This window comes from Artemia sp. Qi Xiang Cuo, chromosome 14, assembly GCF_049724085.1.
Source record: "Artemia sp. Qi Xiang Cuo chromosome 14, ASM4972408v1, whole genome shotgun sequence".
Taxonomy (NCBI): domain Eukaryota; kingdom Metazoa; phylum Arthropoda; class Branchiopoda; order Anostraca; family Artemiidae; genus Artemia; species Artemia sp. Qi Xiang Cuo.
This window is the reverse complement of record NC_142807.1, coordinates 22,970,144-23,042,232: the sequence shown is the minus strand read 5'-3', so window position 1 is coordinate 23,042,232 and position 72,089 is coordinate 22,970,144. Positions and strand designations below refer to the sequence as shown.

The following is a 72,089-nucleotide window of genomic DNA, read 5'->3' as shown; positions in this document are numbered from 1 at the left end:
GGTTTTTTCGTGGTTGCACTTCTCACTTTTTTTTTACAAACTTCATAAACCTCTGTGAGTTATCTTTAAATGATTCAGAATACTTATCTAAAAAATCAGTTTGATTTTTTGGAAAGCACTTTGCAAATTTGCGCTTATTTTCCAGTCTGATAGCAGTATCAATACCAACATGGGGACTTCCATATTCGTGCTAAATCCAGCACCAGAGTTTTACACGATCGCAGGTCGCGACCAGGTCTTGATTCTGTGACCAGTTTGGAGCCTCACTACCAACTCGCACTCGAAGGGAGGGGATAGCAGCATTTTCAGTGCATCGCAGGGCGTGATTTACTTCTGCACAGTAGATATTAGGTAGAATTTGTTTTCACTCTCATGGGTGGTGGATTGCTGCTGTATTAGAAGGAAAGGGAATTTGATTTTGTTTAAGACACTATCAGAGACCGACTGATAAAGCTGCACATCAACTTTGCCCCAATCGGTTTTCACCTTCCATTGTTTGGCTGGCTCGGGAGCACGTTCGGGAAGTTTGGTGATATCTAGGGTGTTTGAAATTGGAAGATGGTTAGAAAAATTGATACAGGTAATGACTTGACAGGGATTTCTTGCGGTTACACCAGTATAACATAACATAAAGTCCAGACATGAGACAGAGCCAGAGTTGTGAACGAACGTGTAGTCCAGATTACTCTTTAGAGCATGCAAGCAACAGTGAAACAACAAGAACAGTGCAAGAAGCAAGAAGACATAAGAAAACTAAAAAGAATATATTTTTGAAAAGAAAACCAAAACAATTTACCCCCCTCCCCCTGCCACACAAAAAAGCAAACCAAATTTATTTAAGCTACTGCAAGCCATTCCAGGTAATAAGAGTCCAGCTTAATGCAGCTTGGATTTTAATTACTTTTAGTTCTATTGCCGAGCGATTCTGATTCACCCATGCTCTTCTTCACTTAAATTAGTTGCAATTCCTTTTTTCTTAATGTGAGACGCTTCTATTCTTTTTTTTTTTTTTTTTTTTTTTTTTTTTTTTTTTTTATCGGCATTGAGCATGCCTCGTTTGACGTATCTAAACATATTAGCGGTATTTTTTTAATCTTTCCTTGTCCTTTTTTGGTGGCCGGTTCCCTCCCCCCCCAGAAAATGCACCCCGCGGAAAATAACCCACCACGGAAAATACCTCCATCCCGGAAAATACCCCCCCCCCCCACACACCGAAAAATATCACCCCCACGTAGCTGGTTGGTCTCTAATCCCTTTGGAATTCAAAAGGACTAGAACTCTCAATTTCTGATCTAATGAGCACACTGTGAAGTTTCTGCGACCTTGAGGTGGAGGTGTGGATACGGAAGGGACAATCCTCCTCCTGTACGGAATAAGTTCTGCTAATTTTGGAATTTAATGTTATTATTTACTTTCATAATAACAGCGTAGACCAGAAATATACCCAGAAATCATAAGGGAGTAGATATCAATTTCACATTTTTGATGCTTTTTTAAAAGTTTCTTTTGTACCCCTCCCTCCAAAAAAAACTTTGCTGGAAAGTACCCTTTTGCTGGCATTTTGTTGAAGACTTTTCACGGAGGGGATTAACGTCATGATTTTTAAAACAATCAGAAATTGAAGCCTTTTTCAAATCAAAGTGCGCAAAAAACATTTTTCACCCGAGGTCGTCCGTAAGAAAGTTTCTGTGTGGAATTTTCAGCTAGAATGGAATTGTCTTAGGGAATTTCCTGGAGGGGGGAGGGATTTTTACGTGAAAAGAGCTTTCCACAGTGGATTTTTTCCGTGGGGGAAGGAATTTTTCATCGAGACGAGCCAGATTTCCCGGTATTATTTAAGAAATACTTTTAATAAATCGTAAGTTTTAACTTTTTGTCCCAATTCTTTTAGAGCGACTGCTGAAACAGAATGGCCGTTTAACAAGAATAATAAGTTTTTTTTTTAATTTACAATCATTAGTTATGAAAGAGTGTCGGTGGGTGCAGAGTTGGAACAGCGGATGGTACCTGAAACCACCTTGAGGGAGCCAGAATTTCCGGCATGACCTGATTAACAATCAGAAATTAAAATTTTAAAAAAATGAGTTTTTTCAACTGAAAGTACTGAAAAACATTGAAAAGGACAAAAAATTAGTCCTTATATGAGTGGGGCTGAACATTTCTAAATCTCTTGCTCTCTAAACTGAAGTCCCTATTCCTTTGACAAAGCTTTTATTCTAATTAAGCGGTCCTAATTTTTTAAAGTCTTTCTTAAAGAATTGAGAAAAAAAATCAAAATTTATCGTAAAGAAAGAGGCGTTTAAGAGGGGGAAGCCCTTCATATATGGAAAGAAATATAAAGAGCCTCACGAAACCAAAAATGAGCAGAAATAAAGTCAAATAGTCTTCAAAGTCAAAAACCAGGGAGTCTAATAATAAAAAAAAGACATTATTTTTTCTATAAAAGACTTAATAAAAAAACAAACAGAAATTAATTTAAAAAACTTTTTCCACACAACAAGTTTGTCAATAAACAGTAATGAGCTCCGTTAAACCAAAAATGAGAAGAAATGAACTCAAAAAAATTTTTAAGCGTAAAACTATTACAAATCACCATCAATAGCTAAATTAAGCCCCAAACGAACAGAATTTACAATAGTTAATCGAGTCAAACTCAAAACTACCAAAAATTTACATGAATAGAGCCGACGACCCCCACGCGTTCTCAAGAGTAGAACATAATTTGCACTTCATTGAAAATAAAATATATTTTAAAAGTTTTCACATTTTGACTTTAATAAATAAAGAAGTATTAAAACTTTAATGAATAAATATCAGAACATGTATATTAAACTGACAACCCAAGTTTTTTTTTTGTATAGTAAAGATTTTTTCTTTTGTAAGTCAGCTCTACTCCTTTTAACTTGTGCTCGTTTTGTGTTAGACTAGGTTATCTATTGTAATTTCTGTTCGTTTTGGGTTTCACTTATTTATTAAGGGTGATTTACGGTAGTATTACACTTGGAAGATAAGAAACTAACTTGTAGAATTTGGCAACGCTTTCATCATTAAAAACTTTAACTAAAAGGTTAGGTTGTTGGTTCCCAAAGCCGACTATTCTTTCAAAGGAAAGCTAAACCTTCTTAAGCTTTTTGTTGCTGTATGTTTTTAGCTTAATTTTGATGATTTTTCTCCTACACCTTTTTTATAATCCCCCCCCCCGAGGTAAATACCCCCCCCCCCCCCCCCGCCGAAAATACCACCCATGGAAAATACTCCCCCCCGTGGAGAATATGGCTTTCCGAATTTGAAAATTTTATTTGAGTTATGTTTTTTTTCCGTAGGGGGAAGGAATTTTTGTACTTATATATTATGCGCCACTCACTCCAGTTTACGCTGTGTAAAACTCGAGAACAAATCGGTGTCTTCGCTAGTCTCTTTCAGCTTAGCGCGAGACAAGACAAGGACAAGCAACAGAATAGATGGGAAATATATAATTTAAGCTATATATTTGCAAATAAGGGGGGAGGGGTAAAGTATTTGTATAGTTTGAAGTCAGAAAACAATTCGTACTTCATATTATGCAGAATAATTGTACCAACACATTTTGCACACAGACACGCTATACTTTACCCCCCTCCCTTTTCTAATGTGCAAATACGTATGTAGCCCAAATTTTTTTCTAAATTAACGAAGAAACTAACGAAGAAACCGGTGGTTTGTTCGCGAGTTTTGCACATCGTAAACTTGAGTGAGTGGTGTATGATACATAAGTACCGGATTTTTTCATGGAGAGAGAGCTGGATTTACCGGTACTATTTAAAAACAATCAGAAATTAAATAAAAAAAAACAAGTTTTTTCTTTAAGAAACTTGTTCCGTATGTTTCCCACTAACAAATACTATCTGTAAGTAATTAAATAAACAAAAAAGGGCGTTTCATCTGAAAGTAAGGAGCAACATCAAACCTCAAATCGAACAGAAATTATTACGTATGTGAAAGGGGTTTTCAAAGAGGATTATTGTTTGGATATTTATTTCATTGCGCAACAAGTGAAATTGTGTACAATACTGTATAGAGCAGTGAACAACTTGCTTTGGATAATATTATAACTGTTGCTGTGGATGCCAGAGTACTATGGAACAAACATCTGTAAATCTCCATGGTACATTGAGCCACTAGCCACGCAGGTGATCCCCAATGCCATCCGTGTGCCGACTCAGTAAAAGATAAGTGATTTTGGATTTTTTCTCGTTTGTGTCTTCATGATGCCCTTTAAAAAGATTGATTTAGCCCTTAGTCGTTTCGAAGAACTCCCTTTATGGCCAGTCAGAGTCCTACGGATCGTTACAGATAGCAAAGGTCAAGAAAATTTCATCGTTTTCTGCTACGGAGATCACAAGGAAATGAGGCTCACTGGAAAAAGCTTAGTATCGTATGAAGTTAATATGAACAAAGCGTCACAAAAAACGGGAAAAGGAGCAAAGCTTGCGTTTGAAGAAACTAAAAATTCTCCCGAAATCTACAAACAAAGCAAATCGTACGCTGCGCTTGAAATTAGCGAGCCAGCCGGCTCGTCATCTCAGCTGTTGAAGAAAGCGAGCTGTTGAAGAAAATTGTTGCTGGCGAGGATGAAATTGCAAGAACGCAAAAAACAATGATGGAATTAATTACTGAGAAGGTTTTAGAAAAGTGCGGAAATAAAAACAGAAAAGTGGGGATTCCCTAAAGCAATCATACCATACGATAATTATTGAAATTTATGCTTCAGTGTCCCTTGATCTTATACCAAAGTCCCAGAGCATATTAAAGTGTCACACAGAATCTCGAAAGCTGAAATTCAAGGTCTGAAAAATCGCATGGAACAGATGGAAAGTAGAATAGATGATTTTGAACAAGAAACTCTTCTAGATAGCATAGTTTTCAATGGTGTGAAGCAGTTACCGGGTGAATATTTGAAAGAAACAACTATGAATATCATAACACAGAAAATGGGAGTCACAAGTTTTCAGCAAAATGCCATTCAGAGTATATACTGCTACCATTTAAATAATTCTACATCACAAGGCCAAAGATCTGTTATGCAGATGCTTGTAAAATTGAGAAGCCGCGAATGGCAAGAAAAGTTTTCAAGACCAAAACTAAAATTGCCAAGTCTGGCCTTTCCTTGCCAGGGATTCTATAGGAACGCTGTCATGACACTTTGAATACAGTAAGGAACAGTTTTGGAGTTCCAAATGGTTGGTCTGATCGTGGGCAAATTCTCGAAAAACTCCCAACAGACACCATTGCTCGCAGGATTCTGTCACTGGCGGAGTGCTTTTAGTTGCTTGTGGTGTTTTTGTAGTTTTGGTTTATTGTTTGTCAATGTTTTGTTCTCTTTTCATCTATTATTATCTATATGTTCCGAGAGCTCAGCTGCACCTTTTTTGTATTTTATATATATATTTTTCTTTTTTTCTCACAATGAAAGTTATGAAAGTGTTTATTAGATATAAATATGTGTGATGTACCAATCGGTACCACATCTAGGCAGAGCCAGTTGGAAAGCTGCCGTTTGATATTGATAGTTATTTACTTTCGGATTTGGCGAATAGACCTTTGCAATAGATGTCTACAGTGAGTTATAGACCTTTGCAGTTTAGTAAATATTGTGATTCTTCTTATCTTGGAATTATGCAAAATGCTGGTTTTAATGCGTGTTCGTGGTACTGCCACCTTACTTTTTCATATGATGAGACATTTGATTTTCTTATGAAATTTAAGAATCTCCATGTTAAGGCCTTTTGTGAAGTATTTTTGAGTCAGGATGGTCCTCTCTCGTCTTTTACTTTTCGGGACTACCAGCTTACCACGAGGAGTAGAGCTTCAATGAACCGCGGCGGACTTTGTTTGATAGTGAGTGATTCACTTAAATGGAAGCCCATGGAGGATCTTGATGTCTGGAGAGAAGGTAAGGTAGAAACACTTTCTATTGAAACTGAGATTGGTATGAGTCTTGGTGTGAGAAAAATTATTCTATCAGTAATGTACAAACCTCCTAGATCGCCGTATAAGAAATCCATAGAATGCTGTAGAAGTCTTCTAACGGCGGCTTAGAAGTCGCATCAAGAATTAGTATTTGTGGTGGATTTAAATTGTGATGTTTTATCTACACATATCTTTAACTTAGATTTTTATAATCTCATGGTTTCTGATGATCTTTTTACCACTGTAAGAATTCCTACTAGGATCACGGACCGCTCTGCTACCCTGATTGACCATGTGTTCGTCTCTTCAAAGTATATCCGAAAGGTTACAAATACAAATTACATAACTTTGCCTTTTATACCAATTTTATCACAAAAATTAAGAAGAGAATTAAAAAAACATAATATAAATACAGCATTTAAATCAGGACATAATATAAGCTCGTTGTTAAATAAAGGGAAAGACAAGGTACCGAGAAATTTGCAAAAGTGAGTATACAAAATTCCATGTTCTTGTGGTAAATTTTATGTGGGAAGAACGCAACAAACTTTAGAAAATAGGCTACAACAACACAAGAATGCAATAGATTGCGCTCTAAAACAAAACAAAACACCAGAAACGTCTGAGTCAGCTGTTGCAGAACATCTTTATAATTTTCCTCATCACAGTATTTTATTTGATCAAACAAAAATAGTAGATACGTCTGTAGGACTTTTACAAAGCTTCAGGGAAATTATAGAAATAAAAAAGATAATATATGGGGGTACTAGTATAAATAAAGATGAAGGAGAATTTGGGATCAATTCAATTTATAATAGTTTAATTAAAATGCAGGCAAGATATTCAACCAGTACTGATTTTAATAATATTTCTGAAACGAAAGATGACCTTGCGAACAAAGGTCAGAATGGGTTAAATGATGAGAAAAGTAAACGAACTGCAGCTAAGCTTGCAACCAAACGAATCCATTCAATTTATAATTCATAAAATGGTTGATGAACTTGTGAAATTTAATTAAGGGTTATGGGCCGGGGGGTTAGTTGACCTTTTATTGTTTTGGTCTAAGTATAAAATATATTCTTCATTTTTGATAGATTTCCATTTATATACTGGGAGGAGGCGAGTAGAATCATTATAGACATTCAGTGCATGGAAGTGTTTATTTAATATATTTCAATTTATATAGTGGGAGGAGGCCAGTTGAAGCATTATAGACATTCAGTGCATGGAAGTGTTTAATTAATATGTGAGTTTTGTTTCTTATTTATTTATATTTTTTCTTTTGTGTTTTTTTTTTCTTTCTCTTTATGTGTTTAGTATGTTTTATTGTGATGTAAGTTAATTTTTTTTGTTTTTTTTTTATTTATTTATTTTATTTTATTTTTTTTTCCGTTGAGAAAGGCTCCCGGATGTGGGGCCGAAATATTCGGAGCTTTTGTGCATAATTAATTGTTTTGTATTTCACTGCTTTATAGAAAATTAAAACCCGTTTTTCTTGTTTAAAAATTTTTTTGTTTTATATCCGAAAGGTGTTTTCTAATATTGTAGTGAATTCGGCATCTGATCATTTTCCAGTGGTATTTAGTTTAGATTTACAAGTGTCACGCCAAAAAAATCAAAAAAAAATTGTTCGAGCCTGAAAATATTCGGAAGTTTAAAGAAGAAATAAGTGCAACATGTTTTGAATCTGTATTGAACCAGAATGACCCCTGTGATGCTTTTGAGCAATTTAGTAGCATCATAACTACTGTATTTGACGAAACTTGTTCTCTGAAGTTACTTAGACAGAGACCAAATATGCCAAAAAAACCATGGGCCGAGGAGGAGCTAGTTGACTTATTTGAACAGCGTGACAGTGCATTTTAGGATATCTGAGATTTCCAAAGAAGGAGGATAATGCTCATTTTAAACAGCTTTATAGTATGGCGAACTCCCTGAAAAGGAAAAAAAAACAATATTAATCGGCGATTTTTGAGGAAAATAAAGCAGATCTGAAAAGAACTTGGAAAGTTATTAATGAACTGGTTAGCGGGCGTCGGAGAACTCAAGACCCTCGAATTGAAATCGAAGTTATGGTTGTAGAGATAAACAATAGTTGTTTGATAAGTTTTATGATTATTTTACTAATATTGGAAGGAACATACAAGTGGAAACTAGAAATTCCCAAGCTCTTGTTGGTAGCAGCTCGTGTGCTGATGGGAGGGGCGAGGGAACGGAAACGGAAATGGAATTTCGTCCCTGTGACTCATATGAATTAACAAAGATCGTCAGCTCGATTGGATCAAACAGTGCCGGGTTAGATGTTGTTAACCTGAAGACTATATGATTAGTTCTGGTGCATATTCTTCCTGTATTCGTGCATCTAATAAATTTAACAATGAAGAGGGGAATATTTCCAAAATTATTGAAAAGAGCAAAAGTTTTTCCTTTATAGGGGTACTCCGACGGGAATCTATAGTGGGAAGCCAGTTTCTGTTGTGCCAGTGCTTTTGAAAGTGCAGGAAAAAGTCATCTATACAAGACTTTATGATCACCTCACAAGCCTGCATGCATTGTATGACGGGCAGTTTGGATTCCGGAAGGGCCATTCGACATCGCATGCTGTACAGCATCTTTTAGAATATGTTAATTTAGCTTTAGAAAAGGGTGAGTATTGTATTAGTATTTTTATAAGTTTAAAAAAAGCATTTGATACCGTTGATTTTAGTGTTTTATTGGATATATTAAGGGATTTGGGTCCAAAAGGGAGATGTTTGGATTGGTTTAGTTCGTATTTAAATGATAGGTCAGTTAGGGTGAATCTAGGGGAGAAGTTTTCTAAGTTTTTCCCTGTTTCTTGTGGAGTTCCCCAGGGTTCTGTCTTAGGACCCCTGTTGTATTTAGTGTATGTTGACAGTATGCGGTTTTATATTCCTGGTGCGTCTATGACATGTTTCGCCGACGATACAGCATTTGTTGTGGCAGCGAAGGCTCTTGAAGAATTGGTCCAGAAAGCAAACAGAGCTCTGCAAGGGTTGAGTGACTTTGTAGGCATTAGCTTACTTAGTATTAACAAGTTTATTATTAATTTAAGAAAAAATGTATTGGAGTAAAAGGTTTTTAATTGAGATAACTTGGGAAGCACTCATTGCACAAATACATATTTAAGTTTGGAAAGGAGTTATTGACCACAGAAAAATTTTTTATGTGATCGATTTCAATTGAGCTTTAATTCGGCATTTTGTCTAGTACTTTAACCCGGGATAATGAACTCACTGGGTAATGGCCCCGATTTATAAGTAACAGACGGTACTGAGCCTCTTTTCAATATAATTACTATTACTTTATGTTCTCGTCTTTAATTTACTAATCGTTTTGAATCTGTTCTTGTGCGCTGTTGCAATGTGTCGGTTAAGTTATGTGAAGTGTTTAAATTTATTGTGTTTTTTTTTTATTACTCCTTCTATTTTAGTGGTGGCGTTCGCCGGGAATGGGAAGGCGTACCAAGAAAATTGTTCAAGACGGGATCAAGTGATCCCCGTCGTGCCTGCATTAAAGGTTCTGGACCCCCTAGTTTTCGGATCAAGAGGACATAGGAAAAATAATAGAAAGAATTATTTAGATTTAAATGCATTTTTAACCGATTTATGTCAGATATTTGAGACTAATGGAATGGCTAGTTTAATAAAATCTTTAAATAAGTTATCAGGAAAGAATTTAATAAAAGCATTCTGAATTAAAAAAAATAATATAACTTGTATCTCGAACACTAAATTAATTTATGAGGCAGTTTGCATTTTAGCTAAATCAAAATTTATATCAAAGTATAAAAAATCTGATAAGATTGTAAATAAGGAAAATAGATTATATTTGTCTGTTAATTTTAGTACTAAACAAATAGAAGATATTAATTTACCCGGAATCTTAAACCAGCAGAGAGTGAAGAATGGCCTTCCATGTAATTTGGTGTATAAAGATAGTCTATTTTTAACATATAAATTTTCAAAAACGATTGGTCAAATGATTTTTAACTATAATTTAATATTTAAAAAACTTGACAGGGAGAGTAATTGGAAACCGGTTTGTAGTTGCGAGCAATTTTTAACGTATGTGGATCAAATTTACGAACATGTTGTAACGGGGGATTTGTCCATTATAAAGCATCTTGATCTTCAAAATAGGATGAAAATGGGGGTTAAATTCCGTCTTTCCTACCACATAAAGCCAGCAGGTATTCTTAGGGGATTAAAGAATGATTTAAATTTATTTATTGATAAATGGCGCAAGAAGGAGAAAATTACTAAAGAAAGATTTCAGAATTGGAGGAAATTGATTTTGACTAGCGCATGAAATAGCATAGGCTATATAGAATTAATCCAAATAATTCTGAGATAAATTCAATATTTTATAATGCAAATATGAAACAAGCAATTGCTAATATACAGAATGAATCTGTAATTGTACCAGTTGATAAAGCTAGCAATAATTTTGCCATAATTTGTCAGAAACTGTACTGTGATATTTTATTAAAAGAGTTACAAACAACTAATAAATACGAAAAGGCTCATATAGAGGAGAATAGTTTAATTGAAAATATAGAAGAAATAATTTTTGAAAAAATTCAATATTAAAATTAATGATAATGATAAAAAGTTTCCTTTCTTATATTGGACGGTAAATTTTCATAAAAATCCACTAAAACCACGTTTTATTGCTGGGGCAGCGAGGTGTCCAGCCAGAATTGCGGCCACTGACCTATCTTTAATTTTAGGAGAAATTAAAAAATAAATTTAAAGCATATTGCTCTGGAATTAAAACTTTTTCTAACTTTAATCCATATTGGAGCGTTAATAATTCATTACAAGTGATAGATTCAGCTTATTATTACCAATTATTTAGGTATGCAAGAATTTGCAGTAATTACACAGATTTTAAAAATAGATGTAAAAAGCTTAGCCAAAAACTGATCTTAAGAGGTTTTTCTGCCAATAAAATTAGTTGGCAAATTAAAAAATTTAGTTTTCTGTATCATGAACTTTTAGGTAAAATATACAAAAAATTATAAAGAAATACTGAATGATATTTTAATATAATTTCTCTTTCACTTTTCTTTTTTGGAATTTTGAATTTGTACATTGTTTTCAAACCAGCTTGAAGGACTTTAAATCTACAATTGGTTCCAGATACCAATAAAACACTTTATTTTATAACGTACGTCCAGACCAGTCTTTATTTGTTCCAGAATTGTCTTTGCTTTCATTAACCTGTGGGATTTCACTAGGGAAAGAACCAATCTATTTTGTTTGTAATTTTTGAACAGTCTTACAAGTATGCAGGTATTTCACTTGTTTTACCTAACATAGAGATACCATAAAGATCTTATGGTAGAGGCTCCACTGTGCCGGGTAAAGAATGTAAAGCCTTGAAACCCGTTAAGGCAGGTAGTATTTCTTCTGGTGAGCCCTAATGCAAGGTACTGCTTGGAAATATTTCGCTAGATTTAAGGTGCTTTTGAAGTAATTAATTTTCCATTCCTTGAAAGTAATATACATTCAAACATTACTTATTCAGCTTATTATTCCCAATTATTTAGGTATGCAAGAATTTGCAGTAATTACATAGATTTTAAAAATAGATGTAAAAAGCTTAGCCAAAAACTGATCTTAAGAAGTTTTTCTGCCAATAAAATTAGTTGGCAAATTAAAAAATTTAGTTTTCTGTATCATGAACTTTTAGGTAAATATACAAAAAATTATAAAGAAACGCTGAATGATATTTTAATACAATTTCTTCTAGCATCAGAGCTTATTTTGTTTGCAGGTGGTTGAGTTTGTTTGGGACTAGGTACATAATCAGAAGCATAGGTATTATGTGCATAATAAATCCGTACCTGGTCGATGTCCAATGTTGACAGGATTGCATGAGCGGTATGTTTTTTCCTTGGCTGTCACATAATAAAACAGGGTGTTCTTTCTCCTAGTTCCCTTTTTTTGTTTCTCTTCTTTGGCAGGCATTTAATAGTCCTAAGATAAAACATTTTTTTTTGTCTCTTTTGACACAAAGCCCAGAACGCTTCAAAAATGTCTTGTCGCTCTTCTTGGCTAATTTTCTGATACGGGTAGGGACATGTTGAACTGTTACTTTTATCTGATGGTTTTTTCATACTTTTTACTTTTAGAAGGGTCAACATATACTGCTTCGAAATTAACTGCCACTTTGATTTTATTCTTGATCCATTAAATTTTTCTCTTGACTCTTTTTCCTTTCCTTTTCATCTGTACTGTCGGACTGTCCGACAGTGGCCCTACAAGCGGCTCAACTGTTACTGGGTCATCTAAACTTGTAAGGGTGACACATCCTCTGGCAATTCTACTGAGCTGGAGGGACTCAAACTTCTTTTGTCTAAGGACATGTATGCCACAATTTCATTAGTTTCATCATGTGAATGGTCAGGCTGGACAAACATTTCGAATACCGCTGGCTGAAAAGTGGTATAAACAGGAACAGTTGAGATACGACTATCGTCGGTCTTGCTTGAAAGCTTGCAGGATCTTCATCACTTCCAGACAAAGAAGACAAATCGTCAGAGCTAAAAGAAGTGTAAATATTAAATTATAAATAAATATGATGGGTAGGTATAGCTAGAAGGCAGGAAAAAAGCATTGGCACTTTAAGTTGACCTTAACTTGACTTACTTACTTGACTTAAGGCGCTTGCTGAGGGATTGGTATAGAGAAGGATGAGACTAGGCTCCTCCAGGTTGACCTATTGCTTGCCAGGCTCGCAGCTTCTTCCACCGGGATGTGGGTTTGGGTGAGGACTTCATCGGTTTTGTCTTTCCACCTAGTGTGTGGGCGTCCTCTGGGTCGTTTCCATCCGGGTAGGGTGGGGCCGAAGTCAAATGCAACCCATGCCGGGGCGTCGCGTGGCATGCAAAGGAGGTGGCCTTACCACCGATCAGTACACTGGGCGAGCTGCGTCGAGAAAGGAGTTTGAGCCGCACGTGACAAGAGAGTATGGTTGCTAACGAAGTCAGTCCAGTGAAGTCTTTCGATTCTTCAGAGATGTTTCGTCTGAGCGACATCGATGGCACTGAGGATAGATTTGGCAGCTGGCCATGTCTCCGCTCCATACAGCAGGACAATGCTGACTGACGCATTGTAGAAGCGCATTTTGGTAAAGCGGCTTTTGTTTGCCTTCCGCCAGATGCTGCTAAGCCTCCCAACAAGTGCTGAAGCTTTTGCAATTCGAGATGAAAGCTCTTTTGTGATCAAGCCCTCCATCGACAGAATAGATCCCAGGTAAGTGAATTCGTCAGCCACATCTACTCGACTGCTTCCGCTGTTGACTTCCTTTACAGTAGAATGGGACGTGGGGGGCTCAAGGAGCAAAGTTTTGGTTTTCTGCCAGTTGATCTTCAGTACAACTTTCGAGGCTTCTTCTGAAAGCAACTGGAGAGCTTTGGTCATCTTATCGACGGTGCTCGCAACTAGCGCTACGTCGTCGGTGAAGTCAGCATCAGAGAGTACCCGGTCTCCGAACAGAAGACCGAATTGAAGGCGATTTATCGTGCTGGCCATAACATGATCTATGACGCAGTTGAAAAGCTCGAGATCGACGGCGCAGCCTTGACGGATGCCAGTCTTTACTAAGAATATGGAAGTACATCTTCCATTGACTAGTACGCCGCTTTCCATACCCTCATGCAGATTTTCAAAGAGTGAGCAATATTTCTTGGGTAAAATCGCAGTTCTTAGTATCAGCCAAAGTGAACGGCGATCGACAGATTCGAAGGCAGCCTTAAAGTTCACGAACGCGATGTACGCTTTTTGGTGGAACTCTCGCGTCTTCTCAATCAACTGGCGCATAGTAAACATTTGCTCCGTCGTTGACCTGCCGGGAATGAATCCGGCTTGTTGGACTCTTCTCTTTCTACGCAAAAAGGTGGAACTCCTGTCCAGGAGTGACATGGTGAAGAGTTTACCAGGAATGGAGAGAAGCGTGATCCCATGATAGTTGGAGCAGATTTTAAGGCTGCCCTTACGTTTCCAGAGGGGTAATATGATGCCAGCACGCCAGTCATTCGGTATACTTTCTGTCGTCCATACAACTGAGAAGATTATCTGGAGCCACAGAATAATTGCTGCACCCCCGTACTTGAGAAGTTCTGCAGAAATACCACAGACGCCGGGGGCTCGATTATTATTTAACCGTTTTAGAGCATTTCAGATCTCAAGGGTAATAAACGGTTGCAATACGAGGTAGGAAGTAGCCTCGGATATGGTCATTGCTGCTTGAATCAGATCAGGGTCGGGATGAGCAACTGACTCGGCATTCAGAAGCGTTGAGAAGTGACTGCTCCAGGCAGAGAGTTGCCCTGCATCGTCATCCAGCATACTTCCGTCAGCAGAAAAAACACGGCTCACGGTGGAAGTCCTCCCTTCCGTCAGCTCGAGGAGGTGTTTGTAGAGGGAGCAGGTGTCTCCTTTTCTCGAGGCATCTTCAAGATCGCTGGCTTTCTTGTAGACGAAGGTCTTCCTGTCACTGTGCAGCAGGCTATTGCGCAGGCCATTGAGTCGTCTGTACTCTGGCATATTCTTTGCTAAACGGGCCTTCCGGCGCAGCTCGATTACAGCCAGAGTCTCCTGGGATATCCAGGGTTTATTCTTGTGTCTGCTGCGGCCAATGGTACTGCCAGCAGAATCAAGTATGTTATCTTTGAAAGACTTCCAGGCTACTTCACGGTCGTCCAGAACTTGGAGGCAGCTAAACGGGTTTGAGATATCGAGAGCTTACTTCTGTTGCATCTGAGATGTAGCCAGACTACTCAGATTAAGCTTGGGAGGCCGTCTTTCTTGTCCTTGTGCTCTCAGGCTTAGCCTGAGTGTGGCAACTACCATCCTATGGTCTGTGTTTCCAAGCTCGGCCGACCTATAAGTCCGGCAATTTGTTATCGACGAGCGCCAGTGACCCAAGATCATAACATAATCGATCATGTTTTTTGTCTGGCCGTCGTTACTATACCAAGTGTATTTGTGTATATCTCGTCTCTGAAAGAGCGTGTACGCAATAACCAGATTATGCATATTGCAGAGCTGGAGGAGTCTGTCCGTTGTCATTCAGTGAATCTGGAGTCACAGGGCCGAGAACACTTCTCCACAAGCCTTCGCTGTCATTTACCGTCACGTTATGGTCTCCCAAAAGAGTGACGATATCGTGGGATGGGACTCTTGACTGGTTTGCTGAGAGCTCCACATAGAACTGATCCTTCACTTCCGCAGAACTAGGATTGGTGGGAGCATGGCATACAATAATTGTCCACTTTCCATGCTTGTGCTTGAGCTGAGCCATCAGTATTCTATCTGAAATTTGTTTATAGGAGAGAAGGCATCTCTTGGCTCTAGCGTTCAGCGCGAGGCCTACACCATTTGTCTTTTGTTTTTTGGGTCACTAGACCAGATCAGGTGATATCCTTCACCAATATCCTCGGACTCTCTTCCGACAAGACGGGTTTCCGTAAGGCCGGCCACAGCTATATTGAAGCGTTTTAGCTCATAGGCAAGCATTGATTTAGCTCCAGGAAAGTTGAGTGTGAGTACGTTCCAGGTGGCGAGTCGTATTCCACCCTCGTCAATAAGGTTCATTCGATGGTCTAAAATCGGTCCAGGGACGTCCTGGGGTCGTGGAAGGTAAGGGGGGGGTAGGTCATCCGAGGCAGTATCATCGTTTAAGTTGACCTCTTGGTATCAAAACATAGAAACATAATGTTGATTAAGAAAACGGCCCAAAACAACGCCAGTACATGCCATAAGGTGCTATGGACCGGGAAAGTATATACTTTCAATGCACTCTGCTACCTCTAACTTTTTTTTTCCAGTTTTGTTTCGTCACAGTTTATTCGATTTACAGGTACATGGGTTGAAACAACTGAGAGTCTGAGACACATTGGGAGAATAGATATAAAATATATAATATGCGCTATATACTTGCACATCAGGAGGGATTCGGGGTTAAAAAAAGCGGGGCTGCATGCAAATGTGTTAACTATGATTGTTCTGTATATTATGAAGTAAGAATTGTTTTCTAAAGATAGTAAATATATAATTTGGGCCATATATTTGCATATTAGGGGGAGGGGGGGGGGGTAAAAAGTAGCGAGACTGTATGCAAAATGTGTTAGCTATGATTATTCTGCATATTATAAAGTAAGAATTGTTTTCTTAACCTATTTCCTTCTCTCCAGTTAGTTCTCTAGGCAAACACCCAGAAGAGCATTTCCTTAGCACTATCATGTTTTATTATTATATAAGGTTAACTTATTTAGTGTACAGCGTCTTCATCTTCCAGATGAAGGCATCGTTAAACATCTTCCAGATGTTTCTCCACATTTGTAGCATTAGCAAACAATTTTATATTGGTTATTTATTTTAATTTCTGTTCGTTTTGGGTTTTATTTATTTATCAATGCTGATTTGTGGTAGTTTCACGCTTGGTAGATTATTTGATTCTATTCTTGCTCATTTTTTGTTTAATGGAGTTCTTTACTTTTCTTTGAAAACTTATTTTGTAGAAAATGTTTTTTTAAATTAATTAAAAGTACTCTAAAAAGTACAGGCGAATGCGCAGATACGTCAAAAAATCCTTTGGTAAAGGCGCATAACTGATACGTCAATTACGCTTCCAACAGAATGAAACAAATGTTACGTCAAAACGATTTTGACTCGTAACATTGCATGGTAGTGCGATACGCTAAAACAGAGCCCAGATTCAGAAACAGCACAAAATTTCACACTAGAGGGCACTGATAACCCAGTTTCGCTTAGAAATGCCCTAATACGCCAATTCCGCTTCCAGGGGCACATGATATTATCATGATTACGGTTAATCTAGCAAGTGCTACTGTGTATTTAGTCGCGGAAAAAAGTATATATAAGCAGCAAGTTTGCTTTGTAATAGGGTTTGTTTTTACGTATTTAGGATCTTAACATTTAGAACTTTTCCGTGTCAGATTCCTTCATCATTTGGATTTGTTTCACTCTCCTTAGCCTTGCCACACCCCTCTTGATGAAACAACCTGTATTGCCCCAAAATGTGAACCGTGTAATATACATACATACATATATATATATATATATATATATATATATATATATATATATATATATATATATATATATATATATATATATATATATATATATATATATATATATATATATATATATATATATATATATATATATATATATATATATATATATATATATATATATATATATATATATATATATATATATATATATATATATATATATATATATATATATATATATAAATTATTCATTACATTCATGGGAAGGGAAGCAATCGATAAACAGGGTTAGGGCAAGACAAACTCCGAGAAGGTCAATCCCAAGCCAGCCTTATTTTGAAAAAAAAACTCCTTCAAAGATAACGTTGACGATTCTGTTAGCAATGCTTTTTTCCGATCTGGAAAGTACAAGTAGTACCTCACAGAAAGAGGGGAAATTTTAAAGTACCGAATACCGTTATCAATCTTTGGCCCACTTTTATAAGAACTAAGGTCCAGGTAGAGCTTTGTCTCCGGAGGACCCAAATCTCCCCTGCCGGCATATATATACAACGTCCTTCAGCTGTTGAAAACAAATATAGCTTTAAACTCTGTTCTTATTAGATTCCAAGCAAACCTATAAAACATGTCAAGAAAAGGGAGAAAAGTGAAAGGAAAGGCCAAGCCCCATTCAAACAGACTCATGACTCTAGTTTCCAGTCAGAAGCATCCACAGTCTTCTCATAAAGGGTAACTGTGCAGATTCAGTTGGCGGAGGGTCACGTTTTTACCTTGCAGCAGTGACGGCATATTTGGCCGCTGGGGTCCTTGAGCTAGTTGAAAACGCTGGACGAGACAACAGAAAACACGTATCATCCTTTTTCTTTAAACCTTCAGTTTGCTATGACAAACGACACAGAGCTGAACAAGCTTCTATAGGGGGTTATTGTTGGCAAGGAAGTATTTTACCCAATATTCAAGCAGTCCTTTTACCAAAGAAGACTGAAAAACTGGTAAAGGTTTAAATGGATTTAACCTTGACCCTACCAAAAAACCGAGGTCTGCGATGATCAGTTGGCTTTCCCCCTCTGCCCCATAGAAAATTATGCCCCTGCTTTTAATCCTTATGGAGCCTCATATTTTAAAAAGAGCAAAGTAGCGTTTTTGAATATGTGTTGCATTAAAACAAATCGTTTTACGCTATTTTTATTCTAGCCAAAAGCTTAACAAAACCAATGCTTATTATAAATAAGGGTAGAATTAAATTTTCCTTAGTTCCTATATGTTTTATTCAAACACGAAGGAAAAGCTTAATACTGTAAAAAAGCCAAAGTTAGGTTTTTTAATAATTAGTGACAACATCGTGGAAAACATTCACAAAAAAAATTTAAAGAACACGTCAGGTTTACTCATAAATTAGGCCAGACATACATTTTAGGCCGCCGCGGCGAGTCTGTCTTTTGATAGCTGGCTTTGTGATCCTGTGGATATTGTCGACTTTGCGATGAAGTTTCGCGCCTCCATTTCCAAACCCCTTTCCTCCTTTCCCTCTTCTTGTCATATTATATGGAATTGTGAATAGTTGGAAAGTTTTGGTCAGACTAACGCACAGCATAAATATTATAATATTTATTTATGCTGTGGACTTTATAATGTTTATGCTGTGACTAACAAAATTTCTTAAAAATCTGTTTAACTTATAGCAAGAGAATCCTTCCCCACAAATTGTTTCTCTTCCGCGTGTTTCTTGCTCTGTATAAATATAATCTCTAGGCGTCAAGTTTACTTGTTCCACTGTTTGTGATTTATCACCAAATTTTGTAATTTTTTTCTGTTTGGTGATTTTGCCTAAAAAACTGGTGATTGAACAGGGTCAACATGATGATCAGGCAGAGGTGTAAATTCGGGGGGCAAAGTTGAAGCCAATTTTCCCAAATCAAGTGAAAATGACAGTAGAAACTAAAAATATAAGCCGTTTTGTAACATAAAGGCATTATTTAGTACTTTAAAAGTACTATAAAGGTACTTTATAGTACTATATAAAGGTAACTTATAGTACTTTAAAGGTAACTTATACTACTATAAAGGTAGATATGTACTAAAAACTGATCTCTTTCTGTTGATGCTTGAATTATGCAGGTTTATCTTAGTTTTGACAAGATTTTGGAAGAAACTGAATTTCAGATGGAAGACAAATGGGTTCGGGAGGTCTGGAAGGAACATTTCCCCCCTGTTCCATAGAAAATTACGCCACTGTGATCAGGGAGGTTCAAAACGTCATCGCAAAGTCGATAATATCCTAAGTTGCAAAAGTTGACAACAGTTTTCTCGTCTTTCACAGTAGCCTACTGAGCACCAACAATTCAACTAAGGAAAGTAAAGCGAAACTTGTAATACATTAATAATGTGGAGCTGCATTAAAAAGATGACCAATACAATCCCCCCTTATTCCCCCAATACAATGACCCCTTTAAAAATAAGGAGAAGTCCAAATTTCCCCAAAAAACAAACAACAACAAAACATAAAAAAAAAAAAATGCAAAAACTATCACCAATAAAAAATCGTAACAAGTGTTTTCGATATCAAAAGCAGTTTTCAATCATTCCTGAAAGCGAGGAAATAAAACTTTTAATGTATTTAGAAAAACCGAAAAGCCTTTGATATTCTTACAGACCAAGGTAAACATCCTACTGGATTACTGATTAAACAAATTGATTAATCACACTTATTATGAGGGGGGGGGGGGGGGAAATATTAGTTAACACAAAAAGGTCACGCAACAACTTTAGAAGGTTTTGTAAAATGCCAATAAGAAAACATTGTTGCGTAGAAAGGGGCTAAAGTAGAAAGGGGCTAAGGTAGACGGGGGGAGGAGTGCGGTTAGCTTTGTCAGCCCTGTTTGTATCACAGGGACGGTGTAGGCCTAATTATCACGCCATTTATGGAAGGATTGAAGCTGTGTCATATTTCTTTTTAGGATAAGCTATAATCATTATTTAGGATAAACGTGAAAATATTCAAATATTGAAACTAAATATCCTAGATCCTTCCGACTTCCTTTAGTTTCTTTGAACTTGCTTTAGCCCCTTTCAAACAGAATTTGTTGCACGCAATAGAAAGCTATAAAAGATGCTATTTTTAGGAAATGGCACAATCGAGCTTTCTGAATTTGTGGTTGCGATGGATAAGAGTGTCAACGATACTGATGCTTAAAAAGAAATCAAAGAGGCCCTCAACCGCGAATCAAAATCAACTTTCTTTTCTAGGGTTCAAAGCGTCGGATGTTTTGAGAAGTTTATGCTCAAATTCTACTATTATGAAACTGGAATTATACTTGAAGGCCATCTATTCTTCAATACAGTCTACAATCTAAATGAATTTTTGTCACCTTTTTAAAAGTCGGACACAAATTTTAGGATACGGCCTGGCCCCCTAATTTCCATGTACTTCTCACTCAGACTATCTAAATCAGACTATCTGCGTCTGACTTTGCCTCTCACTCAGACTATCGGTCACAGTCCAACAAGTTGATTTCAATTTAACGAAAAACTCGTTTCGTGTTATTTTTAACCCTTCCCCTGGATGAGGCTTTACATATATATATATATATATATATATATATATATATATATATATATATATATATATATATATATATATATATATATATATATATATATATATATATATATATATATATATATATATATATATATATATATATATATATATATATATATATATATATATATATATATATATATATATATATATATATATATATATATATATATATATATATATATATATATATATATATATATATATATATATATATATATATATATATATATATATATATATATATATATATATATTCTGTAAATTATATTTACAGTATTTAAATTATATTTAATTAATAGTATTAATTAATATAATAAAAAATAAATATAATAAATTATATTTAATTACAGTATTTAAATTATAGTAAATTATATTTAAATTATATTCTGTAAATTATATTAAATTATATTTATATTTATATTTGTAAATATATTCTGTAAATATATATATTCTGTAAATTCTTCTAAAGCAGTCTGAAATTTCAATTTTATTGCGTCTTCAGTTTCAATCAGTATAACTGCTGAACTTTTTAATCTATTCCTGATTCACTGTTGATATCAGACAGTTTTTTCTATTGGTTTTAGCCTGGAAAAATGATCTATCTCCAGGACAAATCATTACAGGAATTATTATGAATATTTAACAATTTCGAAAAAATAGTGTTTATTTTGATGGCAGCGCGGTGCCCAATTGAACTCAATCGCTCCAATCTCTATTTATACGGCCCTGATATCCCCCCACCCATAGGTAATCTAGTTTTAAAGCTGAAAATTTTGTCTAAGTCTTGAGTCGAAAATTTTCCTTTGAGGAGATAGAGGCATAAAGATGCCAGATATTGAGACAGTACAAAATATACTCATTAAATTTTTTTCACGCCCTATTCTAGGTACAACTATGACAATGAATAAAACCCACTTTGGTTGTTAACAAGAAAATAGTTGCCTTAATTAATTAAATAACCGCTGGGCCCCAGAAACTAAAGTTTAGACTATTCGGACATGGTGTTTACGTAGTGAGAAGCCCCTGTTTTCTTTCCTCAGAAAACTAAATGTGCATTCAATCTATTTAAACTTTTGCATTATAAATTTAAAGGTGATATCGCTATTTTCCAAAATAACTTGTAAATTGTATTCTTTGATTTGGGAAAGTAAAGTATGCTCGCGTGTTTCATCAATTCTTACCCAACAGAATCTAAATAAACTTTCTCTCTTACCCAACAGAATCTAAATAAACTTTCTCTCTTACCCAACAGAATCTAAATAAACTTTCTCTCTTACCCAACAGAATCTAAATAAACTTTCTCTATTACACAACAGAATCTTAATAAACTTTCTCTCTTAACCAACAGAATCTAAATAAACTTTCTCTCTTACCCAACAGAATCTAAATAAAATTTATCACTTACCCAACAGAATCTAAATAAAGTTTCTCTCTTACCCAACAGAATCTTAATAAACTTTCTCTCTTACCCAACAGAATCTAAATAAACTTTCTCTCTTACCCAACAGAATCTTAATAAACTTTCTCTCTTACCCAAAAGAATCTAAATAAACTTCCTCTCTTACCCAACAGAATCTAAATAAACTTTCTCTCTTACCCAACAGAATCTAAATAAACTTTCTCACTTACCCAACAGAATCTAAATAAACTTTCTCTCTTACCCAACAGAATCTAAATAAACTTTCTCTATTACCAAACAGAATCTAAATAAACTTTCTCTCTTACCCAACAGACTCTAAATAAACTTTATCTCTTACACAACAGAATCTAAATAAACTATCTCTCTTACCCAACAGAATAAACTAAATAAACTTTCTCTCTTACCCAACAGAATCTAAATAAACTTTCTCTCTTACCCAACAGAATCTAAATAAACTTTCTCTCTTACCCAACAGAATCTTAATAAACTTTCTCTCTTACCCAACAGAATCTAAATAAACTTTCTCTCTTACCCAACAGAATCTAAATAAACTTTCTCTCAGATCAAACAGAATCTAAATAAACTTTCTCTCTTACCCAACAGAATCTAAATAAACTTTCTCTCTTACCCAACAGAATCTAAATAAACTTTCTCTCTTACCCAACAGAATCTTAATAAACTTTCACTCTTACCCAACAGAATCTAAATAAACTTTCTCTCTTACCCAACAGAATCTAAATAAACTTTCTCTCTTACCCAACAGAATCTAAATAAACTTTCTCTCTTACCCAACATAATCTAAATAAACTTTCTCTCTTACCCAACAGAATCTAAATAAACTTTCTCTCTTACCCAACAGAATCTTAATAAACTTTCTCTCTTACCCAACAGAATCTAAATAAAATTTCTCTCTTACACAACAGAATCTAGATAAACTTTCTCTCTTACCCAACAGAATCTAAATAAACTTTCTCTCTTACCCAACAGAATCTAAATAAACTTTCTCTCTTACCCAACAGAATCTAAATAAACTTTCTCTTACCCAACAGAATCTTAATAAACTTTCTCTCTTACCCAAAAGAATCTAAATAAACTTCCTCTCTTACACAACAGAATCTTAATAAACTTTCTCTCTTACCCAACAGAATCTAAATAAACTTTCTCACTTACCCAACAGAATCTAAATAAACTTTCTCTCTTACCCAACAGAATCTAAATAAACTTTCTCTCTTACCCAACAGAATCTAAATAAACTTTCTCTCTTACCAAAAAGAATCTATATAAACTTCCTCTCTTACCCAACAGAATATTAATAAACTTTCTCTCTTACCCAACAGAATCTAAATAAACTTTCTCACTTACCCAACAGAATCTAAATAAACTTTCTCTCTTACCCAACAGAATCTAAATAAACTTTCTCTCTTACCCAACAGAATCTAAATAAACTTTCTCTCTTACCCAACAGAATCTAAATAAACTTTCTCTCTTACCCAACAGAATCTAAATAAACTTTCTCTCTTACCCAAAAGAATCTAAATAAACTTCCTCTCTTACCCAACAGAATCTTAATAAACTTTCTCACTTACACAACAGAATCTTAATAAACTTTATAACATAACAAACAGAATAAACTAAATAATCTTTATCTCATACCCAACAGAATATAAATAAACTTTCTCTCTTCCCCAAAAGAATCTAAATAAACTTCCTCTCTTACACAACAGAATCTTAATAAACTTTCTCTCTTACCCAACAGAATCTCAATAAACTTTCTCTCTTACCCAACAGAATCTAAATAAACTTTCTCTCATACCCAACAGAATCTAAATAAACTTTCTCTCTTACCCAACAGAATCTTAATAAACTTTCTCTCTTACCCAACAGAATCTAAATAAACTTTCTCTCTTACCCAACAGAATCTAAATAAACTTTCTCTCTTACCCAACAGAATCTAAATAAACTTTCTCTCTTACCAAACAGAATCTAAATAAACTTTCTCTCTTACCCAACAGAATCTAAATAAAGTTTCTCTCTTACCCAAAAGAATCTAAATAAACTTACTCTCTTACCCAACAGAATAAACTAAATAAACTTTCTCTCTTACCCAACAGAATCTAAATAAACTTTCTCACTTACCCAACAGAATCTAAATAAACTTTCTCTCTTACCCAACAGAATCTAAATAAACTTTCTCTCTTAACCAACAGAATCTAAATAAACTTTATCTCTTAACCAACAGAATCTTAATAACCTTAATCTCTTACCCAACATAATCTAAATAAACTTTCTCTCTTACCCAACAGAATAAACTAAATAAACTTTCTCTCTTACCCAACAGAATCTAAATAAACTTTATCTCTTACACAACAGAATCTAAATAAACTTTCTCTATTACCCAACAGAATCTTAATAAACTTTCTCTCTTACCCAACAGAATCTAAATAAACTTTCTCTCTTACCCAACAGAATCTAAATAAACTTTCTCTCATACCCAACAGAATCTAAATAAACTTTCTCTCTTACCCAACAGAATCTAAATAAACTTTCTCTCTTACCCAACAGAATCTAAATAAACTTTCTCTCTTACCCAACAGAATCTTAATAAACTTTCTCTCTTACCCAACAGAATCTAAATAAACTTTCTCTCTTACCCAACAGAATCTAAATAAACTTTCTCTCATACACAACAGAATCTAAATAAACTTTATCTCTTACCCAACAGAATCTAAATAAACTTTCTCTATTACCCAAAAGAATCTTAATAAACTTTCTCTCTTACCCAACAGAATCTAAATAAACTTTCTCTCTTACCCAACAGAATCTAAATAAACTTTCTCTCTTACCCAACAGAATCTAAATAAACTTTCTCTCTTACCCAACAGAATCTAAATAAACTTTCTCTCTTACCCAACAGAATCTAAATAAACTTTCTCTTAACCAACAGAATCTTAATAAACTTTCTCTCTTACCCAAAAGAATCTAAATAAACTTCCTCTCTTACCCAACAGAATCTTAATAAACTTTCTCTCTTACCCAACAGAATCTAAATAAACTTTCTCACTTACCCAACAGAATCTAAATAAACTTTCTCTCTTACCCAACAGAATCTAAATAAACTTTCTCTCTTACCCAACAGAATCTTAATAAACTTTCTCTCTTACCCAAAAGAATCTAAATACACTTTCTCTTTTACCCAACAGAATCTTAATAAACTTTCTCTCTTACCCAACAGAATCTAAATAAACTTTCTCTCTTACCCAACAGAATCTAAATAAACATTCTCTCTTAACCAACAGAATCTAAATAAACTTTCTCTCTTACACAACAGAATCTTAATAAACTTTCTCTCTTACCCAACAGAATCTAAATAAACTTTCTCTCTTACCCAACAGAATCTAAATAAACTTTCTCTCTTACCCAAAAGAATCTAAATAAACTTCCTCTCTTACCCAACAGAATCTTAATAAACTTTCTCTCTTACCCAAAAGAATCTAAATAAACTTTCTCACTTACCCAACAGAATCTAAATAAACTTTCTCTCTTACCCAACAGAATCTAAATAAACTTTCTCTCTTACCCAACATAATCTTAATAAAAATTCTCACTTAACAACCATAATCTCAATACAGTTTAACACATACCAAACAGAATAAACTTTATAAAGTTTATCACATACCCAACAGAATAAACTAAATAAACTTTATCTCATACCCAAAAGAATCTTAATAAAATTTATCACGTACACAAAAGAATAAACTAAATCAACTTACTCTCTTACCCAACAGAATCTAACTAAACTTTCTCTCTTACCCAACAGAATCTAAATAAACCTTCGAGGCTTGTCCTTTTGTAACAAGAAATAAAGTTTGCTTGCCCATTCATCTCCTTACAAAGCTTAGGCATTTATTGTAGGAGAGGGAGCTCATTTTCTTAATCTAAACTAGGAAGCTATAGGTGTAGAAAGTCTCGATGTTTATTTATTTGAAATAGAAACCCAGGTCACCTAGAACAGAAAGGTAAGAATATTACATCCTTCCTCCTTTCCAAACTAGCGAGCTGTTACAAATCATAATAAACAAATTCCACTTTTAAATACTAAACACACTGCCATAATAAATTGCTATATCTCTTTATGGGGAGGCGCTAGGCTCGCTCCCTTTTTTTTCACAATATTCACTTCACTTTTGAAACAGGGGGGTGGTGGTATTCCTTTAATTCACGGATTACCATTTCACAGGTTAAGCCTCTGGACTGGATTCATAGTGTGACCAGTACAGGTTATGTAGGAGGTATCATGGAGTTCTGTATGGGTCATGTGACTGGTGCTTGGTGCAGGAATGGGCCTGTTGAATGTTGGGCTATGAACGCGAGTAAAGGGTTTCAGATGGTTTTCATCTGGTGTTCTAGGGATGGGGGTAGGTATTGTTTCTGATAGACTCAGTGGTGTGGTTGGAGTATCTGTATGGGGAATCTTTTCAGTTGTGGTGGCGTCTGGTGACTGAGGTTGCTGACAGACTATCTTTATGTGGCGCCTGTTCCTTCTGTAGGTTGCTTCGTTATTTGTCTTAACTATGTAGGATCTGGGATTCACATCTGCTCTTTTGACAATGCCCGCCTGCCAGAGTTTGCTGTCGATTTGGGCCTGTACAGGTTGTCCAATTTGTAGGGGTTTCAGTTGCTTTGACTGTCGATCATAGTACTTGCTCTGGCGTGACTGTTGCTTCATTCGATTCTGCCGAAATTGCTTGTGGTGAATGGTCTTTGGTGCAAGCAATTCTTTGGTGCATGGGACTATTGATCTGAGATTTCTGCTCATTAGCAATTGTGATGGGGAGGCCAGACCATCAACTGGGGTGTTCCTGTACTCTAGCAACGCCAGCTCAAAATCATTTCCAGCAATATCGGTTTTACTCAGGATATCTTTGGCCGTCTGTACGGACCTTTCTGGCAATCCGTTTGATTGGGGGAAATGTGGTGAGGATGTGGTGTGAGATATTTCCCAATCCGATATGAATTTTTGGAAGACGGAGGATGTGAATTGTGGGCCGTTGTCAGTAATGACCATTCGAGGAATTCCATAACGAGCAGTGCTTTTTCAGGTACAGAATTATTTGGTGAGCATATGTACTGCTTCCCAATCTATGGACTTCGAAAAATCGACTGTGATAGTCGACCGTAATGAGGAAGTATTCTCCGTTTTTGTAAAAGAGGTCGCAACCGATTTTTTCCCATGGTAAGTCAGGGATGTCATTTGGCCTCAAGGACTCGTTCTGGTTGGAGTTCTGGAGTCTGGTGCATGCATAGCAGGGTTTGATATGTTCTTCAATATCTTTTGTCATCCTTGGCCAAAAAATGACTTAGCAAGCATGCTGTTTAGTTTGTTCAATACCCAGATGTGATGCGTGTATGCAGTTGAGGATATCTTTGCGGGAGTTTTTGGGTATGACCAGGCAATCTCTTTTTAGTATAATTTGGTCTATGACCGTTAGGTCATGCCGGACATTCCAGAATGGGGTGAGAGTTGCTGGGAGGTTTCTTCTGGATGCTGACCAACCACTTTTGATTGTCTTAGCCAGCTCAACCAATTGAGTGTCAGCTGTTGTCTCTTAATTGAGCTTTTTAAGTCTGTCATTGCTGATTGGTTGGATTGACATAACAGAATGCACATATGATTCGATCTCTTTTCGCATCTATCCATCCTCTTCAGGGAGATGCATGCGTGAAAGGGCATCGGCAACTGGAATCTCTTTGCCTGCGTAGAATGTTATAGTGAAGTCGTATGGTTGGATTCTCAGTAGCATCCGCTGGAGTCTCAGTGACGACTTTGATATTGGGCGTTTGAGGATCACTTGGAGAGGCTTGTGATCCGATATGATTATGAACTTCTGGCCATAGAGGTACTGGTGGTAGTGTATGCAGCCAAAGAGAATAGCGTATAGTTCCTTTTCTATCTGCGAGTAGTTTTGCTTGGTGGTGTTCAAAGAGCGTGATGCAAAGGAGATTGACTTCCCATTTTGAATAAGGGTGGCTCCTAGGCCAAATTTCGAAGCGTCAACTTGTAGTTCGATGTTCCCTGCTTCTGGATCGAAAAATGTCAATGAGCTGCAAATGGATTCTTTGATGTTGTTCAATGCTATATCGTGTTGTGGCTCCCACTTGAGCTTTCGCTGTTTTGCCAGGTTACGTAAGGGCTGATCTAGTGATGATAGATTGGGAATGTACCTTGCTAGGTAGGTCATCATTCCCAGTATGGTCTGCAGTTCATCCTTGGTAGATGGGGGTCTCATGTCTTTCAGTGCACGGACCTTTCGTGGGTCTGGGTGGATACCACCTTTTGATATTTTGTGTCCAAAGTATGGTATGCTGTCGCACCCGAACACACATTTTTTTAGGTTGAATTTCACAGTCCTTTCGCGTGCTCTGATTAGTGCACTGCGAACATTTGTGTCGTGCTCCTCTATGGTTTCCCCAGATATAATGATGTCATCAACTATCACGGGAAAACCTTTAATGCCTTCAAATGCCTCTTCCATGCGGCGTTGAAATTCATCCTGCGCTGAAATCAACCCAAACAGCATGCGTTTGAACATGTACCGGTCGTATGGAGTGTTAAATGTTGTTAGATGAGATGATTCGTTGTCAAGGATGAGAGACCAATATCCATGACGGGTGTCCAGCTTGGTGAAAAATTGAGCACCAGAGTGTTTTAGTAGTACTTTGTCAAATGTGGGCATTGGGTGGTGGGTTCTTTTGATGGCCTTTTTCCGGTCCTGTGGGTCAATGTAGACCTAGAGGCTTTTGTCAGGCTTTTCAACCACAACTGCAGCATTTACCCAATCTGTGGGGTAAGTAACCTTTTTGATGACCCCAAGTGCCTCCATCCTGTCTAGTTCCTTCTTGAACCTGTTTTGGAGAGATATTGGGATGCGTCTGGCTGGTACAGCCTTAGGTTCGGTTCCTTCTTTGAGTGTTATGTGACACTCACCTTCGAGCTGTCCTATACCTTGAAATACGTCTTTGAATTCCTCGATGAATGGGTTTGGTTTTGTCACAGTAAGTATCAGCTTAATTAACTTTAGTTTCTTGCTGGTTTCGAAGCCTAGGATTGGGACGGGGGCGTCTTTCACTATGAAGAAGGGCCTTGTCTCAGTGCATCCGTTGGTATATGAGCAGTTAAGGCTGCAAACGCCAAGCGTTGGGATCTTCTGTCCTCCAAAATTAGTAAAAACTTGTAGTGTCTTATTGATTTTGGGCCTTGGTTTAAGGGTATTAAAAAATGTTTCAGGTATGATGTTGGCCTGTGCACCTGTGTCAATTTTGAAAGTGATACTGATGTGTTCGTTGATTATGAGTTTCACATATGGTTGATCATCCCCTTTGTTCATGTTTAGGGTGTCAATGAAGAGCTCATCATTGCTGTCTGGTTGATGCTCGTTTGTTTGATGTCGTTGATTTATTACGTTCACCATTCACCACCTTTTTGCTGCTTTTCCATACCTTTGCAAAATGGTTTGGTTTGTCACAGTTACTGTATATTTCTCCTTTTGTGGGAAGTTGAGTAATCCCCTCCACAGAAATAGCATTGTCTTACAGATGGGGTATGGTTTGATTTCTTTGCCCTCCTAAAAAAATCCCCTTCATGCTTTATGCATGTTTCTTGATAAGCTTGGCTGCCACAAGTATCAGGCTGAGACATTGTCCTGAGCTGCACCTGGGTTTGTATATGTGTTCGCACTATTGTAATTGCTTGTGACAGAGTTAGATTGGAACCTGCTTGGAGGATTTTCTCTTTGACTTTTGCTGAAGAGATGCCACATACAAGTCTATCTCTTACCATTTCATCTCTCATGGCTGTTGTGGAATATGCACATTCACGAGCCAAAAGATTCAGATCAGTTATGTATTGATCCACTGGTTCACCATCTCGTTGATCACGTTTATGAAAGAGGTACCTTTGAAACACTGTATTGCACTGAGGGAGGAAATTTTCACTGAACTTGTCCATGTACAGTAGAATTTTGTCCTGTTCATCAGCTGTAATTGTAAAGGCACTAAAAATGTCTCGCCCTTTATCTCCAAGCAAGATCAGCAGGAAGGCGCATTGCACTTTTTCTGTCTTTCCGCTAAGGGGTCCTTGGAACATCAGCTTTGCATGATTCTTAAATCTTGTCCATGCCTCTTTAAGGTTATCACTTGTCCAATCAATTGCAGGGTAGGGGACGTTGGCTTCCCTGTTTTTTTAGAGAATCTGACACCATGTAGAAAGTCTCGATGTTTATTTATTTGAAATAGAAACCCAGGTCACCTAAAACAGAAAGGTAAGAATATTACATAGGGTAGCCTAGTCATCGAAGGTAGAACATCTGTTCTCATACCCAACAGAGCCCCTCATCTGCTCTCTTACCCAACATACTCTAAATAAACCTTCGAGGTTTGTCTTTTTTTAAAAATAAATAAATTTTGATTTCCAATATATTTTTTTACACAGCTTATTATTTAATTTTTGTAGATCGATATACTTTTTATAATCTAAACTATGAGGAACTAGGTTAAACTAGTCATCAAAGGTAGAAACATTTTATATACAAGAGGGAGCTCTCGGTTAGCCCAGTCATCAAAGGTAGAAACACTTTGGGGGCTTTTTCTCTCTTACAAAATAGTCCCCATGATTTGAACGTGCTGCTCAAACCATTACCCAACAGATTCTAAATAAACTTTCGAGGCTTGTCCTTTTGTAACAAGAAATAAAGTTTACTTGCCCATTCATCTACTTACAGAATCTCTTACCCGACAGAATCTAAATAAACTTTCTCTCTTACCCAACAAAATCTAAATAAACTTCCGAGGCTTGTCCTTTTGTAACAAGAAATAAAGTTTGCTTGCCCATTCATCTACTTACAGAATCTCTTACCAAACAGAATCTAAATAAACTTTCTCTCTTATCGAACATAATCTAAATAAACCTTCGAGGTTTGTCCTTTTTTAACAAGAAATAAAGTTTTCTTGAAGAATCATATACTACAAAATATTAGTCATGTAGTGTTTGAGATTGATCCCAAATTAATAATCTAAAATAGTAGGAAATATTTTAACCTATTCATAAAAGGTGGAAACATTTTCTGTACGGGAGGGAGCTCTCGGGTAGCCTAGCCATCAAAGGTAGAAACACTTTGGGGGCTTTTTCTCTCTTACAAAATAGTCCCCATGATTTGAAGGTGCTGCTCAACCCATTACCCAACAGAATCTAAATAAACTTTCGAGGCTTGTCCTTTTGTAACAAGAAATAAAGTTTGCTTGCCCATTCATCTACTTACAGAATCTCTTACCCAACAGAATCTAAATAAACTTTCTCTCTTACCCAACAGAATCTAAATAAACTTCCGAGGCTTTTCCTTTTGTAACAAGAAATAAAGTTTGCTTGCCTATTCATCTACTTACAAATCTTAGGCATTTATTGTAGGTGATGGAGCTCATTTTCCTAATCTAAACTAGGTAGCTATAGGGTAGCCTAGTCATCAAAGGTAGAAACATTTTATGTACAAGAGGGAGCTCTCGGTTAGGAAGCTATAGGGTAGCCTAGTCATCAAAGGTAGAAACACTTTGGGGGCTTTTTCTCTCTTACAAAATAGCCCCGAAGATTTGAAGGTGCTGCTCAACCCATTACCCAACAGAATCTAAATAAACTTTCGAGGCTTGTCCTTTTGTAACAAGAAATAAAGTTTGCTTGCCCATTCATCTACTTACAGAATCTCTTACCCAACAGAATCTAAATAAAATGTCTCTCGGGCCCACCATACTTGGACGACCCCTTCGATTCGTTTCCAGGTTCACCCAGACGGAAAGTGTGAATTACGAGTAATTTTCTTCAACGACTGAGGTAGGTATTTGACGTGATGGAGACCCTTGTTATAAGCCCCACTATTTGGCAATCGGGGAAACTAGTCATCAACGGTAGAAACATTTTTTATACAAGAGGAGCTCTTGGTTAGGAAGCCATAGGGTAGCCTAGTCATCACAGGTAGAAACACTTTTGGGGCCTTTTCTCTCTTAGAAAATAGCCCCCACGATTTGAAGGTGCTGCTCAACCCATTACCCAACAGAATCTAAATAAACTTTCGAGGCTTGTCCTTTTGTAACAAGAAATAAAGTTTGCTTGCCCATTCATCTACTTACAGAATCTCTTACCCAACAGAATCTAAATAAACTTTTTCTCTTACCCAACAGAATCTAAATAAACCTTCGAGGCTTGTCCTTTTGTAACAAGAAATAAAGTTTGCTTGCCGATTCATCTACTTACAAAGCTTAGGCATTTATTGTAGGAGAGGGAGCTCATTTTCCTAATCTAAACTAGGAGGCTATAGGGTAGCCTAATCATCAAAGGTAGAAACATTTTATGTACAAGAAGGAGCTCTCGGGTAGCCTAGTCATCAAAGGCAGAAACACTTTGGGGGCTTTTTCTCTATTACAAAATAGTCTTCTCTCTGAATAAATATGCTTCTCTCTTACCCAACAGAATCTAAATAAACTTTCGAGAATTGTCCATTTGTGACAAGATGGAAAGTGTGCTGGAAGAGACCGAGTAGGCAACATCGTAGTCCTGTAGGGGTGATGATGGGTCTACATGACATACTATACACGATTTGGAAAGAGTGGAAAATAATAATAAAATTTATACACAGTTGCGATACAAGAGGAGCTCTCGTTTCTTACTATCTAGGTTCTAATATAACTAAATTGACTACACACAATTGGTGACTTTTTTCTCGTAGAGAATAGCCCCCACGATTTGAATGTGCTGCTCAACCCAACTCTCTGAATAAATATACTTCTCTTTGACCCAACATAATCTACATAAACCGTCGAGTAGAGTATTGCTTTAAAATTAAGTAACGTGTTATTGAAGAGACTACGACGGAACCAGCTGAGTCCTGTAGGGGTTGCGTTGGGTAACCTTGACCTAATATCCACGATTTGGAAAGAGTGGAAAAGAATCATAAAATTTATACACTGTGGAGATACAAGAGGAGCTCTTTTTTCGTACTATCGCTTTTCTACTATAAATAAATTGTAGACACACTTTGGGGGCTATTTTTATAGGAGAGAATATAACAGAAGAGTTGAATTTGATGCTAAACCCAACTCTCTGAATAAATATGCTTCACTCTTGCCCAACAGAATCTAAATAAACTTTCGAGGCTTGTCCTTTTGTAACAAGAAATAAAGTTTGCTTGCCCATTCATCTACTTACAAAGCATAGGCATTTATTGTAGGAGAGGGAGCTCATTTTCCTAATCTAAACTAGGAAGCTATAGGGTAGCCTAGTCATCAAAGTTAGACATAATTTCGTTGCAAGAGGAGCGGTTGTGTATTAATCGATATTTGCTATTTTAAATATACTTTAGACACAAGTTGTGTTACTGGTCTATAGTAGATAATAGAACAGTAGAGGTTAATGCTATGCTAAACACATTCTTATCTTACCCGGGCTTTGTACTCCAAAGACAGTTACACCTTTAAAAATAAGCTTGAACCCTTACGAGCCAGACGTCACAATTAGTCCTGAAGACGGTGTTTTTTAGACGATAATAACGCTATAGTTCAAAAGTAAACCGTCTATAAAGTTATTGCTGCAAGCGCCTTTGATGACGGCGCGTAGACAAGGCAACTTATAAAGTAGAATTTAAAATTAATATCATTGTAACTGAAAGACCAAACCGTTTCTAGAGGCGAGAAGTCTATTGGATTTAACTAAAAAGGGCTGTTTGGTAGTATAGGATAAGCTATTATGGAAATTATTTTTTGATGCTCTCTTTTCTACTGGCTTTTTAACGGCCGCGGGCGGAGCGTGCTACTTTTTTCGCGCCAAACCCGTCGTGTGTGTAACAGTCGGTGCTGAGGCATCTTTTTTGGCAACAGTGGTGTTCTTTGAAACCTATAAAGTTTACTTTATACCATACAAAGTATTTTAACACTTTTTGGCCTTCTGTTCCAGTTTCAATGGCTGAGGTTTGGCTGTTTCATTGACTGAGTCTTTCTTAGCTTTACAAACATGGATTTTTCGTACTCGACAGCCTTTGCAAGCTTGAAAGAACCAGTAACGCCAGTACATGTTGAATATACAACAATTCCATCTGAAATGCAATTCTTCAGAGCTTTCTTAATGTTCATATTCAAAACTTTTGAATAATTGCCAACCTGGAAATCAGACATTATGTATTTGAGAATGGCCTGACGGCTATATCCCCCGAATTCTTTTAGGTCAGCAATGTAGTTGTTGATCTTTTCTGTTTATTTTAGGTGGTTTGATGGTGCCTTTGATTTTTTATCAACTGTAGGTTTTTCAGACTTAGATGGTTTTGGAGCCTTTGCTTTCTTTTCCTTCTTTGCTGGTTAATACATGATCTGTAATTCTTCAGAGGTCGTTGCCACTACAACTTTAGAACTTTGTAAGACCTCTCAGTAGTATAGTCTATAGATTCCTCATCGACTGAATTCACCTTTTCCATGATTGATAATTGTACTTCAGAAGAAGGAGTCCCAATGTTCTCAGGTCTATCTGCTCTAAAGATCATAACGTAGGTCAGCCCGTGTGTGTGTTTCGACTGACTTTACTCACATTTTTCATTAGGAGGTGGGATTTTTAGCAATAAAACTTATATTAGAGGATAGACATATCATTGTTCTATGCGTACATATTTTTTTCATTGCTTTATCCATGCATCTATCTTACATTATCTGAAAGCACTTGTTCTGAATTTTAATAGAAAAAAATAAAAATTGTACGTCGAGGATGCAAATTACTATTAAAATTACGTTTTCTATTATTCAACACTAGTTTTGACTTATTTCTACTATTATCTGATCATTTGATGTCAAATTAGAAGGGACCATTACATAATTCTAAATTGCATTAAAACGAAAAAATATGATGCAATGTGTTTGCTACAATATTTTTCACCACGACTAATGAAATTTAATATATTATTCTTATTAATAATATATGTGTTATTCTACTGGTGTCTAGCTGGAAGTTATGAACACTTACCAATTATATACGGTGAGATTAACCTTAATAAGCTGCAGAGTGGTATCGTTTGTTTAGGCATATTAGTGTTTGACACGTTGAACTATTGGGAATGTGTTTGAGTGTATATCTTGACCAGTTTGATACTATCACTAATTGTTTTATATTTTAATTGCAGATGGAGAATCCGACAGACGAGAATTCAGTGAGAACTGGAGCACAAGTCACACTAGTCAGAGCTACAGTTCCAAAAGATCTTGAAAATATCTTAGCTGATAAATTACCGGTACTAATTCAGGCTCTTATTGGTGTTTGTTATCATTTTCTTTCTAAGCTCATATCAGTATTTTATTCAGCCTAGGAACCAAATTTTGTTTCGGTCCTTAACCTGCTTGTTCGGTGTTCGGTCCTTAAACCTGCTTCATCGAGCAGGTTTAACGCTTCCAATTTGTTATGTAGTGATATGCAGAAGCTTCTGCGGATATCACGATCATTCAGCTTATCAGTGTTGAGCTGTTTGTTTGTTGTGGCGTTGGTTCTTGGTTTCTGAGCTTTCAGTTTAAGTCTTACTTCGGCTATCAGCAAGATGTGATCTGAATTCACGTCAGCTCCTTGAAATCCCCTCACGTCGAGCAAGCTACTTCTCCAGCGTCTTGATATGAGGAAATGGTCGATTTTGTTTTTTGTCCGGCCGTCGGGGGACACCCACGAGTACTTGTGAATCGTCTTATGTTCGAATATACTGCCGCCTATCACCAAGTCCTTACTTAGGGCATATTCAATTAGGAGTGTACCGTCTCTATTCGTGTATCCGATGCCCGGTGGGCCCAGTACTTAAGGGCAGTACTGACGATATGCACCGAATTTAGCATTTCGATTACCAAAAACACAGAGTATATCGTTCCTGGGAACGTCTTTGGTGACCCATTGTAGCATGCTGTTGAAAGTATCTTTTTCCTCAGCATCAGTTTCGTTGGTCAGGGCACAGCGGGCGATGATGTTCATTTTGTATGATCAGATACGAAACGAGCTATCAATATACGTTCGCTAACTGGTGTCCAATTCGCCATTGCTTTGAGTGCAGGTGGCGACATAAAAATTCCTACACCAGCGTGATGGACGGAAGGGTGACCGCTAAATGCCATAGCATACCCATCATCAAATTTCTCTAATCCATTTCCAGTCCACCTTATTTCAGTGAGAACGAGTATATCGATGAGTTATTATCTCATCTCTTTAATAACTTGTTCTGTCTTGGACATCTGGTTCATCGTTCTCACATTCCAAAACCCATCTTTAGGTGTTGTTTCGCAGTCAAAAATCGGTTCCGGGGGCATGCGGGGGTCGTTATCTGGGGGGGGGGGAGGGTGATGCATCCGAGGCTGTTGTAGGTTTTTCAGTTGCAGGTGTCTTCCCCTGAGGGTTGCCCCTCGGGGTCCCGGGTGTGGGTTGCAAACCCACAGCCCAACCCTTCTCATTTAACGGACTTGGGACCGTCATGTTCCCCCGACCTCATTGAGGCCAGGTTCCTTACAAGGTTGAGTTAAAACTGGGAAGATGTTCTTTTTCTCTCTCTCTCTCTCTCTCTCTCTCTCTCTCTCTCTCTCTCTCTCTCTCTCTCTCTCTCTCATATATATATATATATATATATATATATATATATATATATATATATATATATATATATATATATATATATATATATATATATATATATATATATATATATATATATATATATATATATATATATATATATATATATATATATATCCAAATTTAAGGCAAAAAGATAATCTTCAAGAAAAACAAGCATAATATAAAAACTAACTTACAAAAAATTTAAAACTAGCTTAAGGAATAAATAATTTTGACATCCAAAAAACGAAAATTTTCCAAACTGTAATCCTGTAAATTTTGTTTAAGTTGAAAAGAATATTTTTTTTATAAGCTTATCAGCATCAAAACAGAGAATTCCTGAGCTATCCCTGTAGTTAGGCAGCTCAGTGATATTGCCGCTTTCGAAATACTTTTGCTAAATTCATTGGTGCAGTCTTTTTTCAAATACATGCGTTGCATGATTCCGTTTCTTTTTTCGAATTGGAAGCTTATTTGTTATAATTTTTGGTCTCGTGGACAGTGAGATTTGCTTTGATGTGTGATTGATAGATTCGTACTGTTTTTTCAACTGGTGCTCTCCCATAAACTGGCCCGGCACCCGGCTCATATTTTAAAGTTTAATGTGACTCCATAATTGCATCGGATTTTCCATAAAAAACTGTTCCCGCAGTGATCATTTGAGTTTAGAAGATCAGCTTTAAGAGTATTTCCAAAAAGGATGGCTAAACCTCCAGATGACCGACCTCTGTACTTCTTACGTTCAGCTGGCTGAATGAAACACTAGAGGGAATTTGAAAACTAGAGCAGGTTTGCATTATCCACCTATAGCAGGTGCTTCTGTATGCAAACGACTTCAAAAGTTTTACTCAAATTATTTAGTAAAACTGTCTTCTCATGCGTTTTCCCATTTATATTCCAAGACAGAAAACTACACATTTTGGGAGCGTGTTTCCTCTTCCGAGTTCTTTCTGTTTCCTGGGCACGCATTGAGGTAGTATGTATGATTTGTTGAGTTGTAATTTAAGCACCGAGTAGGATTTTGACAAGGGGTGAGAGGGGAGCTTGTGTGACCTGTTTCACCACAATGACTGCAAGTTTTGTGTAACTCTTTACTTTACTTTGAATAAAAAAACAAACCTCTTCATTTTATTGGTTAATAAAAAGAATATTTTGTAAGGTTTTTTCATTTTTTGCTGCTGAAGATTTAAGATTTTGGCTTACTTATTTTGGACAGAATTTTGCAAAAGGCTTTAATTATAGTTTTACTATTGTATAGACCTTTGCATGGTCGTGGAAGAGGGTATTGCTGAAACAAATGGGCTAACTATCTGCATAAGTTTTGATCTTCTGAAGGGCCGACCCCCATCCTATCTTAACCTTGAATATAGACGAAAGTTGGTTGACCGTTTTATTATAAGAATTCATTACGTTATATTCTGTTTTAACTGCTTGTTTGTTTAACTAAATGTATTTTTTAGCTCATCTCCTAAGCTCATCTCGTTTTGATTTGTTGATTCAAATGAATGAATAAATAAGTAAAAGATGAGATGTCAAGAGTCAATGCAATCAGATTTGTTTCAGATTAAGGTTCTCTTGGCTCTGAAAGTTTCATTGAGGTGTCTTCATAGCCTGAAATTTTAAGCAGATTAACATTTAAAAACAGCATTTCGTACTAAGAATCAATACAGCCTCATTTTTCTTCAAACATTTATTGTCCTTGATAGGCTTTCCTTGGTCCACCCAAGTCAAACTTTAGAATCTACCAACATTCCTTCAAAGTTTTATCAGTGGCCCTTAAGCCGTTAGTTTATACCCTTGGCCCTATCTTAGATATTCCAGATGCGTCTTTTTGACAGCCTCAGTATTCCCTGAAAGTTTCGCTAAAGTATCCTTAATCTTTACGAAAAAAAAGGATTATAGATGCCCCCTTTCCGACATTAAAACATAGTTGTAAACAATGGAAATCTTGCATAATTTACTGCCGTTGCCCCAGGGGCTGTGGAGGTCATGTCATCCCTAGGGTTTCAAACTCCTATCTTCCCCAATAAAAATTTCCCCTTTGAAAATTTCCCAGAACAACCCCCCCCCCGCCCCCTGTAGAAAACTCCCCCGCGAAAAATGACCGTATGTTTCCCAATAACAAATGCTATCTTTAAGCAATAGATAAATTACAAAACTTAAAAAGACACTTAAACTTCTACAATGGGGTTCTCTGATTAAATTATAGCTAGGGAGGGAGGGAGGTGCGTCGAAGGATACACTTCAATGGTTAAACATCCTAACTCTTGTTTAACCATGAGATAAATACAGAATTCGTCCTAAGGGAGACACGAAGAGAGATTGGAGGCAGAAATTTAAGAATAGCTCCAGGAGCCATGTCCAGAAATGTTAGGGGGGTGTAAGAAATTTCCAAAACGCGTCAAAAATGCGAATATGAAATTTAATCCCTCTTGAACTCTGGGAATATTTCTGGTCTACGCTGCTATTATGAAAATAAACAATAACATTAAACCCCAAAATAAGCAGAATTAGTTCCGTATAGGAGGGGAATTTCCCCCTTCTCATCCCCACTTCCACTTCACGGTCGCAGAAACTTTGGAGGGTGCTCATTACATCACAAATTGAGAGTTCTAGTCCTTTTTTTATAAGTCGAAGTTTTTTATTGTTTTGAAAAGTAGAGTTGTGAGAAAGAGTCAAACTTTAGCGGGAAGAGCGAGGCGTTGAGGAAGGGACAGCCACTTTCATGTACGGAAAATTCCTTTTCGTTTTAAGTTTTAATGTCGCTCCTTACTTTCAGTTAAAAAAAAACTTGTTTTTTTATCTAATTTCTGAATGTTTTTGAATTAATGCAGGTTTTGAACTTGGTTCAAACCTGCATTGGTTCAAACAAACATGAATAATTAAAATGAAATTTGCATATTAATTCTACTTTTTTTAAACTAATAATAACCTTATAATAACATACAAGCTTGAATTTTGTTCCAGTTATTTAAGAATGACTGCTGTTCACAAAGTTTAAAAAAAGACTTTAGCGTTAGAGCGAACTATTGAGCAGAGGCAACCCTCCTTATATACGTAATTGTTTCTGTTCGTTTTAATGTTGCTCCTTACTTTCAGTTGAAAAAACTTAATTTTTTAAATTTAATTTCCGATTGTTTTTTTTTAAATAATTCTGGAAAATTCAGCGCTCCCTTCCTGTAAATTCTCTTCCTCCATGGAACAATCCTCCAACGTAACCCCCCCCCTCACCAGAAAAAATCCCCCTGAAAACGTCTCTATAGTTCCCAATAACTTATACTATATGTAAATAATGGGCGAAATTCTTGTTCTTTCTACATCTAACACTGATAATTCCTATATTTCTAACAGAGTTTGGTAAGGTTGGGCTCATTCTACTATTCCTAAAAATTTTTTTTTTTTTTAAAGATTCATCTTTTATAATTTTTTATCTTAAGCTAGCTACGGAATAACTATGTTTCCTATCTTACGCTAAATTCAACGAATAACATTACAATACTACACATAACTACCTGAACATCTAGCGATACATACAGGAATGATTTATAACACACAATATTATGTTTACCATTTTCACTGGTAACCAAAACACTTTCACTTGGATTGCTTATTATGTAACATTAACTATAGATTATCAAAATTGTTAGAAAGTCAAAATTAATGAAACGTGATATGAGTTCACACCTATTTTACCACTATACGTGTCCCTTACGTACTCGCTCGTTCTGTTGCGAATTATGGTCCTTCACTAGTATCGTCTTGTGCAAACAAAATTTTAAAACACTTATATGTAGCTTCCTCACAGATTAGTTCGAGTATGGTTACGTTCATCTTGGACGAAGTTATTTCTCTAATTATCAAACGGGAATGATATCTTTGGTTACAGGTGTGTGGAATTTTGCCATTAGAGTTCATTCTCACCTGCATGTTTTTGGATAGTTCGTAGAGTGCTTTATTATTAAGGGTTTGAGCACTGGGAATGCGTTGATGACAGAAGGTTTGACTATTTCATTCTTGGGCTGTCTTTAATCACATAGAGAATGTATTTCTCGTGTAAAATTGTTACTTCACGCACTTAGAGATCATAAAATTGTCCTTCATGGCTTGTACCCATTAGCTTTTATGGGGACTCCTTGATAAATCATAGGGGAAATGATGTTTGAATTTGGAATGGGTCAACATCAAACTTTATTAACTTCTTCAACCTATTGTCTTTAATTCTTGGAAAGAGCACATTGTCACTCAGGGGTTATTCATTGGGATTATTTTGGTTTCTATGATACGATGGTTGGTCTCCAAGTCCATATTTCAAAACTTATCTCGTAATATTTACGGTAATATATCTAATGTCTCTGTAATCTCGTAATAATAATTTATTTTTGACCCACTAACAATTATAAAAAAAGTGGAGTAACAAAAGAAAATAAAAAGTAAAGACATACAAAAACAAAACACATGCAAAACAATATCATTATAAAAACTACAAATACAAATCAAAACAATCGCACAAGAGAATGAAAAAGACCCAATCTCTTGCAGGCCTCATCTTTTAACTTGGGAGTCCAACTTGTTATATGACGTCAATATATAAATTGCTTTAAATATTCGAATAATCTTACGGTGTCTATACCTACGAGGCAAATACAAAAGATATTTACAATAACGGAAATACAAAACTCTAATATCCTGCATATCATTATTATTAAAAAATGGGCACAAACCTGATAGAAAAAGAATGGAATGGTCACAATACGTAGAATATAGTTTAGCCAATGCCTAACGAGAATGCCGGCCGCGATTTGGGACAATTTTAGTATAACCTGTTTTAAGTTTATTCTTAATATCTGCAAGTGCACTAGCACGGATAGCTGAAATAGAAGAGCAGATGCTAATCCCGAGCCAACGCAACGCAGGAGCCAGCTTAACTGAAAAAGAACTACAACTCAAATTACCACTTGGGTTTTTAGCATTGAAAACTAAATACTCACATTTTTCAGCATTAAGCACGAGGCCAATTTTTTCCAAAGGTTTAGAAACAAACTGGGTAGACTTACCTAGGGTGAATTTTGAACGGCTAATAAGTAATAAATCATCTGCATAAGCAATATAAGATAAATTAGTTAGACCCGTAAAACACGACAGGAAAATACGAGAAAGCACAGGGTATAAACAAGCATTAAAAAGGTATGGTGACAGAACCCCTCCCTGCCTAAGTCTAGACCGAATTGGAATATTACCAAAAAAGATCTCTCCTGACCGAAGTCGAACATATGAATTTGCATACCAAAAACGAAGGACACATTTAACAGATGAATTCACTCCTAGCTGGGTAAGAGAATACCATAGTTGGCTGTGACAAACCGAATCAAAAGCATGTGAAATATCTAACGCACATAAATGAACTTCAGATCCATCTTTTTGTGCTTGAATTAAAAAAGAAGTAAGGATTCGATGCGCATGTTGGCATCCAATATTTGGTTTGAACCCAAATTGATTGGACACATAATCAACATTTGGAAGAATTTCAGGAAGCAGGACATATTCAAAAACTTTGCTCAGCAAACAGGCTACCGTAATAGGTCTATATGATGCGCAATTAGTCGGATCTTTCCCTCGTTTAAGAATCGAAGTGACACTCCCACACAAGAAAGAATCAGGCACCAAATACGTACATAGACAAATTTTAAATAATAATTGCTAATGATAAATCAATTCTTTAGAATCAATATGAAGGTTAAAAACACTAATACCATCAATATCGCATGATTTAGATTTTAAATTCTTAAAACAACGAATCACACGGTCAGCAGAAACGGGAGGTACATGGCCTTGGTAAATTTTCGCAGGCAATACATCAGAACAGAGGTTAACAAATTGAGAGTAAACCGCATAATTTATAATATTAAAAATCTTATTATAATGATTAATCCAAGAGGCATTAGGGATCCGATCGGCATTAGGAGGTGAATCAAGTTTCGCAACATTAATCACTTGTTTCCATTGACTAGAGGTCTTCGGAAATTCTACACCATTTAAACTCCAACTTCATGTTTAAACTCAAACTCCACGTTTAAACTCCAACTTCGTTTTCTGTTTAATGTCAAAAAGGTGACCCCTAAAAGGGCGGCCGCACGCTACCCAAATTCTAAGCCACAATTTTGCACGATTTTTCACAATTTTTAAATCAGGGTCAGATTTCCATATTGAGTCTCTAGTCTTAAGCTTAAAACGACAAAGAGGGACAGCCACTTCTTCAGCTTTTTTCAGACAGGAAACAATCTGGCTGTAATATATATTCAGCTGAACTCGAGCTTGTGGGGATATAACACTGGTACAGAGTAAATTAAATGGAACTTTAATTGTAGACAGAAGAAGAGCAAGGGTAGATAGATATAGAGCCCAGTCCACTTTATTCCAGTCTCTGTTGGTTATCCACTTTTTGTAATTAGTACATAAGTTCGGTTCAGCCCGAGTCGTATTGATGGTGACAGTGGCTGAAAAGGGCAGATGGTCATAATGACGTTTATCCTAATCAATGTGAATATCACTAATAGAAACATCGGAAGAAACAACACAATGATCAGTATGAGACAATTAACCGCTATTATATATGTATGAATGGGATGCATCTTTATCCAAAACCCGATAGCCATTAGGTAGCGAATCCAAAAATAAATCAGTTCGTGTTGAGGTAGAGTTTATATAACAGTTCATATCGCCTAAAAGGATCCAATCCAATCCAATTACTCTCAACACTAATAAGAAGGGTCTTTAGCGAAACACATGCTTTAGTATACTTTGTTAGAGAGGAAAATGATCTATGGTCACAAGGGAGGTATACATTAATAGGAAATAGGTTAGCAAGACAGATTACAATGAAATAATCACATTCAGGATAACACACAGGGGATAGCGGGAGTATTTTATGTTTTAATACGCAGACCAGCCCGCCTGAAGGTCTCCCGAAAGTTTTTTGGGCACTTCTAGCGAAAATTAAGTGCTCTTTACTCCTGCAAAGGGAGTTCAAACTCACCAAGGTCAAAAGATGTTCATGTAGAAACAAAATGTTAAAATTATATAGTTTCTGGTTCAAAGAATCATCCTTATCCTTCGTCCCGTTTATGTTGAATGAGCATATAGAAAATTCGGTTTTAATAGTCATTTTCTTAGCTGACTAGAACGTTTAGCTACAGCATTACGAAGGATTCGGCATTTTAGAGAAAATGAAGCATGATTGCCATGACAATTAGCAAATTTAGGGGTAGTCTGGCACGGGGAATCGCGCGACGATTCATGCTCTTCTGCACAGCGGGAGCAACGTTTAGGGTTATTACAAGACGACTTCAGATGATTAGGCGATAGGCAATTATAGCAGCACCTCGGTGGACGCTGGAACTCATGAACACGCAAAATCTCATAACCAACTTTCACGCCAAGCTTCAGTGCATTAGCAAGAGCAATTGCATTTTCAAAAAACACTTTAGCAGCAAAAGAATTGCCAATTCGTTTTGCATCCTTAATATTGCCACAGCCAATAAGCATGCTCATGTCAAAAGCATTTGATAAACCTTTCACAATACCTATATATTTTGTTTCATTTACTTTGACGTCACAGTTGCTCATAATAGAGGGAACAGAATCACAAAAGCCCTTAGCAGCAGTCTGATCAATCCGCACCACCAATTTATCGCCGGAGGGCTTTATGCTATGAATACATTCATGACCAGGAATAAGGTCAATCACTTCACGGCGTTTTGCAGGATTATTAAGGTGAGACGGAACTTTTGAAATGACAATAATGGCCTGATTATCAGCGATTGGCTGGGGCCTGGGGTCACTAAGAGGAGGGAATTTTAGATCATAAGACACAATTTTCTCACGGATTTGCTTGAGTTCGGAGTCAATGTTTAGAAGCCTTGATGCAAGGCTTGAATATGCGACGGCTGGAATGACAGGAACCTCGGTAGGCAAAATAATCACGTAAGTAGGCAAAATAAAATCATCAGACTCGCATTTCTGAAAGGTCTCAATTATATCCTTTATGTGACGGTAATTAGCTAGATCACCTTGCCGTCGAGGTACATGTTCGCCCACGAACACTCGAGACCATAGGTCAGTTTTAGCTATCATAATAGACTTTTCATCAAAAAAGTCACCCGCATGTTTGGCGATAATTTCATTATCCACTCCTTCATGAAAATTCGACTGCACAAAGTTTAGCAGCGCAGAATGTACAAGCTCCATCATAATCATGAATATATTCAATTTATATCACATTCATCCATTTTAGTAGTAAATAAGTTCAAGTCTAATGGAGAAATTGTCGAAGGGGATTTAACATGTGAATCGTCGACATGTAAAAATTCTGCTGAATTGGGTTCGCCAACACGCTAAACATGTTAAATTGGGTTCATCCATATTATTGTCAAGGATGATGTATTCACTTACATCTTATGCTAGATAATGGGATTCTCAGGATTGTTATGTTTATAGTTCGATAAAGCACGGGATACTGAGATTTATTACCTGATACATAACATGATTTGTGATCGAGGAGAATTATTCTTTGTCAAACAATCATCGTTTCCTTGATCAAAGGGTATTCGTAATTTCCGTATGCGAAGTTGGAATGAGAGTTTCTTGGAATTTATGGTGAGTACTCTTCATTGGTCGAGATGTGATGAAAGTAGGTGCTACTGGGCTATACTTGCACTGTCTGTGCATTGTCTTGATTAGTTTCTGATATGCCGTTCCAATTCCTGAAATAAAATAACTCGGCAGAATCACACGTTCTTTAAAACGAGTAGCCAAGTTCTGTTATATTAAACCGAGTGATTTTTTTTTTTTTTTTTTTTGCCAGGGTGATTTTATTGAACTAATGGTCGTAGAAGATCGGGAGGAAATTGTTTCTGCCTTTTTTTAAGTCACCAAAAGATTTACAGATAACTCTTCTACTCCCCCCCCCACCAACACCCGTTTTTTTCCCAAAGTCATCCGATCTAAAACTTAAGATGTCTGTTTTAATCAGCATATTTGAAAGGTCAAATGTCTATGCCTCTGAGGAGACCCCCACAACCCCAAGAGAAAGGGATCTAAGATATGAAGCTTTAACTTTGTTTACGTACATTTTTTGCTATTGAGAAGCATACTGAAATTTTACAGGACTGTGGAATTTGACTTGGGGGGGGGGGAGGGTCCACTGGAAAAATTTTCTCGAATTCCTACACGAAATCCTAAATGAAGAAACTTTCCAAGGAGTAATTTTCGTGAGGGGGGATTTCCGATGGAGGGAAGAGGTAGAGATTGCGGTATTATTTGAATAATAATCAAAAACGAAATACACAAACAAGTTTTTCAGTTGAAAGTAGGGAGCAAAATTATGACTTAAAAAGAACATAAATTATCCTGTATATGAGGGGAGAATTTTCGTACGAATTTTTCTCCCAATTCTATAAGGACAACTCCTGAAAAACTAGGGTCGCTTAATTAAATAAGAAGTATTTTTTAAATACTAAAAAAAATTAGAGTTAATATCGAGGTATTGAGGAGGGGGTATTTCCCTCATGTACGGAATAGTTTCTGTTTTGTTTTTAAGTTTTAGAGTTGCTTTTTACTTTCAGATGAAAAACCTTTTTTCTGTATTTAATCACTGAAAGGCAGAATAAATTCTGAGGGGAAAATGTTGACATGTTGCTGATTTTGAATAGCCAGTAGGTTTTTTTCTTCATCCTGAGCCTAAGCAATTTCAAAACTCGGTTTTTGTGACATTCGTCTATGTAATTGAAGTTTGTTTTTATATTATTAAAAAGTTTGGACAAATATGGGCAAAATACTCTTTAATTACCATTTTTTTGTTATTGAACTTTGGCAAAAGGCAAAATCAAGAGTTGATCTAAGCAAAAAAAAAACTGATCAGGAATATCGAAATCTTTGATATCGAAATCATATATATATATATATATATATATATATATATATATATATATATATATATATATATATATATATGTGTGTGTGTGTGTGTTTGTTTATATATATGTATATATACATATATAACTTATGTACAAATGTTTTGTAATGCAAAAAAAAATTTCGAAGCAAATAAATGATGTTATAATATTGCGCAACAGGTACTCGTGGACGGAGCTTAAAGCCAAGTCAGGAATGCAAAGTCACCTTATCAGCTTATCGCTATGCGGTTCAGGAATGTATGGAACGAAATGCATTCGTCAAAACTTTCTAGTTGTGAAAGTAACTTTGATCAAGCAACAAAATTACAGATTCTATTTGGGATTTTACTAGTGAAACAAACTTAATTAAGAGATTAAAAAACATTAACATGGATGGAGGATTTTCACAGACAGGAAGTTATGGGGTTACACGAGAAAGAGCTATATTGCGTGAAATGGCATCAAGAAAGAGAAGACAAAGTGTATACACTATGACGGAGGTCCAACCATTGTTACATTATAGGGGTTACCAGTTTTAAATTTAAAATCTGACGAATGTATTGATTCAAATGGATCTATTATAAAGGACCAGTGAGCCAGGCCAGTATATATGATCGCGCATTTTGAAAAAACCGACAGGCTCTATGAGATACACAAATCCGCCAATCTCTATGTGCACTATCCAAAATCTTTTCAAACATTAGCTACAATTATTTCCATGAACGACACTATATCAAATCGTAGACAAGGTCAATTTAAACTAATTTATAAGTAAAAATTCTAAACCAATTGCGTTTTACCAAGTAGTTCTTAATCGGAACTCTCATTGTTTTTAATCATTACAGGTAGATCTCATGTAGGCTCTGGGTTGTGGCAGCTAAGATTATTTAATCTGTATCCTTTCAACTCCATCAAATTTACTGCATTGCCTTTTATAAAATTGTCGTTTTTTGGATGTTAAAATTATTTATTCCTTAAGCTAGTTTTAAATTTTTTGTAGGTTAGTTTTTATATTATGCTTGTTTTTCATGAAGATGATCTTTTTGCCTTAAATTTGGATATATATATAGAGAAAAAGAACATCTTCCCAGTTTTAACTCAACCATGTAAGGAACCTTGCCTCACTGAGGTCGGTGGAGCATGACGGTCCCAAGTCCGTTAAATTAGGAGGGTTGGGCTGTGCGTTTGTAACCCACACCCGGGACCCCGAGGGGCAACCCTCAGGGGAAAGCACCTGCAACTGAAACGCCTATAACAGCCTCGGATGCATCACCACCCCCCCAGATAACGACCCCCGCATGCCCCCAGAACCGATTTTTGCCTGCGAAACAACACCTAAAGATGGGTTTTTGGAATGTGAGAACGATGAACCAGATATCCAAGACAGAACACGTTATTAAAGAGATGAGGCAATACCTCATCGATGTACTCGTTCTCACTGAAATAAGGTGGACTGGAAATGGATTAGAGAAATTTGATAATGGGTATGCTATGGCATTTAGCGGTCACCCTTCCGTCCATCACGCTGGTGTAGGAATTATGATGTCGCCACTTCCACTCAAAGTAATGGCGAACTGGAAGCCAGTTAGCGAACGTATATTGATAGCTCGTTTCGTATCTAATGATACAAAATGACCATCATCGCCTGCTATGCTCCGACCAACGAAGCTGATGATGAGGAAAAAGATACTTTCTACAACATGCTACAATCGGTCACCAAAGACGTTCCCAGGCACGATATAATCTGTGTTTTTGGCGATCTAAATGCTAAAGTCGGTGCAGATTGTCAGTACTGCCCTTAAGTTGTGGGCCCGCATGGCATCGGAGACATGAATGGAAACAGTGCACTCCTAATTGACTATGCCCTAAGTAATGAGTTGGTATCGTGGGCGGAGCTTAAAGGCAAGTCAGGAATGCAAAGTCACCTTATCGGTTTATCGCTATGCGGTTCAGGCATGTATGGAACGAAATGAATTCGTCAAAACTTTCTAGTTGTGAAAGTAACTTTGATCAAGCAACAACATAATAGATTTTATTAGTGATTTTAGTTGTGAAACAAATTTAATTAAGAGATTAAAAAAGATTAACATGGATAGAGGATTTTCACAAACAGGAAGTTATGGGTTAACACGAGAAAGAGATATAGTGAGTGATATGGTAGCAAGAAAGAGAAGACAAAGAGTATAAAATATGACGGAGGTAAAACATAAGGTTCATCAAGGGTGTGAAAAGATTTGAATGTAAAATCTAAGGAAAATATTAATTCAGATTTAACTTGAAAATAATAAAATGTAGCCAGTCCATTCTATATAATAACAACAGTTTAAAAAACAGACAGTATCTATGAAACACACCCCAAAGCCAATCTCACTGTGCACGAGACCAAGAATTGTAACAAAGAAGCTTCCAGTATTTATCAGACCGAAAATAGCTAAAATCGTAGAAACCGAATCATGCAACGCATGTATTCGAAAAAAGACTGAAACACTGAAGTGATAAAAAGTAGATAGACATTAGACAGAGCACGGATTTGCCTAACGAAAGTTGGTTGTCAGGAAGTCTCTGTTTTGTTGCTGATAAGATAATATAAACTATATTCTTTTCACATTCCAAAAAATTTAAAGGAGCGCCTATCGGATGGGTTTTGTTTTTTGGACGTCGATAATTCTTATTACTTTATACCGGGATACATTTTTTGTAAATTCTTGCTGATGTTATTATTACGTGTCATAAAGGTGATGTGTTTTCCTTAGATTCGGATATATATATATATAGAGAAAAAGAACATCTCCACTGTTTCAACTCAAAATAGTAAGGACCTTTGCCTCACAGACGTTGGGGGACCACGACGGTCCCAAGTCCGTTAAATGAGAAGGGTTGGGCTGTGGGTTTGCAACCCACACCCGGGACCCCGAGGGGCAACCCTCAGGGGAAAACACCTGCAACTAAAACGCCTATAACAGCCTCGAATTCATCACCCCCCCCCCCCAGATAAAGACATCTACAGGCCCTTAGAACTAAATTTTGACTGCTAATTAACACATAAAGATATGTTTTTGGAATGTGAGAACGATGAACTAGATATACATGCCAGAACACGTTATTAAAGAGATGACACAATACTTCATCGATATACTCGTTCTCACTGAAATAAGGTGGACTGGAAATGGATTAGAGAAACTTGATGATGGGTATGCTATGGCATTTAGCGGTCACCCTTCCGTCCACCACGCTGGTGTAGGAATTATGATTTCGCCACTTGCACTCAAAGCAATGGCGAATTGGACGCCAGTTAGCGAACGTATATTGATAGCTCATTTCGTATCTAATCATACAAAATGACCATCATCGCCTGCTATGCTCCGACCAACGATGCTGATGATGAGGAAACAGATACTTTCTACAACATGCTACAATCGGTCACCAAAGACGTTCCCAGGCATTATATAATCTGTGTTTTTGGCGATCTAAATGCTAAAGTCGGTGCAGATCGTCAGTACTGCCCCTAAGTCCTGGACCCACATGGCATCGCAGACATGAATGGAAACAGTGCACTCCTAATTGACTATGCCCTAAGTAATGACTTGGTGATAGGCGGCATATGTTCGAACACAAAACGATTCACAAGTACTCGTGGGTGTCCCCCGACGACCGGACAAAAAATGAAATCAATCATTTCCTCATATCAAGACGCTGGAGAAGTAGCCTGCTCGAGGTGAGGGGATTTCAAGGAGCGGACGTAAATTCACATCATATATTGCTTATAGCCGAAGTAAGAACTAAACTGAAAGCTCAAAAACCAGAAACCAACGCCACAACACACAAACAGTTCAACACCAATAAACTGAATGATCGTGATATCCACAGAAGCTTCTGCATATCACTACATAACAAATTTGAAGCGTTAAACCTGCTCGATGAAGCAGGTTTAAGGACCGAACAAGCAGGTTAAGGACCGAAGGACCGAAACAAAATTTGTGCAGCTAAGTATGCTGTAAAGTAGCATGGTCAATGGATTGAATACATTATTTTTCTTCTTCTCGACCATTTGCGAAACATGTTTCTATGTTGAATTTTTTTTCGCTGGACGTTCACCAGTAGATAGCAGAAAAAACCGAAAACACTCGAAAATTTCCAAATATTGTTTTAGATATTTATATTTACGTTTCTATATCGATATTTGGTTCTATATATCGTTATATCTATATTCATATCGAATATCGCCCAACCCTAGTTTAAATCGCAATCATTTTTTTTTATTTTTGTTATTTGTCAATTAGTTTATAAAGTCTTTCTACTAGAATTTGTTTTGCATACAATAAACTTCTATTGTGGATTTGTGCTCTAAATTTAGGATTCCTTGTCCAAGAAGGCGAAGGTTCGAATCCTAGTTCAACCAATTATTTGGTTTGGAAGAGGGTCAGTGGTATGAAACCATATTTTGTTTTGAAGCTTCAAATATTGAAAAAGTTACCTTTGATTAGAAAGAAATGGGGCTGTTGCATCTACTGTTGGGACCATTACATAATCTTCTAAATTGCATTAAAACGAAATAATATGATGCAATGTATTTGCTACAATATTTTTCACCACGACTAATGAAATTTAAGATATTATTCTTATTAATAATATATGTGTTATTCTACTGGTGTCTAGCTGGAAGTTATGAACCCACTTACCAATTATATACAGTGAGATTAACCTTAATAAGGTGCAGTGTAGTATCGTTTGTTTAGGCATATTAGTATTTGACACGTTGAAACTATTGGGAATGTGTTTGAGTGTATATCTTGACCAGTTTGATACTATCACTAATTTTTTTCTATTGTAATTCCAGATGGAGAATCCGCCAGACGAAAATTCAGTGAGAACTGCAGTATAAGTCACACTAGTCGGAACTAGAGTTCCAAAATGTCTTGCAAATATCTTATCTTATAACTACCCTGTACTAATTCAGGCTTGTAGTTGGGTGTGTTATAATTTTGCTTTCTAAGCTCAGATCAGTATTTTTTTTCAGCCTAAAAAGTAAATTTCTTTACTGTCCTTCGGCCTTTAACCTGCTTGTTCGGTGTTCGGTCTTAAACCTGCTTCATCGAGCAGGTTTAACGCTTCAAATTTGTTATGTAGTGATATGCAGAAGCTTCTGTGGATATCACGATCATTCAGTTTATTAGCGTTGAACTGTTTGTGTGTTGTGGCGTTGGTTTTTGGTTTCTGAGCTTTCAGTTTAGTTCTTATATCGGCTATCAGCAAGATGTGATCTGAATTCACGTCCGCTCCTTGAAATCCCCTCACCTCGAGCAGGCTAATTCTCCAGCGTCTTGACATGAGGAAATGATCGATTCGTTTTTTGTCCGGCCTTCGGGGGACACCCACGAGTACTTGTGAATCGTTTTATGTTCGAACATACTGCCGCTTATCACCAAGTCAGTACTTAGGGCATAGTCAATTAGGAGTGCACTGTTTCCATTCATGTCTCCGATGCCATGTGGGTCCAGGACTTAAGGGCAGTACTGACGACCTGCACCGACTTTAGCATTTAGATCGCCAAAAACACAGATTATATCGTGCCTGGGAACGTCTTTGGTGACCGATTGTAGCATGTTGTAGAAAGCATCTTTTTCTCATCATCAGCTTCGTTGGTCTGAGCATAGCAGGCGATGATGGTCATTTTGTATCATTAGATACGAAACGAGCTATCAATATACGGTCGCTAACTTGTGTCCAGTTCGCCATTGCTTTGAGTACAAGTGGCGACATCATAATTCCTACACCAGCGTGGTGGACGGCAGGGTGACAGCTAAATGTCATAGCATACCATCATCAAATTTCTCCAATCTATTTCCAGTCCACCTTTTTTCAATGAGAATGAACATACCGAAAAGGTAGGGTCTCATCTCTTTAATAGCGTGTTCTGTCTTGGATATCTGGTTCATTGTTCTCACAATCCAAAAACCTCTCTTTATGTGTTATTTCGCAGTCAAAAATCGGTTCTAGGGGCATGCGGGGGTCGTTATCTGGGGGGGTGGTGATGAATCCGAGGCTGTTATAGGCGTTTCAGTTGCAGGTGCTTTCCCCTGAGGGTTGCCTCTCGGGATCCCGGGGGTGGGTTGCAAACGCATAGCACAACCCTCCTCATTTAACGGAGTTGGGACCGTCATGTTCCCCCGACGTCAGTGAGGCTAGGTTCCTTACAAGGTTGAGTTAAAACTGGGAAGATGTTCTTTTTCTCTATATATATATATCCAAATTTAAGGCAAAAAGATCATCTTCAATAAAAACAAGCATAATTACTTACAAAAACTAACTTACAAAAAATTTAAAACTAGCTTAAGGAATAAATAATTTTGACATCCAAAAAACGAAAATTTTACAAACTGTACTCATGTAAATGTTGTTGTAGTTGAAAAGAATCTTGTTTTTATAAGCTTATCAGCATCAAAACAGAGAAGTCCTGAGCTATCCCTGTAATTAGGCAGCTCCGGGCTATTGCCGCTTTCGAAATTCTTTGGCTAAATTCATTGGTGTAGTATTTTTTCGAATACATTAAGTGCAATTTTCTTTGTCTACTGTTATAAATATTGTCGGTAATGTAAAGACTGCAGCCTTATTTTTTGCAATTCTTTCGATCTTGCACAGTCAGTATTGCTTTTTGATGTATCTCATAGATTCTTACGATTTTTTAAACTTGTGCTAGCATATAGACTGGCCTGGCTTCCGGTTTTGTTTTTCAAGTTCCAGCTCAACTAGTAAAGGCCTCTTATTTTCCATAGAAAACTGTTCCCACTCTTAAGGTACCACTGGTTGGACCTCTGTCATAGTGTATACACTTTGCCTTCTCTTTCTTGCTGCCATTTCACGCAATATAACCTAACCAAAATACCAACTAAATACTTGAATGAAATATGGCTACAATTTATTTTCCAACCGAGCCAAAGCAGTGTCTGGTATAAAGAAGTGACCTGACCAGTTTCTTGTCTCATGGTCACATCATTCGCGATCGAAATTCTCGAGTGTGTTTTATATAATACTTCACCGTTTTTACTTCAAGGGGCAGGGATGAAAAGACGGTCCCAGTTTTCATTTATTCTGAGAGGGGAGTCACTATTTTAACCAATTTTTCTCTCTACTCTTCCTGTGTGTAGTTTATCATATATGTTTCATCAAATATTTCGATAGTCCTGATCAGTTTTTTTTTGCTTAGATCGACTCTTGATTTTTTCTTTTGCCAAAGTTCAATAACAAAAAAATGGTAATTAAAGAGTATTTTGCACATATTTGTCCAAACTTTGAACAATATAAAGACAAACTTCAATTACATAGACGAATGTCACAAAAACCGAGTTTTGAAATTGCTCAGGCTCAGGATGAAGAAAAAACCTACTGGCTATTCAAAATCAGCAACATTTCAACATTTTCTCATCATAATTGATTCTGCCTTTCAGTGATTAAATTTAAAAAAAAAGGTTTTTCATCTTAAATTAAAAAGTAACCCTAAATCTTAAACCTACCCGACCATAGTGCGTATATAAGGGTACGACCCCCTCCTCAATGCCGCGTTCTTCACTGCTAATTTTTTTTAGTATTTAAAATAAAATTAAAATTGAATCAAGCGACCCTTGTTGTTCAGGAGTTGTCCTTATATATTTGGGACAAATTATCCCGTCATATACATGATAATTTATGTTCTTTTTAAGTCATAATTTTTCTCCTTACTTTCAGCTGAAAAACTTGATTTTGTCTTTCGTTGTTGATTGTTTTTCAAATAATACCACAATCTCTCCCTCTTCCCTCCATCGAAAATCCCCCCTCACGAAAATTACTCCTTGGAAAGTTCCTTCGTGTAGGATTCCGGGTAGGATTTCGAGCAAATTCCCCCGTGTAAATTTTTCCCATGGACCTCCCCCCCCTCACATGAAATTCCCTCGTCCTGAAAAATGTCAGTTTACTTCCCAATAACAAACACTACATGTTAAACAATAGGAAAACTTTACTATTGAAGAGTCCTTTCCCTAGGGGCTGTGGGGGTCTTGTCTCCTCAGAGGCATAGACATTTACCTTTCAATTATGCTGATTAAAACAGCTATCTTAATTTTTTGATCGGATGACTTTGGGAAAAAAAGGGGGTTGGCGGGGGGGGGGGAGGAGAAGAGTTACCTGTAAATCTTTTGGTGAATTAAAAAAAGGCAGAAAGACTTTCCTCCTGATCGTCTACGACCATTAGTACAATAAAAATCACCCTGGCAAAAAAAAAAAAAAAAAAAAAAAATCACGCGGTTTAATAGAACAGAGCTTGGGTTTTGTGATATTCCGAATCTGATGGTATGATTTTCATGATCATTCGTTGAAGTTTGGGGGGTGCCCCCCCCCCCTTTCTTGAAAACCACATATAATTCCTGAGGCTCGTATCTTTTGATAGGTGCAGTAAGCTAAATGAATTTTATATATCTGGAATCACCACTAAAAGCAAATTTCTTTGATGTGTTTATTTTTTTTAAAATTGAATTTTTCTGAGTTTCGGTTACTAATGGGCCGAGTCGCTTCATTAATACAGTTTGTTTCAAAGAAATGTTTGTTTAACAGAACACCATAGGAAAACAAAATCAGAAATGACGCTGATTGTGGGCATGGACATTAATTTCATGACAACCTCGTATAGGTGTTTCTGAAACCAATATTATGAGACTTCAACGACTTGAGTGAATCAGTTTTTCTTACAACTAATGACTCATTATTGAAAATCTTCAGAACCGTGACAGATCTGGCTGCTGACCAAGCATGCCTTGCATTGTCTACTGAAAATTCTTCATGTGATCCCCACAAACTGGCTTAATTTTGTGGTGGCTGAATCACAGGGACTGTCGCTGCACTTGCATCTATTTATCTAGATTCAGCAGCCATCAAGGCCTAATCCATGCCCCTTAATTTTTGCTCTCAACTTGGAGAAGATTGTCAGGGGAAGTATACATTTTCATGAAACATGGATCAAGGTATTTAGTAATTGTGACGGGTGTGATACGAGCAAGACATATAAGCCTAAAAGACACTTTATGTAGCCAAGGATTTAAGGAGTGCTCAGCAAAATTTGAGGGTCCACACTCCCTATCCGTATTTTGATTTTGAGAATAGGCTGTGCTTACTTATGTATGTTGCTAAGTATGCTGTAAAGCTGTATGGTCACTGGATTGAATACATTATTTTCTTCTTCTCGGCCATTTGCAAAACATTTTTCTGTGTTGGATTTTTTCTTTCGCTGGACGTTCACCAGTAGATAGCAGAAAAAACCGAAAACATTCGAAAATTTCCAAATATCGTTTTAGATATTTATATTTACGTTTCTATATCGATACTTTGTTCGATATATCGTTATATCTATATTCATATCGAATATCAACCAACCCTAGTTTAAATTGCAATCATTTTTTTATTTTTGTTATTTGTCAATTAGTTTATAAAGTCTTTCTACTAGAATTTGTTTTGCATACAACACACTTCTGTTGTGGATTGGTGCTCTGAATTTAGGATTCTTTGTCCAAGAAGGCGAAGGTTCGAATCCTAGTTCAACCAATTATTTGGTTTGGACGAGGGTCAGTGGTGTGACACCATATTTTGTTTCGAAGCTTCAAATCTTGAAAAAGTTACCTTTGATTAGAAAAAGATGGTAGTGTTGCATCTACTGTTGGGACCATTACATAATTCTAAATTGCATTAAAACGAAATAATATGATGCAATGTATTCGCTACAATATTTTTCACCACGACTAATGAAACTTCATATATTATTCTTACTAATAATATATGTGTTATTCTACTGGTGTCTAGCTGGAAGTTATTAACACTTATCAATTATATACGGTGAGATTAACCTTAATAAGCTGCAGAGTGGTATCGTTTGTTTAGGCATGTTAGTGTTGGACAAGTTGAAACTATTGGGAATGTGTTTGAGTGTATATCTTGACCAGTTTGATACTATCACTAATTGCTGATAAATTACCGGTACTAATTCAGGCTCTTATTGGTGTTTGTTATCATTTTGCTTTCTAAGCTCATATCAGTATTTTTTTTTCAGCCGAGGAAGTAAATTTTGTTTCGGTCCTTCGGCCCTTAACCTGCTTGTTCGGTGTTCGGTCCTTAAACCTGCTTCATCGAGCAGGTTTAACGCTTCAAATTTGTTATGTAGTGATATGCAGAAGCTTCTGTGGATATCACGATCATTCAGTTTATCAGTGTTGAACTGTTTGTGTGTTGTGTCGTTGGCCACATGGCCAATACCATACATGGCTTATAAACGCCATGTTGTGTGTTGTGGCGTTGGCTTTATTTAAGTCACCAAAAGATTTAAAGGTAACTCTTCTCCTCCCCCCCTCCAACACCCTTTTTTTCCCAAAGTCATCTGATCTAAAATTTAAGATAGCTGTTTTAATCAGCATAATTGAAAGGTCAAATATCTATGTCTCTGAGGAGACAAGACCCCCACAGCCCCTAGGAAAAGGACTCTAAGATATAAAGTTTTCCTATTGTTTAAATGTAGTGTTTGTTATTGGGAAGTAAACGGACATTTTTCAGGACGAGGGAATTGCCGGTGGGGGGGGGGAGGGTCCACTGGAAAAATTTGCTCGAATTCCTACACGAAATCCTACACGAAGGAACTTTCCAAGGAGTAATTTTCGTGAGGGGGGATTTCCGATGGAGGGAAGAGGTAGAGATTGCGGTATTATTTAAAAAATAATCAAAAACGAAATACACAAACAAGTTTTTCAGCTGAAAGTAGGGAGCAAAATTATGACTTAAAATGAACATAAATTATCCTGTATATGAGGGGATAATTTGTGTACGACTTTGTGTCCCAATTCTATAAGGACAACTCCTGAAAAACTAGGGTCGCTTAATTAAATAAGAAGTATTTTTTAAATAATAAAAAAAATTGTAGTGTATATAGAGGTCTTGTGGAGGGGGTATTACCCTCATGTACGGAATAGTTTTTGTTTTGTTTTTAAGTTTTAGAGTTGCTTTTTACTTTCAGATGAAAAAATCTTTTTTTTATATTTAATCACTGAAAGGGAGAATCAATTCTGAGGTGAAAATGTTGACAGGTTGCTGATTTTGAATAGCCAGTAGGTTTTTTTCTTCATCCTGAGCCTGAGCAATTTCAAAACTCGGTTTTTGTGACATTCGTCTATGTAATTAAAGTTTATTTTTATATTATTCAAAGTTTGGACAAATATGTGAAAAATACTCTTTAATTACCATTTTTTTGTTATTGAACTTTGGCAAAAGGCAAAATCAAGAGTTGATCTAAGCAAAAAAAAAACTGATCAGGAATATCGAAATCTTTGATATCGAAATCTTATATATATATATATATATATATATATATATATATATATATATATATATATATATATATATATATATATATATATATATATATATATATATATATATATATATATATATATATATATATATATATATATATATATATATATATATATATATATATATATATATATATATATATATATATATATATATATATATATATATATATATATATATATATATATATATATATATATATATATATATATATATATATATATATATATATATATATATATATATATATATATATATATATATATATATATATATGTATGTATAGTATATATATATATATATATATATATATATATATATATATATATATATATATATATATATATATATATATATATATATATATATATATATATATATATACATATATAACTTATGTAGAAATATTTTGTAATGCAAAAAAAAATTTCAAAGCGAATAAATGATGCTACAATATTGCGCAATAGGTAGTCGTGGGTGGAGCTTAAAGGCAAGTCAGGAATGCAAAGTCACCTTATAGGCTTATCGCTATGTAGTTCATGAGTGTATGGAACGAAATGCATTTGTCAAAACTTTCGAGTTGTGAAAGTAACTTTGATCAAGCAACAAAATAAAAGATTCTAATAGTGATTTTAGTTGAGAAACAAATTTAATTAAGAGATTAAAAAAGATTAACATGGACAGAGGATTTTCACAAACAGGAAGTTATAGGGTTACACGAGAAAGAGCTATATTGCGTGAAATGTCATCAAGAAAGAGAAGGCAAAGTGTATACACTATGAGGGAGATCCAACCATTGGTACCTGAAAAGTGAGACCAGTTTTATATGGAAAATAAAACGCCTTTATTGATTGAACGGGAACTTGAAAAACAGAACCGAGAGCCAGGCCAGTCTATAGAAGAACACCAGTTGAAAAAACAGACAGAATCTATCAGTCACACCCCAAAGCCAAACTCACTATGCACGAGACCAAGAATTGTAACAAAGAAGGTTCCAGTATTTATCAGACCGAAATAGCTAAAATCGTAGAAACGGAATCATGCAACGCATGTATTCGAAAAAAGACTGCACCAATGAATTTAGCAAAAGTATTTCGAAAGCGGCAATAGCCCTGAGCTGCCTAACTACAGGGATAGCTCAGGAATTCTCTGTTTTGATGCTGATAATCTTATAAAAACAATATTCTTTTCAACTTCAACAAAATTTACAGGATTACAGTTTGGAAAATTTTCGTTTTTTTGGATGTCAAAATTATTTATTCCTTAAGCTAGTTTTAAATTTTTTGTAAGTTAGTTTTTATATTATGCTTGTTTTTCTTGAAGATGATCTTTTTGTCTTAGATTTGGATATATATATATAGAGAAAAAGAACATCTTTCTAGTTTTAACTCAACCATGTAAGGAACCTAGCCTCACTGAGGTCGGAGGAACATGACGGTCCCTAGTCCGTTAAATGAGGAGGGTTGGGCTGTGGGTTTGCAACCCACACCCGGGATCCCAAGGGGCAACCCTCAGGGGACAACACCTGCAACTAACACGCCTACAACAGCCTCGGATGCAACGCCCCCCCCAGATAACGACCCCCGCATGCCCCCGGAACCGATTTTTGACTGCGAAACAACACCTAATGATGTGTTTTGGGAATGTGAGGACGATGAACCAGATATCCATGACAGAAGACGTTATTAAAGAGAGGACATAATACCTCATCGATATACTCATTCTCACTGAAATAAGGTGGACTGGAAATGGATTAGAGAAATTTGATGATGGGTATACTATGGCATTTAGTTGTCACCCTTCCATCCACTGCGCTGGTGTAGGAATTATGATGTCACCACTTTCACTCAAAGCAATGGCGAACTGGACACAAGTTAGCGACCGTATATTGATAGCTCGTTTCGTATCTAATGATACAAAATGACCATCATCGCCTGCTATGCCCCGACCAACGAAGCTGATGATAAGGAAAAAGATACTTTCTGCAATATGCTACAATCAGTCACCAAAGACGTTCCCAGGCACGATATAATCTGTGTTTTTGGCGATCTAAATGCTAAAGTCGGTGCAGATCGTTAGTACTGCCCTTAAGTCCTGGACCCACAAGGCATCGGAGACATGAATGGAAACAGTGCACTCCTAATTGACTATGCCCTAAGTAATGACTTGGTGATAGGCGGCAGTATGTTCGAACATAAAACGATTCACAAGTACTCGTGGGTGTCCCCCGACGGCCGGACAAAAAACGAAATCGATCATTTCCTCATATCAAGACGCTAGAGAAGTAGCCTGCTCGAGGTGAGGGGATTTCAAGGAGCGGACGTGAATTCAGATCACATCTTGCTGATAGCCGAAGTAAGAATTAAACTGAAAGCTCAGAAACCAAAAACCAACGCCACAACACACAAACAGTTCAATGCCAATAAACTGAATGATCGTGATATCCAAAGAAGATTCTGCATATCACTGCATAACAAATTTGAAGCGTTAAACCTGCTCGATGAAGCAGGTTTAAGGACCGAACAAGCAGGTTAAGGACCGAAGGACCGAAACAAAATTTGGTTCCTAGGCTGAAAAAAATACTGATATGAGCTTAGAAAGCAAAATGATAACAAACACCAATAAGAGCCTGAATTAGTACCGATAATTTATCAGCTAAGATATTTTCAAGATCTTTTGGAACTGTAGCTCTGACTAGTGTGACTTGTGCTCCAGTTCTCACTGAATTCTCGTCTGTCGGATTCTCCATCTGCAATTAAAATAGAAAACAATTAGTGATAGTATCAAACTGGTCAAGATATACACTCAAACACATTCCCAATAGTTTCAAAGTGTCAAACACTAATATGGCTAAACAAACGATACCGCTCTGCAGCTTATTAAGGTTAATCTCACCGTATATAATTGGTAAGTGTTCATAATTTCCAGCTAGACACCAGTAGAATAACACATATATTATTAATAAGAATAATATATTAAATTTCATTAGTTGTGGTGAAAAATATTGCAGCGAACACATTGCATCATATTTTTTCGTTTTAATGCAATTTAGAATTATGTAATGGTCCCAACAGTAGATGCACCAGCACCATTTTTTTCTAATCAAAGGTAACTTTTTCAAGATTTGAAGCATGCAAACAAAATATGGTTTCACACCACTGACCCTCGTCCAAACCAAATAATTGGTTGAACTAGGATTCGAAGCTTCGCCTTCTTGGACGAAGAATCCTAAATTCAGCGCACCAATCCACAATAGAAGTGTGTTGTATGCAAAACAAATTCTAGTAGAAAGACTTTATAAACTAATTGACAAATAACAAAAATAAAAAAAATGATTGCGATTTAAACTAGAGTTGGGCGATATTCGATATGAATATAGATATAACGATATATAGAACCAAATATCGATATAGAAACGTAAATATAAATATCTAAAACGATATTTGGAAATTTTCGAATGTTTTCGGTTTTTTCTGCTATCTACTGGTGAACGTCCAGCGAAAAAAAATTCAACATAGAAAAATGTTTTGCAAATGGTCGAGAAGAAGAAAAATAATGTATTCAATCCAGTGACCATGCTGCTTTACAGCATATTTAGCTGCATCCATAAGTAGGCATAGCCTGTTCTCAAAATCAAACTACGGTTAGGGAGTGTGGATCCTCAAATGTTTTTGAGCACTCCTTAAATGCTTGGATACATAAAATGTCTCCTAGGCTTATATGTCTTGGTCATATCACACCCGTTACGGTGACTATATACCTTGATCCAGGTTTCATGACAATATATGCTTACCCTGACAATCGTTTCCAATTTGAGACCAAATATTAAGGGGCATGGATTTTGCCTTTTTGGCTGCTCAATCTATATAAATAGATGCAAGTGCAGCGACAGTCCCTGTGATTCAGCCACCACAGAATTGATCCAGTTTCTGGGGATCACATCAAGAAGCTTCAATAGTAAATACAAGACTTGCTTCGTCAACAGCCAGCTCTGTCCTGGTTCTGAAAACTTTCAATGATGAATAATTAGTTGTAAAAAAAATTTATTCAAACAATTCGTTGAAGTCTCATGAAAATGATTTAAGAAACACCTATACGAGGTTTTTATAAAATCAATGTCATGGCCCACCATCAGCCTCATTTTTTAAATTGTTTTCCGAAGATTTTCAGTTAATAAACCTGTTCGTGTTAAAAGACTTTATGTAATAGGCGACTCGGCCCAATAGTAACCGAAACTCTGAAAAATTCAATTTTGAAAACAATAAACACGTCCAAGAAATTGGCTTTTTGTGCTGATTCCAGATATATAAAATTCATTAAGTTTATTGCACCTATCAATAGCTACGAGTCTCAGGAATTATATGTGGTTCTCGAGAAAGGGGGGGGGCACCCCCCAAACTTCAACGAATGATAATGAAAATCATACCATCAGATTCGGAATATAAAAAAACCCAAGTTCTGTTATATTAAACCGAATGATTTTTTTTTTTTTTTTTGCCAGGGTGATTTTTATTGAACTAATGGTCGTAGAAGATCGGGAGGAAAGTCTTTCTGCCTTTTTTTTAAGTCACCAAAAGATTTACAGGTAACTCTTCTCTTCCCCCCCTCCAACCCTCTTTTTTTTCCAAATTCATCTGATCTAAAACTTAAGATAGCTGTTTTAATCAGCATAATTGAAAGGTAAATGTCTATGCCTCTGAGGAGACAAGACCCCCACAGCCCCTAGGGAAAGGACTCTTCAATAGTAAAGTTTTCCTATTGTTTAAATGTAGTGTTTGTTATTGGGAAGTAAACGGACATTTTTCAGGACGAGGGAATTTCATGTGGGTGGGGGAGGGCCACGAAAAGCTAAATTCCTACACGAAGTAACATATATATATATATATATATATATATATATATATATATATATATATATATATATATATATATATATATATATATATATATATATATATATATATATATATATATATATATATATATATATATATATATATATATATATATATATATATATATATATATATATATATATATATATATATATATATATATATATATATATATATATATATATATATATATATATATATATATATATATATATATATATATATATATATATATATATATATATATATATATATATATATATATATATATATATATATATATATATATATATATATATATATATATATATATATATATATATATATATATATATATATATATATATATATATATATATATATATATATATATATATATATATATATATATATATATATATATATATATATATATATATATATATATATATATATATATATATATACATATATAACTTATGTAGAAATGTTTTGTAATGCAAAAAAAAATTTTCCTCCGACTTTCCTCCCGATCTTTTACGACCATTAGTTCAATAAAAATCACCCTGGCAAAAAAAAAAAAAAGATCACTCGGTTTAATATAACAGAACTTCAGAAAGGAGGCTGATAGTGGGCATGGAAATTAATTTCATGACAACCTCGTATAGGTGTTTCTGAAACCCATATTATGAGACTTCAACAACTTGAGTGAATCAGATTTTCTTACAACTAATGACTCATTATTGAAAATCTTCAGAACAGTGACAGATCTGGCTGCTGACGAAGCAAGCCTTGCATTGACTACTGAAACTTCTTCATGTGATCCCCACAAACTGGCTTAATTCTGTGGTGGCTGAATCACAGGGACTGTCGCTGCACATGCTTCTATTTATCTAGATTCAGCAGCCATCAAGGCCAAATCCATGCCCCTTAATTTTTGCTCTCAACTTGGAGAAGATTGTCAGGGGAAGTATACATTTCATGCGCATAAGTAAGGAATCGCATGCTGAATTAGAAACTCGCTAATGGCAGCTCATTATAGGCAGCTCACATAGGGGCAGGTGACGGGTGTGATACGACCAAGACCTATAAGCCTAAAAGACTTTTTATCTAGCCAAGCATTTAAGGAGTGCTCAACAACATTTGAGGATCCAGACTCCCTAACCGTAGTTTGATTTTGAAAGCAGGCTATGCGAACTTATGGATGCAGCTAAATATACTGTAAAGCAGCATGGTCACTGGATTGAATACATTATTTTCTTCTTCTCGACCATTTGCAAACCATTTTTCTACACTGGATTTATTTTCGCTGGACGTTCACCCGCAAATAGTAGAAAAAACATAAAATATTCCAAAACTTTTAAATATTATTTTAGATATTAATATTTACGTTTCGATATCTATACTTGGCTCGATACATCGTTATATCTGTATTGATATTAAATATTGACCAACCCTAGCTTAAATTGCAATCATTTTTTTATTTTTTTTATTTGTCAATTAGTTTATTAAGTCTTTATACTAGAATTTGTTTTGCATACAACACACTTCTGTTGTGGATTGGTGCTCTGAATTTAGGATTCTTCGTCTAAGATGGTGAAGGTTCTAATTTTAGTTCAACCAATTATTTGGTTTGGACGAGGGTCAGTGGTGTGAAACCATATTTTGTTTCCATGCTTCAAATCTTGAAAAAGTTACCTTTGATTAGAAAAAGATGGTGCTGTTGCATCTACTGTTGGGACCATTACATAATTCTAAATTGCATTAAAACGAAAAAATATGATGCAATGTGTTTGCTACAATATTTTTCACCACGACTAATGAAATTTAATATATTATTCTTACTAATAATATATGTGTTATTCTACTGGTGTCTAGCTGGAAATTATGAACACTTACCAATTATATACGGTGAGATTAACCTTAATAAGCTGCAGAGCGGTATCGTTTGTTTAGCCATATTAGTGTTTAACACTTTGAAACTATTGGGAATGTGTTTGATTGTATATCTTGACCAGTTTGATACTATCACTAATTGTTTTCTATTTTAATTGCAGATGGAGAATCCGACAGACGAGAATTCAGTGAGAACTGGAGCACAAGTCACACTAGTCAGAGCTATAGTTCCAAAAGATGTTGAAAATATCTTAGCTGATAAATTATCGGTACTAATTCAGGCTCTTATTGGTGTTTGTTATCGTTTTGCTTTCTATCTCATATCAGCTTTCTAGCTCATATCAGTATTTTTTTTCAGCCGAGGAACCAAATTTTGTTTCGGTCCTTCGGTCCTTAACCTGCTTGTTCGGTCCTTAAACCTTCTTCATCGAGCAGGTTTAACGCTTCAAAGTTGGTATGCACTGATATGCAGAATCTTCTTTGGATATCACGATCATTCAGCTTATTGGTATTGAGCTGTTTGTGTGTTGTGGCGTTGGTTTTTGGTTTCTGAGCTTTCAGTTTAATTCTTATATCGGCTATCAGCAAGATGTGATCTGAATTCACGTCCGCTCCTTGAAATCCCCTCACCTCGAGCAGGCTACTTCTCTAGCGTCTTGATATGAGGAAATGATCGATTTCGTTTTTTGTCCGGCCGTCGGGGGACACCCACGAGTACTTGTGAATCGTTTTATGTTCGAACATACTGCCGCCTATCACCAAGTCATTACTTAGGGCATAGTCAATTAGGAGTGCACTGTTTCCATTCATGTCTCCGATGCCTTGTGGGTCCAGGACTTAAGGGCAGTACTGACGATCTGCACCGACTTTAGCAATTAGATCGCCAAAAACACAGATTATATCGTGCCTGGGAACGTCTTTGGTGACCGATTGTAGCATGTTGTAGAAAGCATCTTTTTCCTCATCATCAGCTTCGTTGGTCGGAGCATAGCAGGCGATGATGGTCATTTTGTATCATTAGATACGAAACGAGCTATCAATATACGTTCGCTAACTGGTGTCCAGTTCACCATTGCTTTGAGTGAAAGTGGCGAAATCATAACACCAGCGCGGTGGACGGAAGGGTGACCGCTAAATGCCATAGCATACCCATCATCAAATTTCTCTAATCCATTTCCAGTCCACCTTATTTCAGTGAGAACGAGTATATCGATGAGGTATTGTTTCATCTGTTTAATAACGTCTTCTGTCTTGGATATCTGGTTCATCTTCCTCACATTCCCAAAACACATCATTAGGTGTTGTTTCATAGTCAAAAATCGGTTCCGGGGGCACGCAGGGGTCATTATCCGGGGGGGGGGGATGACTCCGATGCTGTAATAGGCGTTTCAGTTGCAGGTGCTTTCCCCCTGAGGGTTGCCCCTCAGGGTCCCGGGTGTGGATTACAAACCCACAGCCCAACCCTCCTCATTTAACGGACTTGGGACCGTCATGTTCCTGCGACCTCAGTGAGGCTAGGTTCCTTACATGGTTGAGTTAAAACTGGGAAGATGTTCTTTTTCTCTATATATATATATATATATATATATATATATATATATATATATATATATATATATATATATATATATATATATATATATATATATATATATATATATATATATATATATATATATATATATATATATATATATATATATATATATATATATATATATATATATATATATATATATATCCAAATCTAAGACAAAAAGATCATCTTCAAGAAAAACAAGAATAATATAAAAACTAACTTACAAAAAATTTAAAACTAGCTTAAGGAATAAATAATTTTAACGTTCAAAAAACGAAAATTTTACAGACTGTGATCTTGTAAATTTTGTTGAAGTTCAAAAGATTATTATTTTTATAAGCTTATCAGCATCGAAACAGAGAATTCCTCAGCTATCCCTGTAGTTAGGCAACTCAGGGTTATTGACACGTTCGAAATACTTTTGGTAAATTCATTGGTGCGGTCTTTTTTCGAATACATGCGTTGCATGATTTCGTTTCTACGATTTTAGCTATTTCGGTCATGTAAATACTGGAGCCTTATGTGTTATAATTCTTGCTATCGTGCACAGTGAGTTTTGCTTTGGTGCGTATCTCAAATATCCTGACGGTATTTTAAACTGGTGCTCTTCAATATACTGGACCTGCTCCTGGTTTTTTTTTCCAAGTTAACTTTGACTCAATAACGGCCATTTATTTTACATTTAAAACTGCTCCCACTTTTTAGGTACCAATGGTTGGATCTCTGTCATAGTGTATACACTTTGCCTTGTCTTTCTTGCTGCCATTTCACGCAATATAGCTCTTTCTTGTATAACCCCATAACTTCCTGTTTGTGAAAATGCTCTATCCATGTTAACCTATTTTGATCTCTTAATTAAATATGTTTCTCAACTAAAATCAGTTTTAAAATCTTCTATGTTGTTGCTTTATCAAATTTACTTTCACAACTCGAAAGTTTTGACAAATGCATTTCGTTCCATACACTCCTGAACTGCATAGCGATAAGCTTATAAGGTGACTTTGCATTCCTGACTTGCCTTTAAGCTCCACCCACGACTACCTATTGCGCAATATTGTAACATCATTTATTCGCTTTGAAATTTTTTTTTTGCATTACAAAACATTTCTACATAAGTTATATATATATATATATATATATACACACATATATATATATATATATATATATATATATATATATATATATATATATATATATATATATATATATATATATATATATATATATATATATATATATATATATATATATATATATATATATATGTACATATATAAGATTTCAATATCAAAGATTTCGATATTCCTAATCAGTTTTTTTTTTTTGCTTAGATAAGCTTTTGATTTTGCATTTTGCCAAATTTCAATAACAAAAAAAGGTAATTTAAGAGCATTTTGCTCATATTTGTCCAAAATTTGAACAGTATAAAAACAAAATTTAATTAAATAAAGGAGTGTCACAATAACCGAGGTTTGAAGTTGTTCAAGCTGAGGATTAAGTAAAGAACTTACTGGAAATTCAAAATCAGCAACATGTCAACATTTCCACCTTATATTTTATTCTGCATTTCAGTGATTAACTATAAAAAAAAGATTTTTTCATCTTAAGTTGAAAAGCAACACTAAAACTTAAAAACAAAACAAAAACTATTCCGTACATGAGGGGAATACCCCCTCCTCAATACCTCGATCTTCACTCTAATTTTTTTTTAGTATTTAAAAAATACTTCTTATTTAATTAAGCGACCCTAGTTTTTCAGGAGTTGTCCTTATAGAATTGGGACACAAAGTTGTACAAAAATTATCCCCTCATATACAGGATAATTTATGTTCTTTTTAAGTCATAATTTTGCTCCCTACTTTCAGCTGAAAAACTTGTTCGTGTATTTCGTTTTTGATTACTTTTTCAAATAATACCGCAATCTCTACCTCTTCCCTCCATCGGAAATCCCCCCTCACGAAAATTACTCCTTGGAAAGTTCCTTCGTGTAGGATTTCGTGTAGGAATTTGAGCAAATTTTTCCAGTGGACCCTCCCCCCCCCACATGAAATTCCCCCGTCCTGAAAAATGTCCGTATACTTCCCAATAACAAACACTACATGTAAACAATAGGAAAACTTTATATCTTAGAGCCATTTTCCTAGGGGCTGTGGGGGTCTTGTCTCCTCAGAGACATAGACATTTGACCTTTCAATTATGCTGATTAAAACAGCCATCTTAAGTTTTAGATCAGATGACTTTGGGAAAAAAAGGGGTGTTGGAGGGGGGGGGGAGAAGAGTTACCTTTAAATCTTTTGGTGACTTAAATAAAGCCAACGCCACAACACACAACATGGCGTTTATAAGCCATGTATGGTATTGGCCATGTGGCGTTGGTTTTTGGTAATCAAAAACCAACGCCACAACACACAAACAGTTCAACACTGATAAACTGAATGATCGTGATATCCACAGAAGCTTTCAAAACGAGGACTTAGGGAATAAACCTTCTACTTCCAGAGGAGTAGAAATTTACGAAGGATGGGCAGGTGATACCTCAAAAAGTGCCACATCTAAAAGTTCTAATCCGGATTCGTCGGAAACCAGTTCCGAAGAGTCTGATGGTGAATCAGACCATATAGTAGCTAAAGAAATAGGGAAATCAAGGCCAACCTCAGCAGCCGCACACGGGAAACAAACGAAATTAAAAGGGCAAGAATTTTTGAAAAAACAATACAAAAGTTTGACCTTATTTCGCTAGACAAACCGAAAAAGAAAAAACCGCAAGAAACAGAGGAGAAAATAACGACACAGTCAGGTAGAACGGTTATAAAACCTGACAGATGGAAATATCCCTAACTAATGTAAAGACAAATTTCAAAGATAACAAATTTAACAGTGTGCAAGTAAAGTTAACCAAGTCAATATTAATAAAAAAAATACAAGTGATGTCAAAACATTGGTGATAAGAGAGAAAGGCCCGAAGTAGTAAGCTCGTGGTCGACTGAGAACGACAAGTGGTGTTGGGCCACGTGTTGTGGTATGCCTGGGGAGGAAATAAAGGCCAATGATTGTTTTTTGTAATTTTTTTTTTGTAAACGACCGTATGAAGGGATATTTCTCAGTCCTTAAAGTATAAGAAGTTAGTATTCTTATGCCACTCAGGACCAGTCAAAACAATACATAAAGGCTGAATATAAACTTCAGTGAGCTAAGTTTTTTTTTTTGGATCTGAATACTTTGACAGACAAACAGAGAGTTTACTCTCTTATAGCTCCGAGAGAAAAAAAACAACAAAAAAGCCTTTCAATTTCATTACAGAATATCTAGTACACTTTCTATCCTACAGCTCTGTGTTAAATATTAGTTTCAAAGAGAAACCAACGAACTTAAGTCTTAAGCTCCTTGATGAAAAATTTAATTTTATTAGCTTAAATCTTTGACTCATACAATAACGGAGAGATAACTGTTCTGTGACAAAAATGTCCTTTAATTTCATTGGTTTATCTACGACATATCTTGTGCTCTAATTTTTGTGACATATTTTCGCAAGTCAGTCACGTTATATCTTACCTATACTGACTCAGGTCCCCTCGAATTTTCTATAAAAAAAAAATCGACCCATGCCCTAACCAAGATGGATATTATCAGAAACAAGAAATTATCAGTACAGAAGCGTCTAATTATATGAAATATTTTGTCTTAGTGCAGATTATAATTATTTTATTTTGTATGATATAAATATATCATATTTATTTACTTAGTGCCAAAAGATTTGCTGAAACGCCATCCTCCTGAAAAGATGTTGATGTCAGTTATTCATTATACTTATAGTTCTTGCTAAACACCAATTGGAACATACATATATATGCTTGGAATCACGCAGCTAATGAACTCATTCGAGAGTCAAATTAGAGACACCAATATCTCATGGTAATTGTTGAAAAATCTTGAGATTAAGAACCTCTGCATTTCAGGCGATAAGCCCGGAGCCCCATGAGAAAGTCTAAGCCTAGAAATAGGGAAGAAATTAGAAAACGAGTGGTTAGAGAGGTCTCCATTCGTCCTTGTTATGTCTTGTTCCCTCATTGTAGTACCGTTTGCGTAAAACCGTGTGGTTATGATGCTGCAACATGCGTTTCTTATACAGCACGGACTTGCGTGAACAATGAAGGCATGAAATAAGTTGTAAAATTAGACCTCAAAAAAAAAAATAACCATGTAGCATAAACTCTGTTTAAATGATTGTTTTAAATCTAATTAACTAAGTGTTTAAAGAAGTTAGAATAAGGTGTGTGCAGTAGTACTTGTTAGTAAGTATAATAAGAGACCATATTTAAAGTTGTAGCATTAATATTATATAAGAAACTTCTATGTAATGAACTTCCCAATGGGAACAGTTATAACCCAATTAATGCGTGAATTATTGTATGTGTATTTACTTTAAAGAACGTGTGATTCTGCCTCGCTATTTTTATTACAGGAAGTAAATGGCAAATTGGTTATTGAGCATTACAATGAGCTGCCCAGTACAGATACAACCCAGTAGCATCTATTATCATCATATCTCAACCAACAAAGAGTACGCACCAAAACTCTAGGCAAATGCCATCTCAACTTCGTCTACAAAAACATTAGTAACCTTCGATCGACGTTTCTTCGACCATGAAACATATAACATATCAGGTAACACTATATTTTAACCTCAGTATCAAGTGCTTTAACGAACTATATAATCACTTAAATTCTGAGAACTACATCGATCAGCACAAGATAAACGATATTTAACGATATTTGAAGTTAAATGATACTTAAAGACATTTGAAGATATTTGAAACTGAAGTTAGAGACAATTTGAAGTTTAATTCTGAGAACCCCATCGATCAGAACAAGATAAACGATATTTAACGATATTTGAAGTTGAACGATACTTAAAGACATTTGAAGATATTTGAAACTGAAGTTAGAGACAATTTGAAGTTTAATTCTGAGAACCCCATCGAGCAGTACAAGATAAACGATATTTGAAGTCAAATGATATTTGAAGATGTTTGAAGTTGAATTTAAAGACAATATATTAAGAGAGTCACTATAGTATGACGACAACCCGTTTCAAAAGGCACAAATGAACAATTTTACGCGAGAATACATCCTCTATGTGCCTCAAAAATCCTAAAAATTATATGCTGAGAAGAAAAACACCAACACCTGTAGTGGGAAGAATCATTTCCCAGTTGACTATTAGAACGATATTTAACGGTCATTTCCCAGTTGACCATTAGGGAAAACTTACCGTGTAAAGACAACTAGACTCGAACTCTTCCATGAAGAAACCATAACGTAAATGCTTAAAAATTTTTTCCAAGACAAAAAGAGTGAAGGACAATTATTTACAACAGAAGGGTGTAGTACACTAAGGACACGAAAGGTGATGAATAGATGTGAAGATACATGTGTTAATTCCTAATAACTTTGACAATTCAAAAGTCCCTATAGTGAAAGTGTTCTAATATTATCAGTGAATATGATGAACCCAATATTGTATTTTATAAATCATTCACGTGTGTACCAAAATTAGAATTAGTTTTAATATTATCATGCTCTTCATTTAACGTTGTGTAGATAGTATGTAGTACTTCACATATACAGAAAAATAAAAAAAAAACTAATATAAAAGTGGAATAGCCTCAACTTTTTTGGTAATGTAAAAGTAATCAGTCCTA

General features: G+C 35.9%; 2 protein-coding genes and 1 long non-coding RNA gene across 3 annotated transcripts; 1 reads left to right on the top strand and 2 right to left on the bottom strand.

The window, feature by feature from the left end:
- Positions 1-11,762: 11,762 nt before the first annotated feature.
- On the top strand, positions 11,763-65,140 carry LOC148944277 (uncharacterized). The gene is made up of 3 exons (XR_016142821.1): positions 11,763-11,855; positions 35,247-35,354; positions 64,967-65,140. It is a non-coding gene; the product is annotated as an uncharacterized LOC148944277 (long non-coding RNA).
- Positions 28,833-29,513, bottom strand: LOC148944278 (uncharacterized). Its single transcript, XM_089099892.1, has one exon. The coding sequence runs from the start codon at positions 29,511-29,513 to the stop codon at positions 28,833-28,835; it is 681 nt and encodes a 226-aa protein (XP_088956018.1).
- A 669-nt stretch (positions 65,141-65,809) lies between the features above and the next one.
- LOC148944276 (protein CFDP2-like) lies at positions 65,810-66,151 on the bottom strand. The gene has a single exon (XM_089099891.1). The coding sequence runs from the start codon at positions 66,149-66,151 to the stop codon at positions 65,810-65,812; it is 342 nt and encodes a 113-aa protein (XP_088956017.1).
- Positions 66,152-72,089: the final 5,938 nt, after the last annotated feature.

Bases quoted from the DNA above. Each gene is read 5' to 3' on its own strand.
- LOC148944278 (XM_089099892.1), bottom strand. From the start codon at position 29,513: ATGGTGAACGTAATAAATCAACGACATCAAACAAACGAGCATCAACCA.
- LOC148944276 (XM_089099891.1), bottom strand. From the start codon at position 66,151: ATGACCCCTGCGTGCCCCCGGAACCGATTTTTGACTATGAAACAACAC.